The 70,984-nt window shown below is 39.4% G+C and overlaps 5 protein-coding genes across 6 annotated transcripts; 2 read left to right on the forward strand and 3 right to left on the reverse strand.

The window, feature by feature from the left end:
- Positions 1-343: 343 nt before the first annotated feature.
- Positions 344-4,761, reverse strand: LOC140373892 (myelin-associated glycoprotein-like). Its single transcript, XM_072460596.1, has 7 exons — positions 4,663-4,761; positions 4,153-4,324; positions 2,474-2,679; positions 1,531-1,788; positions 919-1,203; positions 545-638; positions 344-404 (listed from the first exon to the last, which is right to left on the reverse strand). The coding sequence occupies exons 1-7, from the start codon at positions 4,718-4,720 to the stop codon at positions 344-346; spliced, it is 1,134 nt and encodes a 377-aa protein (XP_072316697.1). The 5' UTR covers positions 4,721-4,761.
- Positions 4,762-5,390: 629 nt separating this feature from the next.
- Positions 5,391-15,995, forward strand: hpn (hepsin). 2 transcript variants are annotated; one of them, XM_072461033.1, is made up of 13 exons: positions 5,391-5,673; positions 6,411-6,509; positions 12,616-12,723; positions 12,817-12,858; positions 13,092-13,221; positions 13,298-13,417; positions 13,480-13,520; positions 13,645-13,810; positions 14,340-14,530; positions 15,202-15,297; positions 15,385-15,527; positions 15,594-15,758; positions 15,839-15,995. In XM_072461033.1, the coding sequence occupies exons 2-13, from the start codon at positions 6,473-6,475 to the stop codon at positions 15,905-15,907; spliced, it is 1,308 nt and encodes a 435-aa protein (XP_072317134.1). In that variant the 5' UTR covers positions 5,391-5,673; positions 6,411-6,472; the 3' UTR covers positions 15,908-15,995. The 2 variants fall into 2 exon arrangements, with proteins under 2 accessions (XP_072317134.1, XP_072317133.1); XM_072461032.1 differs by having other exon boundaries at positions 12,616-12,858.
- Positions 15,996-16,598: 603 nt separating this feature from the next.
- LOC140373899 (B-cell receptor CD22-like) lies at positions 16,599-20,339 on the reverse strand. The gene is made up of 10 exons (XM_072460628.1): positions 20,238-20,339; positions 19,857-20,174; positions 19,554-19,781; positions 19,197-19,475; positions 17,747-18,019; positions 17,340-17,418; positions 17,244-17,268; positions 16,983-17,093; positions 16,845-16,921; positions 16,599-16,775 (listed from the first exon to the last, which is right to left on the reverse strand). Exons 1-10 carry the CDS (start codon positions 20,302-20,304, stop codon positions 16,718-16,720), a joined length of 1,515 nt encoding a protein of 504 aa, XP_072316729.1. The 5' UTR covers positions 20,305-20,339; the 3' UTR covers positions 16,599-16,717.
- A 788-nt stretch (positions 20,340-21,127) lies between these two features.
- On the reverse strand, positions 21,128-30,010 carry LOC140373942 (B-cell receptor CD22). The gene is made up of 18 exons (XM_072460692.1): positions 29,944-30,010; positions 29,780-29,845; positions 29,044-29,142; positions 28,799-28,910; positions 28,432-28,577; positions 28,215-28,335; positions 27,785-27,921; positions 27,578-27,700; positions 27,068-27,214; positions 26,186-26,291; positions 25,934-26,097; positions 25,528-25,677; positions 24,962-25,093; positions 22,182-22,263; positions 22,046-22,094; positions 21,764-21,844; positions 21,546-21,673; positions 21,128-21,230 (listed from the first exon to the last, which is right to left on the reverse strand). Exons 2-18 carry the CDS (start codon positions 29,826-29,828, stop codon positions 21,128-21,130), a joined length of 1,929 nt encoding a protein of 642 aa, XP_072316793.1. The 5' UTR covers positions 29,829-29,845; positions 29,944-30,010.
- A 17,045-nt stretch (positions 30,011-47,055) lies between these two features.
- LOC140374418 (basic helix-loop-helix transcription factor scleraxis-like) lies at positions 47,056-62,583 on the forward strand. Its single transcript, XM_072461306.1, has 3 exons — positions 47,056-48,109; positions 48,692-48,908; positions 62,009-62,583. The coding sequence occupies exons 1-3, from the start codon at positions 47,739-47,741 to the stop codon at positions 62,045-62,047; spliced, it is 627 nt and encodes a 208-aa protein (XP_072317407.1). The 5' UTR covers positions 47,056-47,738; the 3' UTR covers positions 62,048-62,583.
- Positions 62,584-70,984: the final 8,401 nt, after the last annotated feature.

Here is a 70,984-nt window from a genome sequence, read left to right on the forward strand (position 1 = left end):
AACGCTTACAATATGATGGTTGTTTTTTTAATCTAAAAATAATCCTTGGAGCAGCAGTGGGATGGGACAGTCTTGTATCAGTGCGTTGTCCTTTTGTCCGAGTCACTGTCCTCGTTGTCTCCCTCCTCCTTCAGTTTTCTTCAGTCTTTATCACGTTTGAGCTCATTTAAAATGACCCAGGCCTGGAAGTGGTTTCCGGTCTCAACAACACACTTTCAGCCCCAGTTCTGTGTCTTTGGCTGTGGACTGTTGTTAAAAAAAAAGCTTTGGTCTTTCTGGATGAAGTTGTTAAAAAACGTGCTGCTAACTACAATACATAATAAGAAAATAAGTTTTTCAGAAATTAGGTTTCTGCAGAAGTTGCAGCAAGAGCATATGACTGGTTCCTTGAAGATTTTTTTCTTCTGAAAAGACCAAAAATGAATAAACAATTATTTAAGACAAAATGTAAAAACACGTGGGCCTTTGGAAGCTCACCACTATGACCCATGCACTCCATTAAATTATTTAAAATAAATAAATCAAAACTATTGAGATTGCTTACCTTGTCATAACAAAGGCAATGATAGCAATAATTGCCAGCAACACAGCAATGGTCACTATGATAAGCACCTTTCTGTCTCCTGAGTTTGAGGTTTCTGTAAAAAGAAAACACACATATTAACAGGCGTAAAACTGGAAGAGTAAAAATAAGTAAGTATGAAGACCAAATCATTGCCTAAAACACATCATGTTAACTTTAAAAAATAGGCAAGCTAAAACTAATTTGTATTCGACTCAGAGTAAATGTGTTTTAGAAATGGCACTCATAATAATTGTTATCAGTGAATGTTAAACATATTTTCTTCATCGTTATGATAAAGTCTAATCTACCATGAACTGACCAAGCCCTGCTCACTGACTGTGTAAACCTTGTACCTGACGACGTGCTGACTACGGAGCTCTTCTGTGACCCGTGTCGGTTTCGGGCCACACAGCAGTGCTCTTCACTCGGGTCAGAGCTGATGTTTATTCTGCTCAGAGTGAGACCTCCTACTGTTGCTGGGACGTAAGACTGGATAGACTTATAAAAACTAGTGTCTGCTCTGGAGTCACAGGCTGCACCCGTATACCAGGTGTACGTCAGGACGGGGGGGTTTGCGTCACTGCTGCAGGTCAGAGTGACAGATGAGGAGGCAGAAATGACGGTGTTTCTCGGGGCGTCTGTGAAAATAACAATACAATCTAAGTCAAGGTTGTGAACAGTTACCTGCATTGACAAATACTTCCAAAATCTATTTTACATCCCCCTCGTGGCTTGAGTTGCTACTTTTACTGCCATCTTCAAAGGTAACTCAGTTAAAAATATGTATTTCTTTACTTTAGCAACTTATTTTCTAAACAGTTTTTCTTTACATTATATTTCTTGTTGTATATAATTTCAATGTTTCTTAATTTTTGGAGTCAAACAAAAACATGAATAAAATAAAACAATGAGGATTGTCAAGACAAACCACTAGTAGTGATAAACTTAAGCCATATCTCGCTCACATTGTACATTAAGAACCAGCCCTTTTGACTTCCGAACTTGCTCCTTTGTCTGGACTCGACAGTAATAGATTCCTGAGTCTTCATGTGTAGTTTTACTGATGGTCCACTCTGATCCATTGTGCTTTGGGGCCGAGCTGGGGGTCTTGAACCAGAGAACCTCAGATGATGGTCCAGGGCTGCAGCAGGACAGACTCACCGACTCTCCCTCGGCTATAACTGAGGAGGGACCGGCTAACACTGACACGGCTGCTGGAGAACCTGTGGAAAACAAGTTATTAGTCACGGTTTTAATGTTGTGAGTGACAGCAGAGTTTAAGACGGCAAACCACATTTCTTCATTCTTACCACAAAGTACACCAGGACTTGCGGGTTTTGAGTCACATTGATTTGCCTCAAACAAAAACAAAGTCAAAATGGTCTTGACATGTTTAACTTAAGTCCCTGATGCAGGCTTGTCTTAGTAAAAGTGTATGTTTGGACACAAAAAACACACAACACTGTTTGTTTCTCCGTCTGCCTCATCTTTAATAAGACTCGTAAAGGTCAAAGTTTTTGGACCAGACCCGGACGGCCCATTTGCATATCAAATTCTCTTTTAATATATTATAAGTTAAAATCATTGTACGTACGCAGTTTATAAATGAGGCCCCTGGTATAGTAATAATATGGGTTATTCCAAATTTAGTCCCAGACAGATTTTAAAATACTACAGTATGAATAAATAATATTGCCCAGGAACACAACTAAACTACGCCCTTTTGATGGGATGTGAACCAGCTCTGTTTGGGTTGATTACACCTAATTTTTCAAAAACATTATGAAAATTTTAAACACATTGATTGTCCGTGTTTGTCTATTAAGGAGTTTTAATATATCCACATGATGCAAAGTGCCTTGTTCAGGTATTTAGTCTCATTCCGAATATGAAAAGTTGAATACCCACCTGACACCAGTAGTTGGGTTCCCCTCTGCGCTGGCATCTTCTCTGTGGTGTGGTTGGTGATGAGGTAGAAAACATAGGTCCCACTATCTGATTCTTGCAGAGCTGAAATCTTTACTGAACAGTTCTTTGATCCCAGGTTTCCAAGATACTCGACTCTGCTTTGGAACGACGGCTCAAGGAGGATACCTGCACTGTGGTAAACATATCTGAAACAAAATGAGACCATAAATTAAAGGCACCCGCGCGACCGCCTTCCCGCGCGACCGCCTTCCCGCGTGACCGTGTTTTGATCGCGATTGCCCCGACACTGCATTCTCTTAGACTTTATTCTTTAGACTTTACTCTTTAGACCTCCTCCTCCCTGTACCTCCATCACCTAGCAACACAGACCTGCCACCAATGCTGATGCTAATGCTAATGCTAAGACCACGGCACGAGAGGATATGTTCATTGCGCCCCTGCTGGCCAATTGTGAAAATACACAATATCTGTAATGCACTTTTTTTGTTTCAAACAAATCAGACAATGTTGAGTTTTTCACACAATGGGTAGGGGGCGCTATAGAGTAAATTTGTTATATGGTTATTAATTATTTCCAATCAGACCATAAAACTGCATTAGTGAGTGAAATTCTTTAGACTTTATTCTTGAGACTTTACACCGTACCCCCCTCCTCCCTGTACCTCCATGTTGCATTGGCAACAGAGACCTGCTGCCAATGCTGATGCTAATGCTAATGCTAAGACCACGGCACGAGAGGAAATGTCCCATCAAAATAAAAGAGGAAGAGGAAGTGAAGGCATTAATTGCGCCCCTGCTGGCCAATAGTTAAAAATACACAATATCTGCAATGCACTTTTTTCATGGAGTCTTGAGGAGTATATAATCCATGAGTTTCAAACAAATCAGACAATGTTGAGTTTTTCACACAATGGGTAGGGGGCGCTATAGAGTAAATTTGTTACATGGATATTAATTATTTCCAATCAGATCATAAAAACGCATTAGTGAGTGAAATATGAGCTCCGTAGATCATTTCCAATAGGCGGGACTTGTCCTTGAAAAAACAGGGAATTAAGCCTTTTTGAGGGCGTCTTAATATCAACATTTATTTTGAATATTTATTAAATTTCAATGTCTTTAGATGCAAAAGGTGTTGTTTTGAGCTCGATCGGACAAAAAACCTAGGACAAGTACGATTTTGAAAAAAAAAAGTCAAACGTGGCGGTGCCACTTTGATTCGACAAGGCTGACTTCCTGTTTACCATAGAGCGATGCTGCCAGGTGCGTTTTACTCGTCAAAGGTCAGAGGTCAAAGGTAGCTCTATCACTGTCCCAAGTCTCATGTGCCTAGGCCAAAGATTAAGAGTTTCATGTTATTTCTTTTTTGAACTAGTTGGCACTGTTGAGATGGGCGTTCTTGCAACCTCCATTTTATTGGAGGTTGGGCCGAGCCGATTGCGTCTATGTCCCCTTGTGACCTATGCCCCCATGTGTGACATTCATCAATGTTCAGGGGGTCAAAAATGCCCGAGTTGGGGAAAAATGACCATGAATAATAATAATAATAATAAGAAACCAGCCAAGAACAAAGTCGTCGCATTCCATTCCATTCCATGGCTCGAGCCAATGATATTACTGACTTTTATAAGGTGTGGGTGCACATGTATTAAACTAACCTTGGTGTGATGCAGCGTTCATTTCCTAAACACCACATTGCAGACTTGACTTCAACCTGGTGTCCATCTTTGCTTTCAGGAAAGTTGTAGGTACAAGGGAGAACCACCGAGGAGCCAGTCACAGTGCAGATCTGACTGGGAACGTTCACCGACCAATCAGCAGCAAGAACCCCTAACAGCAGAGAGCATTGGAGCGAAAACAAACAAACAAACAAACAAACAAACAAATCAAAGTCATTTTCGGAAAGAACAATACTTTATGAAAACAAAGTGAATATTTGAGTGTCTGATTGGAAATACTGTTCTGGATGTAACTAAAGGTGTGTTCGTTGAACATCTTTACTTTTAGTATTTTAAGTGCTCGTAGACCAATTTGCATTTAATAAAACCATTAGTACGTCTACTAGTACTACTATGGTACAGCTTGGTATTGAGTAAATTTACTTAAAATGTCTAACTTATCTTCCCTCTGGATTGGGTTAATTCCTTCAGTATAGAACATGGACTTACCGCTGAGAAAGATGATAAGAGCGATCCAACTCATGTGTAGAGTGACGTGCGTCTCCATCCTGGTCCTTCTTCTGGAGTGGCACTTTTGGGAATCTCCTTCACCTGGCTCTCAATGCAAATGACTGAAGCTCCTTTTTTTAGACTCTTCTGTCATCACGTCTTCCGTTTTACACTTAAAGGGAACTTGAAAACAGAAGTTGGTTTAGTTGACAGACAATGACCAAGAAATTAAAGAAGTGGCCAAAAGCTATTTATTTGAGTTGTTGATGTCTACAATTTACACTTTTTCAGTTCATCAGCTTTTGTGACGCACCTTTTGTCAAAGAGTGGCAGGGTTCAATAAGTGTGATTGTCCTCAACAGAAGTAACATTTAGGTCACGTGTTGTAGTCACGTGTTGTGGATGCAGGCCTATGGGAAAAGCCTGGCCTACCGCACACTGGGGTGTACAGTTATTTGAGCAGGTTGAGAAACGTGTCTAAGAGATACACTATTATAAATCCCACACGTGCATCAGCATCAGTGGAGGTCTGTGGGCTATGGACCTCGTGCTGTACCTGGGCAGGTGTGCACTGTCCCGGGTCAGAGCCATTTGAGTGGCGCTCTCATGTCCCCCTTGTGTCCATTTTCAGACGGGACTTGACGTCAGCGGTGCCCCTCCAGTGCGCACTGCTCGATGCTGCTAAAGGCACAGCTCAAACCGGAGTAAAGAACGAGCAACTCTTGACCAAATCAACACACATCTCTCCAAATGTCCCTCTCTTTTCTGTCAGAGAAGAACGGCTATGGCTTTGGTTAGACTAAAGGCGTTTGTTTGTGGCTGAAGCGCAGTTTGTTCATCTGTTCTCGCTTTGGGGTCACTAACCTGCGGATGGAACAAAAGGATTTACGCAAACTGGGATTTATCTGCTTTGGATTATGAACATTATCCTTTATTGAAACAGATTTACACCTAAACTGGAGCGAAGAGGCTCTTTTTTCAGAGCAACTTCACCTGTTAAAGGAGACTCAGGTGAGTCTCTTTGCATTGACCTACACCTATACACTGGTTAGGCTTATGCTTATGTAATACGAATGTCAATTTTGTCTTCTAAACATGAAACTATTGTGTTATATGAGCAATTTTGTTGTATCAGACACTTAATAAGATTTACCTTTGGGATTGAAAAAATACAGTCTGGCCTGTAATAGGCTATTCAACTAACCACATTTAGACATGTATATTAGTGCATTATGAATCTACAGCCAATTCATATTATTATGACACATCTTGTGTGCTGTAAATAAGGTCATGGCCCGGCCCCATGGTTAAGAATCACTGACCTAGACCAGTGGCTCTCAAACTTTCAACACCAAGTACCACCAAAGAAAATATTTGGTTCCCGAATACCACCAGATCTTTACTGGGTCAATAACAGGAGTATTCTAGGTCTTATCTAGGGCTAAACGGGGTCTTAAGTTGGAATATACCAGTGCCACATAGTTTTAACAAAGACATTATTCAAGGAAGGGTAAAAATGATAAGAAAATCTACTCTAAAAGAAGTAAACATTAGAACTGAAAAGTTGGGTACAACCAGTAGTACACTTACTACAGTTTGAGAAACACTAACCTAGACTGTATGGCATTATGTGCATTAAGAACTAATATATACATTTAAATAAACCGTAACCTCAACTGCATTTAGTACTGAATGTGCTGTTATGAAATATTTGCTTTTCAAACTAGAATGATTTTATTTTGGCACAGGATTTATCTCTCAAATAGAACATTTGTGAGGAGGAAAGACGTTTTACCCCAGGCTCCTAAAGATGTATGCAGAGAAAGTGGTGACGGAGGGAAAGATGGGTGAGTATGACTCTCCCCCACGCTTACAGTATGTATGCTCCAGTAAAAAGACACATACACAAAGTTATGCTGTGGTCATGCTGCTGCTCATGCTGCTGCTCATGCTGCTGCTCATGCTGCTGCTCATGTGCACTGTCTGTTTGTCAGACATCAGTCCATGACACTGTTAACCATTAACTGTTATACACTCATATTTTAGGTCTGACTTTTGTTGTTGATACAGTAATGTTCAGCCTTGTTGTGGTAATCTATGTACCTTTATTTAACCAGGAAAGTCTGTGATAGTGTTGCAAATTGTGTCAATTTGTCATTGTTGTATAATAGAAGTTTTCCTTATACGTACACGTAGTTACTAAATTGAGATGAGGTTAGACCCTTTCTAGTCATTGCAGATCTAGGGCAGCTGTTGCCCATGTGTTGCAAAGACACATTCTATCTCTAAACTTATAACAAAACATGTTTAATCACTGCATAGATTAACCTAAAATGAAAACAAAATAAATAGTAAATATAACAGCAAAATATCTTACAGATAAAATAATTTACGTTAATATGAATATCTTTGAAGTCAAACTTCATCCCTCTCATGAGGTAATGTCATTTCAAAACTGTTTACTCTTTCTATGTGTTGATAAAAGGGTCTCTAGATTCAGACCTTGTAAATTGCGAAATTATACTGATATCAAAGGTGATATAAACCTGAACACGTTTTTAGTGCTGACTGTTGTCTGTTGTTGTCACAGAACAACATGTTAACATATAAAACACGGACAAAGCACTTACATTTGACAGTTAAATATCTCCCCCAAGCTGTGGCTCTAACCCAGGACTAAGGGACTAACCCTGGAACACAGGCAGTCACATCTCGTCCGGATCCTGTTGTTGTCTTCATGAAGTCTCTGCAGTTTGCTCATGTTCTCAGTTACTCGTTGAATTTGATTTTGCCTGTGAGTCCAAATGAGCCCTGTAATTCAGAGTCTCATCTTGAGCTGGTCTTAAGGTTTTATGATGTGGTTGGTTTAGAGCACGCCTGTACTTAACTCTAGGTGGGACACCCTCCAATTGTGGAAAAGGTCTGTGTTTACATTGTATTTAACTTGTTTACCCTAAACTTGATGCACAATAAGCATACAGTATGTGAAGGCTTTGGTTGTAAGATGACTAATATTTATGACATTGGCTGTTTATTTCTTCTTGTTTCTACGGCAACATGCTGTGAGTCAGGCTCGCGCTGTCTCTGCTGTTTCTCACATTGGTCTTGACCACGCCTCACTTTGCACAACGTGGCACAGCTGAAATTTTTAACTGTTCACTATACATTTATAAAGCATTGTAGTTAGATTGTAATTAATTATATTACTAATTTAATCCCAAACTCGGATTGTGCAGAAGTCAGGAAACTTGATAAACGTGAAGCAAATAACTTAACTTACCAATGCATTTATCAGTTTGTTTCTTTCACATAAGTGTACTGTTACTGTGTAATGGTAATAACGTAATGTTTATGGTTCAAGACAAAAGGCACATGAAATCTAGAACAGTCTTCCTGCAGATGTGAGACAGGCTTCTACTCTGACAATGTTCAAATCCAGGCTAAAAACTGTTTCATTTAGTTTCATTTAGCCGCGCATGGGCCTGAAAAGATTGTATCTCTTTCATGTTGTTATCTGTTTTGTGATTTGAATGTATTTGTTCCTGTTGTCTGAAGCACTTTGAACTGGCTCATGTATGAATTGTGCTCTAAACATAGACTTGCCTTGCCTAAAGTCTATGTAACTACATGATGCATAGTACATGTGGTATGTCGTGGCTGCAGTGCTCGGACAAAGACTCTCACATGAAGCTGCTCTCAGGTAGAAAAAGAAACAAAAGCCCATTTGTTCTGTTGTAACTGATAGAAAAATGGGCATGGGGGACCAAGGAACGGTAAGGCTGAGGTAAAAAAAGTGAATGTCCTGAACAAAGTTTATTGACAGCTTTCAAACATAATAGTACATTGGCAGATAAAGCGACTTCCCCCTCATTGCTCTGTGACAGTTCAGGCATTCATCCCAACATAAGCCTTGAACAATAACATGATAACGGTGTTGAATAGATGTTTGAAATGGAAGAAGCAGCAGTCATTCCGAGATATGAGGTTTTTGGAGAGATGTGTGTGACAAAAGGCAAAAGGAAGGATATTATTGGTTCCTATTTGATTGAGTCATATTTCCAAAATACTGTACATTGTAAAATAAATTGGAGCGTACCAGTAACGTAGGCTTGTCCAATAAGATAGGATTCACGTTTTTATAATGGCTTTCAATTTTAAAGGGGACATCGACTTGTGTTATAATGGTGTTACCTGTCATAAGCTTACTAAAATGTTTATTTCTCAATTCATTTATGTATGTTATGTTAATGTATGAGTAATCCTGTATTGTCCTGTATTTGAGGCTTGAGGGCTCTGTTTTCACCTTTTCCCTTATCTCCACCCACTTCTCTAACTTACATGCAATTAAAAAAAAAAAGTCAAACAAAGGGTCAAAAAATGCCATATATTAATTAAAAACAAATTCGATCGAGTTCAGTTCTAATGTTTTTGAAAAGGGCCCATTTCTATTATTTAGTCATTTGACGAGATATTATAATTGTTTCGAAACAAATGCCTAAAGTAACCTGAAATAAAAGTCTCTCCTCTCAGCTCCCTGTCTCCTCCTCTCAGCTCTCTCTGTCCATCCTCTCCTCCTCTCAGCCCCCTGTCTATCCTCTTCTCCTCTCAGCTCCCTGTCTATCCTCTCCTCTCAGCTCCCTCTGTCGATACTTTCCTCCTCAGCTCCCTCTGTCTCTCCTCCTCAGCTCCCTTTGTCTATCCTCTCCTCCTCAGCTCCCTCTGTCTCTCCTCTCCTCCTCAGCTCCCTCTGTCTCTCCTCTCAGCTCCCTCTGTCTCTCCTCTCCTCAGCTCCCTCTGTCTCTCCTCTCAGCTTCCTCTGTCTCTCCTCCTCAGCTCCCTTTGTCTATCCTCTCCTCCTCAGCTCCCTCTGTCTCTCCTCTCCTCCTCAGCTCCCTCTGTCTCTCCTCTCAGCTCCCTCTGTCTCTCCTCTCCTCGGCTCCCTCTGTCTCTCCTCTCAGCTTCCTCTGTCTCTCCTCTCAGCTCCCTCTGTCTCTCCTCTCCTCAGTTCCCTCTGCCTTTCCTCCTCTCAGCTCCTTCTGTCTCTCCTCTCCTCAGCTCCTTCTGTCTCTCCTCAGTTCCCTCTGTCTCTCCTCCTCTCAGCTCCTTCTGTCTCTCCTCTCCTCAGCTCCTTCTGTCTCTCCTCTCCTCAGCTCCCTCTGTCTCTCCTCTCCTCAGTTTCCTCTGTTGCTCCTCTCCTCAGCTACCTCTGTCTCTCCTCCTCTCAGCTCCCTCTGTCTCTCCTCTCAGCTCCCTCTGTCTCTCCTCTCCTCATTTCCCTCTGTCTCTCCTCTCAGCTTCCTCTGTCTCTCCTCTCAGCTCCCTCTGTCTCTCCTCTCCTCAGTTCCCTCTGTCTCTCCTCCTCTCAGCTCCTTCTGTCTCTCCTCTCCTCAGCTCCTTCTGTCTCTCCTCTCCTCAGTTCCCTCTGTCTCTCCTCCTCTCAGCTCCTTCTGTCTCTCCTCTCCTCAGCTCCTTCTGTCTCTCCTCTCCTCAGCTCCCTCTGTCTCTCCTCTCCTCAGTTTCCTCTGTTGCTCCTCTCCTCAGCTCCCTCTGTCTCTCCTCTCCTCAGTTTCCTCTGTTGCTCCTCTCCTCAGCTACCTCTGTCTCTCCTCCTCTCAGCTCCTTCTGTCTCTCCTCTCCTCAGCTCCTTCTGTCTCTCCTCTCCTCAGTTCCCTCTGTCTCTCCTCCTCTCAGCTCCTTCTGTCTCTCCTCTCCTCAGCTCCTTCTGTCTCTCCTCTCCTCAGCTCCCTCTGTCTCTCCTCTCCTCAGTTTCCTCTGTTGCTCCTCTCCTCAGCTCCCTCTGTCTCTCCTCTCCTCAGTTTCCTCTGTTGCTCCTCTCCTCAGCTCCCTCTGTCTCTCCTCTCCTCAGTTTCCTCTGTTGCTCCTCTCCTCAGCTACCTCTGTCTCTCCTCCTCTCAGCTCCTTCTGTCTCTCCTCTCCTCAGCTCCTTCTGTCTCTCCTCTCCTCAGTTCCCTCTGTCTCTCCTCCTCTCAGCTCCTTCTGTCTCTCCTCTCCTCAGCTCCTTCTGTCTCTCCTCTCCTCAGCTCCCTCTGTCTCTCCTCTCCTCAGTTTCCTCTGTTGCTCCTCTCCTCAGCTCCCTCTGTCGCTCCTCTCCTCAGCTCCCTCTGTCTCTCCTCCTCTCAGCTCCTTCTGTCTCTCCTCCTCTCAGCTCCCTCTGTCTCCTCTCCTCAGTTTCCTCTGTTTCTCCTCTCCTCAGCTCCCTCTGTCTCTCCTCCTCTCAGCTCCTTCTGTCTCTCCTCCTCTCAGCTCCCTCTGTCTCCTCTCCTCAGTTTCCTCTGTTTCTCCTCTCCTCAGCTCCCTCTGTCTCTCCTCCTCTCAGCTCCTTCTGTCTCTCCTCCTCTCAGCTCCCTCTGTCTCCTCTCCTCAGTTTCCTCTGTTTCTCCTCTCCTCAGCTCCCTCTGTCTCTCCTCCTCTCAGCTCCTTCTGTCTCTCCTCCTCTCAGCTCCCTCTGTCTCTTCTCAGCTTCCACGTGCCCTGTGTGGGAGGAGACAGGCTGGGCCCAGGGCTTCACCCAGAGAAGTTCTGACGTAGGTTATAGTTTAATTCTAAATAGCCGTTTATGAACATACACAGACTTGTGGAGATGTTTTGATTATAAATACCCTAGCTGATCATTGAGGACATTAAATCATCTCGATAATGGATGTAACAATAAGCAACATTGCCACAGTATTCATCTGGTTTACAGAACTGAACTGTATAAATTATGCTTCTCTTTTTAAAATGCCTGACAAGCCTTTGGTGTGAATTGCGACCGTCATATCCAAAGAATTAAGATAAAAGTGTTTAATAAGTTATTTGTTGTATGTTGTCTGCACGGAAATGTAGCAAAAGATCATGGTCTGTGAAGTCTGTTACAGAGATTTTAGACGATACAATGTCATGATGTTTTGATTATTGTTACACACCTAAACTGCCAAAAAAGTTGCAATTGGAGGTCATTGTGTCTCGTTAAGATTAAAGAAAGTGTGTGTTGCACTGACATGGCACCACACCTCAACTGAAGAGTTTGTACTGGCTTTAAAATAGTCAGACTTTAGACTATTGATCCAGTCGATGTCACTTGTACTTTTTGGCCAGTGTCAGAAAATGCGCTTTTATGCCAATGGACAGAGATGAGCATTTAAAGCTTTCCATTCAGTTAAGCTGTTTAAAAAGAAATAAATCTAAATACATGAAATAAATTAGTACCGGTAAATGGACACGACAAATTATGAGTACAGATTAGGTTTGGGCAATATTGACAAAAAATAATATCTCAATAACTTTTGGGAGTTTCCCAATAAGTATTTTCAGACAATATTATTAGGTTTATATTTACATGTATCAGAATCAGAATAGGTTTATTGTCAATGAACAAAATTCACAAACATAGGAACTTGTCTTGGTCATCGATGCAACACAAAACAATAAAATAATGAACAATGAACAATGAAAAGTCATAACAATAAGACATCAGATAAAAATAAATAAATAATAATAATAATCAAATAGAAATGTCACTTTGCACAGTGATATTTTATATAGTTAGAAATATGTATATATTTTAAATCAGCTGCTAAATTATAAACAAAATACTCAATTACATTTTCGATTCAATTTATTTTGTAGCGCTCAGAATCTCAATAACAGTTGCCTCGCACGGATGTGCCTCTTCAAAACAACAAACACAAGAATATTGTCATTTTGATGACCACGCAGATAGCTGACTAATATTTACATTTTTGTTTATTGGTTATGTAAATTAAAGTATTAGTGAATGTTTTAGGCTGCACAAGACAATCATGGCAGAATTTGCAAATGCAATGTGTAATATTACATTTTTAATATCGTCATGTATCAGTGTTATTTATGTGACAGAAATGTACAATTTCAAAGAACCTTTTAAGCAAATTATTTCATCATAGATAAATTGCGAGGAAATGTGTATTTCAGGAAGCCGAGCAATCTCTCTGACCTGTGTGCTGACTCCATGTCGCGTTGTTGGAGTTTGTGTGATCCTCATGACCCTGGGAGCCATTGGGGCAGCTGTCTGGGCCGTAGGTCAGAGAGCATCTCTTTTCAATGCACAAAAACATGCAACATTTAACCCAAAAGCTTTGAACCAAATCAATAATGCAATTTTTCCTTTTTCAGTTTCATATTGTACACTGGAGGAAGATACAGGGTTTTATGACGGTGAGTACGCAGGGAAACACTGTGTGTATTTGCAAGAGCTGTAGGCCTAAACAGAGTGTTGTGTGATGTAACAAAAGAATATTAGTGTATAGATTCCGACACTCACAATGCACTGATGAGAGTATGATAGATTTGATAAGGCTTAGAAACAAAGTTACACATTATACAACATTTTAGTCAAGTAAAGTAGTGTCCAAATTAGAATCTAACTTACACTAACAAATTTGTCACAGTCCAGGTAAACTCACCTGACCAGCGCTTGAGAGTTTTTGATTCTGCCCAAAAAAGATGGCGTCAGGTCTGCTCCTCATCGACCAATGAGCTGCTGGCGAGCATCATCTGTGAGGAAGTAGGCTTTGTGAGGTGAGAGCAGTGAATTAAACATGTTTTGTGCAACATGAATTGCGTAGGTACGTTAAAAACTGTATGAACTTTCCAGTGTGGTGAATTACTCAATCACATCTGTCCCGGAGGCCAGTGGAGATGGAGGAGAGTTTTTCTGTGTCCGAACAGATGAGCTCAGCCACGGCAAGAAGATCAAAGACTCACTTTTCCCATGGTAAAAAAAATTGGATTATGTTGAACACAACATTCTAAATGACAGGTTTGTTTATCTTATAGTGACTGCGAGAACAGAGAAGTTTTGACAGTATTGTGCCAAGGTAAATTGCAATTTCATGTATTAAGCAGTATACAAGTCATCCTTCCTCAGTTTAGTAATACAGAACGAGTAGAATGTATTTACGACGATAAATACTGTGTGTAATATTATAATATGTGCTGTAGACTGCGGGAGGCGTAGTTTTGCTGCGGATCGTATCGTGGGTGGATTGGACAGCAGGCAGGGCAGCTGGCCGTGGCAGGTCAGTCTGCAGTACGACGGGGTTCACCAGTGCGGAGGCTCCATAATCTCCAACCGCTGGATTGTCTCTGCCGCTCACTGTTTCCCCGAGTGAGTCCACAACAAACACTAACAAGACTGTAGAATCTGAAGACAATGAATGAAGTCAGTTGGGTTCTGTCATTTTATTTCTATAATTTGAAATGTAAAAGCCAACTCCACACGTTATTTGTTATCATTTTTATTATTTATTTATTTTTGTGAACTGAATTTTCCTGCACCGCAGAATTAGTAGAAGTAGTTTAGAGATAAATGTTTAAAAAATATACATTTTCGATTGCATAAATATTTTTTAATATACATAAATATGACACTATATGACAACATATATGACAATACTTAAAACTCAAGACTCAAAGAGTCTATTTCTCTAAATTGCAATTTTATTGTCACTGTCAACACAATTTTGTTTAGAGCATCAGACACATAATTTTACCAGACCCCATCCAATAAACCACTGTGTAAACATGAGCACAATAAAGACTGCAAATTACTGCATATATGAATAATTATCAATTTGAGAGTTCAAATTAGTCTGCTTTATCATCAGACTCCTTAAACATTATTGTACTTTTTTCAGGCGATACCGCTTTGTGAACCGCTGGCGAGTTCTTCTGGGCTCCATCTACAATAAACCAGTGAACGCGAATGTGGCTGAAGTAAAGACAATTGTGTATCACAGCAGTTACCTGCCATTTGTCGACTCAAACATCGATGACAACAGTCGAGATATCGCTGTCCTGGCTCTAACTCAGCCTCTGACTTTCAATGGTAGGAAATGAATTTACAGAAAAACATAAACAAACTCCACTGGTTCCTCTGACATAAGATAAGGGAAATGTGACATACTGTGGGGACAATTCTTGTTGATTAAAAGCTTCAGGTTTCTAGATTCCTATTCAAAAGTCTGCAGGACAGTGGCTCTTTATGCCACACAATAGTATCAAGATTGGACAGGATGTTTCACTACATTAATTCTGTCTTGAATTACAAAACAGACTTTATTATGACCACTTTATTGTAATCTAACATCTTTTGAAAAAGCAGATGATGCCCTGGACAATTTGCCCGAGGAGCCCCCTTTACAGTATAATTAAACAATAGGGTCTAATTTTGCACCCTGTCCCTCAGGTCCAGGACAATTTCCTGGATGTTGCAATGATTGTAATCATTGGTTCTCGGGTGTCCATGACATTTCCCTCTATTGTTTAAAAGAGGTCCGCTTAAAATACCACTAGATGTCAGACTGGATCTACTTTTACATACCACTGCATGTAAAAGTAGATCCAGTCTGACATCTAGTGGTAACTTATCATATTACCAATTTATTAGTGTGTGCGTGTGTGTGTGCGCGTGCGTGCATGTGTGTACGCGTGTGCGTGTGTGAGTGTGTGCAAAATGGCAGTGAATTTTATTGAATCTTGACATATGCTTGTGTACAGAAAACATCCAGCCTGTGTGCCTGCCGACATATGGTCAAAGACTGATAGATAGTCAAATGGGGACAGTCACGGGCTGGGGAAATGTAGAGTACTATGGTAAGTCATCGCCTATGCAACTACATCAGTGTGCTAGGTAATACATTTTAATACAATGCTGTGATTCATTATTCGGGTCACGCCTAGGCCATCTGGCGGATGTCCTACAAGAGGCCCACGTGCCCATCATCAGTGACACCGTGTGTAACGGTCCAGATTATTATGATAACCAGATCACCACCACCATGTTCTGCGCTGGCTTTGAAAAAGGGGGCACAGACGCTTGTCAGGTCAGAGGTGCTCTTTAGGTTAAAATATAAACTTCGGTTTGATCTTAACTTGACCTGTGTTTTCAGGGAGACAGTGGTGGCCCTTTTGTGGCTGAAGACTGTCTTTCTAAGACAAGTCGGTATCGTCTGCTCGGAGTGGTGAGTTGGGGAACAGGTTGTGCAATGCCCAAAAAACCTGGAGTGTACACTAGAGTGTCCCGCTTCCTGCCCTGGATATCCACTGCTATGAGGGTTAGTATAAGGCTAGTTTTATTTTATGAATAAATCCTCTGTCTTTTATGTTAACAATTGCAAACTCTGATCATTTGCAGAATTATTACAACTCACCAGGAGTTCACAAAATGGCCAGGACTGAAAATCCAAAACCAAACTTAGTTTGAAAAGAACTGTCTTAAACTCCTGATGGACTCTTGATCCTTGCTGCTGCAAAGCAGAAGGCATAGCCAAAAAAAGCAACTAAACGTTTTGCATCAAGTGTGTCTTGAATTGTAAACTGTGAAGTGAAGATTTTTTCAGGACTGAAATGTACATTTTTGTGTACTACCCCTTTAAGACAGCCAGGACTATCCTAAACACACAGCCACTTTGAAAGCCACTATTACTTATTTATCCTTGGTTAGGAGGTTCATGCTATGTTATGTGCCTACAAATTAAAATGCTTGATTCATAAGTATGTGAGGTTGTCAAAACAGTATTTTTTGTAATTTTGTAAATATTAGTTTGTGCCTTTTCAATGTAAGAACATTTTTAAATAATGCAGTTTTCACACAAATATTTACAGTGCAACTATTCAGAGAATACAATGACATCAATCATCTATCCTGCACTTCCTGGTTTGAAATTAAATGAATGTAAAACTGTACATCACAAATGTAAAATATAAATTTATGCATTGTATTAATTAAAACATTTGTTCTTTGTTGTATTTTTTATTGTTTATTTATTTTTGTCAACTGAATTTTCCTCCACCACAGAATTAATAGAAGTAGTTCAGATGTACATTTTCTAGTAGTTTAGATATACATTTTCTATAAATACTCTTTCAATATACAAAAATACTTAAAATACTACTTAAAAATGCATACCAATCATGGATTTCAACCTTGCAGCATTAAAAGGTTTTGGACTTGGCAGGAATGCTCTACAAATGCACCAATATTGTGGTGTTACTGTGGAAAAGTCTTTGTTTCTTAGCAGGATTTAGTAACTCTAGCATAGATCACAGAGTCCTCCCTCTCTGGTGCTATTCTGTGAAGTAAGGATGAATTGCATCAGCATTTTAAAGTCTTGAAATGAGTAAAAAAACAACAACCTTACTGTATGCGACTTTTGCGACTTGGCTTTTTGGGTTTGACGATCACTGTTGTGTAAAATACCTCTTCTGAAGATGAGTACTGAGAGGAGAGAAAAAAGAATAGTGGACAGTTGAAAAAAGTGAATAATGTGGCTCCTTACATCTGCTTTATCGTTCGATGAAGGCGTCTGAAACATGAGGATATTGCTGTAAATGGGCTCCTGTGTTTCCTCATCAGCAGAAGGACTCTCTCTTTCACTGAAACCTGTTGTCTGCCAAGAAGAACATTTATTAATTTTAGACATCAGTTAATAAGCCACAATAACTGAAGAAAAATTGTTAAAAGATTGATAGTTTTCATGATATTTTGTGCAACAATCTAGTATTTAAACCCAGTGTTTGATTTGAGAAATGCTACTTACTTTGTCTTGGTTCCTACTTTTCTTCCTGTAAATGCAAAAATACATTTTTAAATTTCAGGAACATTTGTATCGTAATATTATTTTAGTTTGACCCACCAATACAAGAGGAGTGCCAGGGTAAACATCATCAAAAGGGTCATACCAATTCCGGCCAAAATGGGGAAGAATGTACCAGCTATAAACCGATAGCAGTGTCAAGAGAACATTTAGTTCCTCAACAGCAAAATGATACAAAGGGCTGGGCAACATGACAAATAAATGAATCACTCACGGAACCATTTTATTGATAGAAGGCTTTCTTGACTATAAATAATGCAGACATTTAACCAATGCCATTTAATACATAAAATAGTTACATTTATTCCTCCTAATTTCCACTCCAAACCACATTCTTAAGGATAAGCCGTGGACTTCAAAAGCTGAGTTTAAACAGTATGAAATGATTGGTTCTCATTTAGAAATTTGATCAATCTCACAAACCTAGTTCTAAACAAAGGGCATACCGTATTTGGATTTCACAGACAGCTGCACTTCAGTGGAGTTGTTTTCTCCCAGTGCGTTGGAGGCTTGGCACATGTACAGTCCCGAGCTGGACGCCTCCACAGAGGACAGAGACAGGAGCGGTCCAGAGCCCACCTGGACTATAGAGGAGCTCCTTCTATACCACGTGTAACCAACGTCTGGGGGGTTTGCGTTACTGTGGCACGTCAGGTTGACATCACTGCCTTCCAAGACTTCTGTTAACTCGGCTGAGACAGAAATGTTCATGGGAGGATCTGAAAATGTACATGATCATTGACCCATGAGATGAGTTCATAACTAATATATAGCTGTCAAGAAGGACAGAGCAATATTGGACTTTCTCAAGATTTGTATGGCAAGGCAAGAAACCTCGAATCCGATCTAAAACTCTACAATTTTCAAAAGAAAAAGGAGGCTGGGGTTTGGCTTGTCTGAAAGCTACTTCATTTAAGCTCTAATCAGAGTGTTGCTGTACTGTGTGACCCAGAATATGAAGCCCAATGGAAAAAAATTGAGATCAATGTTGCCGTACCGGGTGGCAGATGACAAACAGTTGAGTAATTTGGAGGAAGTTAAGAATCTATGGCTGAGAACTGTCCTTGCAACATGTAAGGAGATAATCAAGACATACAAACTGAATAAAGATGTTAAAATCTTAAACTGGTTGGCTCATGACCAAGGTTTTCTACCAAATATAACTGACCTGAGATTCAAGGTCAAAAAGTCTCCAACCAGATTGTAAAAGATAATCATATGAAAAACTTTGATATGTTAAAATAACCCTTTGACTTGGAGAAACAGTAATTTTATTGGTATTTACAAATAAGGAGTAAATAACCAAAAAAATTTGTAAACGACCATTATAACCCTCTGATTGAAATTTGCATTAAGGCCTATGAATCAGAACTTGCAAGGGGAATAATATCTAAACTATATCAATGCATGAATAACCTACTGAATATATCAAAAACAAATGGGAATGAGAAGATAATTTTGTTCTGACGGACGAGGAGTGGGAAGTTGTTTGTATATCCCAGTGAAGAACCACAAAATCACATATCTGGAGGGAATTTTGATGAACATATTTGTCTTATTTCATAACACCATGTCAAAGTGCCCATTACTCACAGGGAAATGCTAACTGTTAGAGAAGTTGTGGCAGCCCGGAGGCACACCACCATCACGTAATTTGGGACTGTCCTGTTGCTCAAAAATAGTGGACTGAAATCATTTTTTTGTGTAGTAGAGTGAAGCAATACCAGAATGTAATGATATTCTGAACATCACCAAATGAAAGCGTAACTGTACCACAATGCAGTTACAGATGTATTTTGGGTATTCAGTACTATAAAAAGGGCTATTATCATTAGTAGCAGAAATACATTTCTACAATTGTAATAATGGCAAATGTATTATCTAATTCATACTTACAGAGAACATTTATAGTAGTTTCAGTGGACTGGAAAAGGTTGCTGCCCTTCCATGTGATGTTATTTGAGGCCTGGCAGTAGTATTGTCCACTGTCGCTGGGCTGGACCTCAGAGATGCTGTGGTTTGGTCCACTTCTGATCAAATGTCCATCCTTAAAAAGTCTGTAGCCATTAGGTGTCACTGGGGGGTTTGCCTCACCACTGCAGGTAAAGCTCACTGCACTGCCCTGTATTATGTCTTCTGATGGACTTATCGACAGCATCACATTGTTAGGTGCATCTGAGAAATAGACACAGAATAGGATTGGATCATTTACAGTAAAATACAGTATGTTTGTCTCATTATGCCTTTACTTACATTGAACATTTAGAGTCACTGATGCAGACCGGACATGCTCTTGTCCCTGCAGAGCACAAGCGTACCTCCCAGCATTTGCTCTCGTCGCTGTGAATGGAGTTTGGCTCACTCGCTGTCCTTCTCTGAACCAGACAGACTCAATACTGTGCATAATGCAGCCTGAACGGCAAGTCAGTGTCACAATCCTTCCCTCTTCCACCACAGTTGGATCTATATTAGCAATTAAATCTATAAAAAAGATACATCATGAGAGTAAGCTATGCAGCTATAACTAAAATAGCGATATGGATCACTTCAAATCACCTCTAACAGATAAAAAGGAGCGTCTGCTGCTCCATCTGTCTCTATTTGTTGTAAATAGAAAGAAGTAAAATCCTTCATCTGCTTGTTTTATATTGTTAATCTTCAGAGCACAGTTATGTTTCTTGTCACCAACATATTTAAAATGAAGTGGTACTGTATCTCTAACCCAATAATCTCCAACCAAACACTCTTTAAACCACTGAACTGTTCTGACAGTCTGCCAGTATGGATAGTCATAGTAGCACTGTATCGTAAATGATGTCCCTCTCAAAGCACATTGGCTCTGCGTGATCACCATCCAGTTTCCACTCCAGACACCTGAAGAAAAAAAAGTTTTTTGAATTTTATAGTTTGACAGCAACAAATGTAACATTTTCTCACCTGGAATAGCTATAAGAACAACGAGGGAAAGGTTTTCCATAAAGAAATTCCTCAATTTTAAGGACATTGTTGTCAGCTGAAGCAAGACAAATTTTTCGCATCACGGACCAAAAATAACAGTCAAATAAAAAGGAGAAGTAGCCTCGTTTTACTTCTCCTTTAACACGACTTGTTTTGCATTTCATTACTTGCCTCATAGTGAAATTTCCGTTTTACTTTTAATGCGCCTTCCTGTAGGTTACTCAACATAAAAATCTTTCAACACACTGCATGTCCATTAAGTGTATTCTTCATTACTATCCAACTATTGCACTATAGAGTAAAATTGTTTTCTCAATCACCAACAAAAAAGATCGGGGACAGTTTCATTTATTTATTTTTTTAATGACACTGTGTCTTGGCCAATGTCGGCATGTTGTGTTCTTGTCACGCAAAATATTTTAAAGGACCTGTATAGTTTGTGAATAAAAAAAACAAAACATAAAACAATGCTTGAATTGGCTGAAAGTCTGTTTTGGGCAAAAGTGTCCTTTTTTCAAAGTTTTGGTTTAGTTAATATCTCTTACTGGACAAGCACAAAGTTCAACTTATTCACTCATGTAACTAAAGCATTTGTGTGTCAAGTTGTATTGATGACAGTGCTAGTGTAACAGTTTTATATTTGTCTCCAACATTTACAAAGCAATCTCAAGTCAGATTAATAAGAAGTCATTAAGAATTGTCTTTGCTCAAAAGACCACAGTATCAACTTGTCCTTCACAAAGGTCACCATCTAGTTTCCACTCAAGACATCTGGAGAAGTTAAAAAAGTTAGTTAGTTTCATTAACGTAATAAAGGGTGTAAAATCTGTGCAATCCTTTCAAGTTTTCTTACCTGTGGTAAGTGGCCGTCAGTTGCAAAACTGAGGTAGTGAAGAGTAAGTGACTTTAGTGCAGGCCTGTGCTTTCCTGCCTTCCCCAAGTGGCATACTGGTGAAATGCACCTGTTCCGCACTAAACAGATTTACAGTGACAAACAGAAACCATAAGAGCGTCAGGACATCTTACTCAAATCAAGAGGGATTCTATTTATCCCTTTTGAACCCAAAATCATCGAGAGTCTACTCATAAACGGGATAAGGGGTGTTAAAGATCATGAAATGAAGATAATGAAAGTAAAATAGAGAAAGGAATATGAAATGAGTGGAAACAAGAAAAAAAAAAAAGAGGAAGTGATGGAAACAGAATAATGTTAGTGGTGAGAGGGTGGTATGTGCTGTAAAATACAATTCTTTCATACAAAACAGCACAGAAGTATCAGACACAGACCTTGATGCTTTTGAAAAATGGACTGTGACGTTTTCCGAAGAACAGCAGGGAACGTTTGTGACCAGTGGAGCATCTTTCAGAGGGACAATGTCCGGGTGTGAACTGTCACTAAAGTCCTCTGGTTCTTCCTTTCACACAAACACACATACTTTATTAGACAAAAACTTTAGATAAACTAAGGTTCTGGGGACATATGTATATGTAATATGATATCATACTGGAATATTGTCCATTCTGCCTCTTCTCTTTTGCTGTTTGGGCGACTCATAAAACATAGTGTCGGCTGTGACTGATGAGCGCTGGACCCACAAACCAATGCACAATGACAAGAGAAAATAAATCATCATAAACCATTGAACATAAAAAATAAAAACTGTTCAATTATATCATAGCACATTGTCATATTGATCTATTTTCAAAGTCATTCCATGTCAGAACAAGCCAAAACAAGTAACTAACTTACACTTTGGCTAATAATTCACGGTGAAAAATGCTTGTACCTTTGTCAGAACTTCTGACGACTCCATGTCCACTTTGTGCATGTTTTTACTGCACACAAACAATATTTTTTTTTAATTTAACTTACTTTACAACACATATATGTAGACGTTAGGCATAGTAAGTACAAATAAATACCTTATCATAATAGCTACAGTTAGAGTGATGAGTCCTGCCGACACACCCACAGCAGAAGCGAGGGCAATGACCTTGAGCCGACCTGACAGTGCAAAATAAAAGGTTAGGAGGATGACTGTAGAGGAAATTGGGTAATAATAGATTGAATAGAATGACTGCAGATGTATTAATGGTAACAGAGAAAGTGAAAAATGGATATCCTCTCGCTGGTGTCTAGACTTGATACTCGTGTTTCCACTTGTGATTTCCAAACTTAAGTCCACTTCTTTAGCTGTCTAGACTCAAATAGCAGTTTTCCACAACACCTCATCACCCCGCGCTCACCGCTCATATTCAGAGGGCTTAATGGGACGCAGCATGACTCATAGAAACAACACAGTCATCATCAAGACATTTACAAAGATGACCAGAAAATGGACCTCAATGTGACAGAAAGATTTCATCAGCTCTTATTATCACTGGCCAGTGTTAAATATCCAAGCCAGAAGTGGGCAGTAAAGAGTTACTTTTACTAACCATACATTTATTGTCACGTCTTTACTTTAATTTGAGATTTTTTTTTTTTTTTCGAATGATTTTTGGCTACACACTTTTTCAAGCACTTTATAACTGGTTTTGTTTTATATAATTTAAAGACAAATTTTTGTTTCTTGGTTTTAAATACAAATTCTCCACACTAGTTTAAATACTGTATTTTGTGTGGCTTTTGTGTTTGAATTGATCCAAATGAACCTCTGATCTACACACATCAACAATTTTTTTTGACAAATTCATGTAACATTTGTGAGCTAGGTTTGAAAAATAATAATAAATATAGCCGCAAGCGGCAATGATCGGCCCTCGCTACGCCGCCGCCACGCCGCAAGAGGAGGGGGCGCTAACGCGCCCCAATTGTCCTTTTATTACGCCTACTGCTGAATCTGTGACGCTGTCACATCTTCTCCCCTTTGTTTTACCATCAAAAAGCAATTTTATTTTGAATTCTTGGCAAAATGTGCGGCTTTGCCGCACAGACACCGTGACTCTTTGAATAAAAATGTGGATAACTTTTGATGGTCCACCCCTGAAGATGAGTCTCAACAAATTTCAGGTTAATAGGGCTAACGCCCTAAGAGGAGTTTGTGAAAGTCTAAAGTGTAAACATGTTCTGGCGATTTCCCCATTGGAATAACATGGAAGGTTTCGGTCATCGTTACGGCAACGCCATAACAATTATGACATGGGTCTCATTGACTTTTTTGATGAGGATTCTAAAATTGAGTTGTGTGTCAAATTTCATATAATTTCGCAAAACTAAAAATTTAACCTCCATATAAAATCTGTAGGGGGCGCTGTGGCGCCAAATTAATTTATTTCACTTCAAGTAGGTTTAGGCCAAAGAGTTTAACAACTGATTCTAATTTGACGCAATTCGGACTTTATCTGCGCAAACGGCAGAAATGTTAAATTTGGGAGATTTCTGAAATTCTTGCTACAGTTTGCGGCTTTGCCGCACAGAGACCGTGACAGGTATCAATGTAATTTGGATAACTTTTGATGTCCCACTCCTCAGTAGCATATTCACCAAATTTCAGCTTTTTAGGGCCAACGCCCTGGGAGGAGTTCGTAAAAGTTTGGAAAAACTCCAAAGTCATGTTTATCCATTTTTGAAGCAATATGGCCGACATTTGGTTGGGCGGACGGCGTTGCCGTAATAATATTTTTTACTTCTCTTGTCACCATCTACCTCTGCGCCAAATTTCATGATTCTACGATCAGATTTTTTTTGGGTCATTTCCCATCTCTCAATGCATTTTTGGTACATTTGGGGGCGCTGACGCACCAATTTTTTTAATTTTAGAAAAAGGAAATAGCCAGAATGTAGAGAGGCACGATTTTTAGAGGTGTGCAATTTTTTTTGACTTTTCGTCAATGTTCACTGGGTGAAAAATAGGGGGGTTGGTCCCGAGAAGAAAGAAGAAAGAAGAAAGAATAATATTCCTATGCGAAAAAATGTTTCCCATTTTTCAAATATCATAAACTATACATTTTCGGAAAGCGCTCGCGCTTTCCTACCTCATGGTGTGGGTCCCTGGTCACTGACGGGTACTTTCGTTAATTTTGAGTGGGCTCCGCCCACTTTGTGTTTTTGGCCCTCTATACAGTAATAATGTTCAATTTTTGCATTACATGCTTATATGCACGGAACATGCAAGAGATGGGGAACGTATTCGTGAGCTACTTAGCGCAAATGAGTGCTTTATATGGGGATGACGACCGCGGTCGTCATCTCAATGTAAAGTGCTCGTTTAGTGCGCACTTTTGCACGGGCTTCGCCCGTTTACAACGGTAATGTTCCATTTTCCTACTACTAATTAGTATGCACGGGGCGTGCATGAGTGGAGGAGTGCGTTAGTGAGTGTTTGGAAGTGGGCGAGCGCTTTGCGCTCGATTTCGTGCGCACTACGTGCGCACTTTCGCAGCCGTGCTTCGCACGGCCTTACGAGATTAATAGGCCTCTCGCCAGCTTGTGGCGCTCGGGCCTAATAATAAATATAAAAAAAAGGATATAAAACATTTAATCCTATGGAAAAATGATAAACAGGATATCGTCATGAAACTGTTAAACATAATAAATAAAGTTTTTAAAAAAATAATCAAAACCAGGTAAAATATGATGCCATTTTACCAAACCTCTTGCAGCAGCCCCTCATCTCCTCTATTACGGTCAACACCAAAATGCTTTATGACTTTGAAGGGGAACCTCGACACCTTATTAACTGAACAGTGTCAGAGCCCACCTCGGACTCTCACGGTCAGAACAGGAGAGCTGTGGGCTCCGATTCGGTTCCTGGCTTCGCAGTAGTAGCGCCCGCTCGCTTCAGGACCAACCTCAGAGAAGGTGAAGACCGGACCAGACCTTATGCCCCATGCTGCACATACAGAATTAATGAGCTGTTTACTGTTTCAAGGTTTATGACAATATCCTGAAGGTCAAATTTTACTTTTAGCTTTGGAGTTAACGGTGAAAAATATTTCTGTGATAACAATGTAAACAATAATTTATACTTCACTGAACAAATCTGGGGGGGTGTTAAAAATAGTCTTGACTACTAAACCAGCACTGGTCTGAATGTCTGAAAACAGGATTACACCAGGTCTAAACTAGAAAAGAATAACTTTATTATTAAAAAAAAACAAAAAAACATTACAGGCCGTTACAAAGATTTGCTGAAAGACAAGACTTTTTATGACAATTATTTTGCTGTGGATTAAATGTGAATCTCCTTGTTATATATTGCCTAATGTGTTAACATTGACATAATAATAAAGTTGATGTGTATGCAGCCCTTTGTCTCATGCTCACACTGTCCAGAGCTTCCCTCCAGAGGTAAGCGGTGCCACGTGAAATTGTCCACTGCTGGATTGGCCTGGCTGCTGCAGGTTAAGGTCAAGGGTCGACCAGCATCCACCACACTGGAGGGACGGGCAAAAACTGAGGTGTTTTTCGGAGGATCTGAAAAAAAAAGAAAGAGCAAAAGATTAGGATTCTTAGTTGCTCAAACGTTTATGACACTTTGCTGCGCCCCTTTTACCAGGGGCGCAGCACAGAATAATTGGCCCTGAATAAAAAACGTCTTGGTGGGCCTGCACTACATGTTTTCCATTTGAAAAAAGCACATTACAGACTTTGCGAGGCCCCTTTCCTGTACTGGGCCCTGGGGACCGAACACCCTTTACCCCCCAGTCTGACGCCCTTGTCTTTTACTCACAGAGGATGGTGAGAGTGGTGAACGGGGAGGTCTGGTATCCAAAAGAGTTCCATGCTGTGCAGTAGTACTGTCCACTATTATAAGCACGAACTGAAGGGAAAGTCAGGTTTTGGACACTTCCCTGAACCAAGGCGTGGTCTCCAAGGATCCAGTACCATGTAAACCTAGTGGAGTTAATGGAAGAGGTGCAGATACATTGCATTAAAGTTTAGTATTAGATTTATGTGAATGGGCCAATTATAGGGGCTGTACCTGCTGGCAGGAGGGTTCGCGCTGGTGCTGCAGCTCAGGTTCACATAAGACCCTTCTCTGATGTCCCGAGGAGGAGACACCACCACACGAGTGTTCTTGGGAGGAACTAAACATGGAACAAGGATCAGGTGAAAGATCCGATAAGAGATAATGAAATAGTATTTAATTAGTTAGTAGTTAATTGAAAAGTTCAAAACAATAAAGTTATTAGAGGTGATTATTAGGCATTTTTAAAGATGAAGGTATTTAAGGTAATATCTCCAAGAAGTAGGGACACTTTATCTATTTATTTAACTAGAGGGCCCCATGTTAGGGGCAATGCATGGTAAAGTTATGCCAGCATTAGTTCTGTTAATCTGAAGTTAAATAAACAAAACCTTGCCTTAAAGCCAAGTGATGCTGTGGCTAATGTTGACACTTTGCACATAGTGTTGTTCCTGATTGCAGTCAATGTTCATGCGCGGTGATAATAATATGTTTATTTCAACTTCTTGGTCTGTTGCATGGTGTTGCTCACATGGATATCAGCTAACACCAGCAGCAGGGTAAGTAGTGCAATGACAATTCAACACTAGATTTAGACTGTATTAAGCCTGTATTAAGCCTGTTGATTCCCTTTGCATAATATGATAAGTAAAATTAGCAGGGAAGTACAAGTAAATTAATGTATCAAGATGTGTTTTGCACATGAAATTTGCTTTGCTTATCACAGAAAGCTGTCAGGACTTGATGGTGGAAATGACTTGCCCAAGGACACAACAGCAGTGTAGTCCTCTGTGCTCAAGTCACAGATGTGATTTACATCTTCCCATTGAAGCAAGACAAATAGCTTTAGGTAACTATTTATAACAAAACAGGCAAATTCTCACATGACCAACTTACATGTGACATTGAGCAGAAGGGCCCTTGACCGATCAGTTCCCAGTGAGTTACGCGCCACACAGAAGTACTCTCCTCTGTCTGTGTATTTCAGGCTGGGCAGGTGAAGCTGAGGTCGGAAACTGTCTGGCATACTGCCACTGTCCATGTCTAATCAAAAAGAAAGAGAAATGAATGATAAGATGCCCTTTATTGTCCCCGTAGGGAAATTTGTCCTCTGCATTTGACCCATTCTTCAATGCCACTGGGGCTTCTCCTCAGCGCAGCGCCCGGGGACCATCTCCAGATCGTTGTTTGGAGGATTTTACCTTTACCGTGCATGTTTTTGGTTGATGGGAGAAACCGGAGTGCCCTGAGGAAACCCATCAAGACACAAGGGGAAACATATACAGAAAGGACCCGTCTGAACCGGGAGTTGAACCTGTGACCTTCTTGCTGTGAGGTGAAAGTGCCAGCCAATAATCCATTAATCATGCATATCTTTGTGGCACATAATTGTGGCTTGATCTGTACCTTTGAACCAGGCAAAGCTCTCCACAGGAGGAGAGGCATCACTGCTGCAGCTCAGGGTGACAGACGTCCCTTCTGTCACTTCCCCGGTGGGGTAAATTGATATAGTTGTGAAGCGTGGACCATCTGGAAATGTAATGTTAACAGGAAACAAATAGGTTAATATTAACCTGAGCATAATGAAATCATATTTAATGTAACTTTACTGACATCCCAGAGTTAACGAGAGTGGCGGGGACTGGACATTCTGCGGAGGGATCGGTCGACAGGTGTATGCGCCGCTTTGGGGCTTGTCGAATCTGTTGATAATCATCCATTTTTCATAGGAGCCAAGGTTAAGCCCATTCCTGGTGAAAATAGAAGTCTATTACATTTGGCATTTGCTCCACGCTGAGATAGCAGTTAATAGAGATGTTCATCCAAAAACTCAATCCACCAGTTGCGACTCATACGCCAGTTTTGTCCTTGGGCACTTCACATGTCTCCTGTGTTTGCATCAGAGTTTGAATACAAACGTATGATTGTTAATATATGTGTTTAAATAGACTAAGTTCCTTGATGGAACACAATATAATGACAATGACCATATTTTTATTCAATACACTCATGTAATTTATTTTTGCTATCTTTGTGCTCTCACCTGTAAAGAGCGAGGCTTCGTCCCGGAGCAGCGCACCCTGTGGCCTGACAGCCGATAAAAATGGTCTCTCCAAAAGAGAACATGTTCCTGGGCCGGGCTGGATGCACCTGGACTTGCAGGTCTGTCACACACAAACACAGCAGCAGAACATGAGAACAGAGTGCAGCTGTAGAAACACGCAGTGGCATTTTGAGCGATTGGTAAAACGTGAGCCTGCCTGTAACGTCCAGAGTGATGGAGTCAGGGGAGGTCCATCTCCCCAGTGGCTGGTTTGTATCAAACCTGAAGTGATACTGTCCCGCGTCACTCAACTTCACACCTCTGATCTGAACTGAGCAGCTCGAGTAACTACCACCAATGTAGCTGAAAGACAACCACAGATGACATCACAACAGGTCCAGTGGTGATTTATGGGAGGCAGGCAAAAGAACTGTTGACAATATGCAGATTTGATTATGTAGTTTGTCATAGTTTGTGTGATATTGGACCCTGTTACTAAAATAAAGAATCAGGTTCAGCAGGTTTATTCTGGGACATTTATTTTTAAAACTGGCAACAACAGTAGCAGAAGACAGGTCCAGTACCGTGTCCGTCCCCGATACGACAGGCTGATTTCGTTTGGGTCACTGTGATGAGCGAACTCCCTCCGAGCATCAGCTGACACTCGAAACCACATCACTCTCCTCACTGTGTGGCCTGAGGCAGAGCCAGAAGGAAGAATAGCATTTACATCAAAAGACAATACAAGAATAAAGGCTCACTGTAAGAGGAAAGTAACTACAAGGACGTAATGACTACCTTATTATGTATGAAGGAAAATGTAAATTACCTGATGGGTAGTCAAAGCGGCAGGGCAATGTGACTGTGGTCCCCGCCCAGACACAGATTTCTTTTCTAGAGAAAGACACACTCCACCTGCCTTGGACCCCTGTCATTCACACAATAGTGATTGTTACTGCCTTTTAGTTATCTGGAATGAAAGGGTTTGGGCCAAACTAAAGTGAATCATGACATTTTTATAAGCCCAAACGTATCATGGTAGTGACAGGAAAATAATCATTATGATCAAAGCCACTCTATCTATTATTTCCACACTTGAAATAGGATTTGGAAAAATCTGTCATTAGTGTTAGACAGAAACATAGAACAAATTGTCTCCCTCTCTGAATATCCAATACTGTAAAAGGAAAACCACAATTCAGACCATAGAAACCATCAAATAAAATATTGTTTTTGAGTTTCTGCTGCTACAGTGTCTCTTGTGCAGCTGGCTGTCAGTCCGGAAGACTACCTTGCACAAAAGACAATCAATACTTATAAATAACCTGAGTAAAGCAAGGGCACCTGGTTACAGAGGCTAATGTGATATGTCTTTTGTATCAAAATTATACAGCATATAGTTATTAAACTGATAATAAATTAATTAATAGCATTTTTAATCATTACATTATCTATAGTTTCTTTTGTTTTTGAAAGTATCTTAAAAAATAAAATAAAAAATAGTTTCAAATTAGCAAAACAAAATATGGCATGCATTGTATATTTGTTAAGGCATGTTTTCCTACCCGGTAAAGATGTAAGAATGGTGCCCAGGACTAAGGCACCTGCCAACATCTCCGCTGACAAAGCCACTGTAATGTGATGCAAGAGGAGTAAACCCAGAGGATCAATGAATAAAAGGTGAAAACAGATGTATTGGTCTGAATTCAAATGCATTCAAATCACTTACCTCTATTGGTAATTTTATGCAGCAGCCTTGTAAAGAGAAAGCGGGTTGATGGGGCAGTGATGGAGGTGATATTAACTTGATGACAGCAGCACCTAGGTCAGGACAGTGTAGTAACTGAGGGGGAGGAGTCAGGTGCCAGCCGAAGAGGAAAGTGCTTGGTTGGGGTTTAAATGGGGTTGATATAGTTCATTTTCACTTTTCAACTTCCTTAAGTAGTCACTGTCTAATCTTATGACTTTCAGACTTCCTATGTCTTAAAATAGTGTGCCACTTTTAGAACTATTCTTAACTTTAAACTTCAAAACACCTTTACAGACTCAACCAGTCATCATCCTTGTCTCACTCTAGACAGTGACAGTGGGGTTGTCTAACACTTCAGTCCCCAGATGCTAGGATTAAAACCAGGGCTGCAACTATTACTTTAGTAGTCGACTTGTGATGTTATTTTTCACTTGACTAGTCAAATGATTATTTCTATTATGCCGCTGTCTGTGTTATAAAATGTCTTTTTAGTCTGTACAGTCCAGATATGACAATATCAAACTTGACACTCATATGAGTAAGTAAGAAAAACAATACATAAATTGGACAAACATGGTCTATTGTATTCAAAAGAGTGTTCTTTTTTAAAATATGATATCTAAATCGGAACTGAGTATTGAACCTTTTCCTTAGCTATGAAATCGAGTTTGAAATGTGAGTATTGTAATGCTACTTGACAGTCACAATGTTTTTTAGATATTAGTGTGTATGGGTAGTGTAATAAAATATCATACATATGAATTTACATGTGTAAGTAATATTTGGAAAGATTGAATTTACAGTACTAAAGTCATGCCCCTCACACATGTCCTTGGATCCACTGCTTTAACTGAGAGTCGTTGGCACAGACGCAGCCACAAGCAGACATGAGGAGGGTCGAGACCTCTCACTCAACTGTGTGCACTTAGTCTGATGAGCCTAAATGACTTTAACATGCTACACTGCCACAGCTTGGCCAATACATGTCAGTTTACCGTCATGATGTGGCCAATTGGCTACTTAGCCTCGCTTTGACCCAGGAGTAATGAGGTTGCACTGTTTAACATTGAAGTCAATCTCTGCAGACAAAAAGAGGAGAGGTTATATCAAGAGTGGTTTTAATAAATCTAATGTACACTCTTAAGATAAATGGGCATTGTTAGGTGCAGTCTTATACTATGTGGGAAACCTAAAACAAAAAGCAGTTGCGCTAATATGTAACAGAAACGATATCGCTGGGAAAGTTACTTCAAAAATATGATCAGGATTTTTCAGGATGTGAGGTTAAATGAACAATATATTCCAGTTCACAGATTGCTCAGGCGGATTACGGGTTTGGGCTCGAAATGGTTTGCAGACCCTCATAGCAGGTCTCCACATGACAGGAACACTCTTGTGATTTAATGATCCTGGGTACGAGAAAGAAAAAAGCCCTATTGGTCACAGACTGAAAGGGTCTAATACACTGCAAGTATATACGCATTTTCTTTTTCTCCATAACGCATATATTATGTCGACTTAGGAGAGTGGTGGGCTTTGAGTTTAACCTGTAACCACAAAATGACTTCAAAAGGATCACAGCACACTAATAGGTCAAAGCCTGATGTAATCTTAATCGAAAACAGCCCCAACTAAACGAATGAAGAGAAACAGATGGATGGAGCTAGATTAAGTGTGACTGACCACAAACAGAGAAGGAGTTAGGGAGCAGAACCTTTCAAATAGGTAAAGGGGAGGGATACAATTGGGTTCCTACTAAAGAGAGACACACAAGGCCAACTTTTGTGTGAGAAGAATAGAGATTTTGAGCTCTGCATAAGTGTCGGAGATGTCAGAGGGGGGCTGGAGAAAATCCTAATGGAAAGAAAGGGGGCAATTGACTGGTGTGTGACAGCACATCCCGGCGTACAGTGGGGAAGGCATCCTCTGACCGCAGCCTGAGGCCAGATGAAGTGTGACCGTCTGGTGGTCAGAGTGGACCTGAAGATTTTCCGCTGTTGCAAAACACTTCCTGCCTGCTGTTTTCATGTTCTATGACCACGGACGGCTCCCTCCCCTGCTGTACTTGCAGTTGTCCAAAATGTGATTTCTGTGTTACTCCCGTGCCCACAGATTAGGCTGCTGGCCCGTGTGTTCTGCAGCTTTGGACGGACTCCACAAAAGCAAAAACATTGACGGGACGGTGCAACATGTGTTAGTCTTCACGTTGAGTGGTGCTCTCCGCAGGGGGAAAGTCTGGGCAGGACCGACGACCATCAGAGACGCAATCACATTTGACAAGGTGATGTGTAGTTTCTCTTCGCTCGCTGGACAATCTACATGACGGTATTATGGCTGGGAGCTCGGCCAAAAGAATTATTGCTACAAGTGGGAATTATATTGAAAAGATCTTGAGTGAGTTGTACGTCTTGATAAACCTGCGTTTACCCATTTGGCTCTCACAAACTAACTGAGCTATAGCTGATTTTTAGGACTAAATAATATACTTTTTCATCTTGCTGTCCCATTCACAACTCTGGTGGGTCAGATTTCTGCTGCTGTCTGCCAGAGACCTGTCTGTGGCGGCTGTGGTATTCCACGCTGAATGAGTCATGTCTGGTGGTTATTATGGGCAGGCGTTTGGACCCTCTCTTGCTCCCTCCAGTGGCAGTGGACAGCATTACATCTGTTTCTGGGCTTCATCCAAATGAGCTCAGGTCAGGATCTCATTTAAGCAGCTGACTCTGAGTTAATGCACATTCCTCCTCAGTGTCGTAATCATGAGTTGTTGTGTTGCTCTCGTGCCCATAAAGCTACGACCATTGATAATAATCACTTGCACATGAACGCACGTGTCTCATTTCAGGGGGAAAATGAAACATGAACAGATTTATTTATAATTTGTTTTTAATACTAACACAATGAGGGAGCGAAAACTGATCTGAACCAGGAAGCAACCTCCAAAATGTGTTTTTCACTTGGTGAGCCACTGCGACTATTTAAATACATGAATTACTGGAGTATTAACATTGTACTCTTCTTCTTAATTAGTTTGTGGCTGATTTATATTGAAATAATAAACAGTTTTAAAGACACGTGTAGAATCCTGGGTTTATAGAAAGAAGAAATTATCAAGAAATTCTGGACCATCGGAAAAAGATTGGGTCCCGTCATCTGTTGGAAAAAGACATGAATATTAAAAATGACAAATTGAATAGGAACACAAGGTAAACCACCCTCTCCCCTGGTCTTTAAGTTGTTCAAACTATCCATCTTTTTTATATTGGCTTCTTTTTGCGCTCATTATCTTGTGTTTTTGAAAACCAGTTAAAGCCATTTCCTGGTTGCGGGAACATGCATGTGTCCAGAGCTGGAGACAGTGTGTGGGAGGCTGTTCATGTGAAGTGATGGTTTTACCATGTGCTCGGTCCCTGAGCGGGACGACTGAATGAAGTCGGATATGAAGGAACCTGTCAGGTCTGGGCTACTGTCGGAAAACCTCGCTCTAGCACCGCCACCTCAATCTGCACTTTTTATTTCAAACTAAACTTAACCAGCATCTTGAATCCAAACAAAAAGTGTTATAAATCCGATATTTGTTTAATCATAATAAAACTCAGACGTTGAAAATGCTATAAAGAAATTATAGACATGTCTCAATGTCTTGAAATCATCACAGAAATCCTTTCTGCACACGAATTTACACTTTACATAAGGTTAAAATGTATAAACCTCATTTTACTACCGGTACATCAGTTTGAAAGAAATACAAAGATTATTTTGATTTAGTTATTTATTATTATTTGCTGTTGATCTAAGATACACTTAAACTCAACTGTGAGAGAACATAACCATTAGATAAAATGTTATGCTAAATGTGGTTGTAAACACAACTTTCAAAGAATTAACACCAAGACTTTTCAGCCATTAAAATTCCTTCTTTGCCCATAATGACTGCAAACACCCAATAAAGTGGTTGTGGCTGTTTGTCTGAAGTTGAATGAATTTGTTGAGTTAATTTTCTGGGGTTGCCATTTTTTTATGTTTTAGTGGCCATAAAAATGTTATCGGGATTAACAGTCCTACAGTTATTATACTTAAAGGTGCACATTAGTGCTGATGTTACAAAACTAGAATTTAAATGTTGATAGTAAGAAATACGCTTGATTCTCACTACCAACTTTGATACCATAATGGTAATTGAAATGCTCCTATTTTAGACAATAGAATTCACACACACAAAATAGCAGGCTACCATGTGGTTTTATGTCAGTTCTGATAAGGATTAAGATGACCATTTTAAACCAGGGGCACCAACCTGACCAAGCAGTTTGGATTGAATGAGACAAGAGGCTATTTGTAGGTTTTAGTTCTTTATCATTTCAAAACAAACTATAGGACCCCCAGAAACAAGACGTGCGATGCGTCCTGCTGGCGTGGCAAAGCGCAGAGCTGACACCGCCGCATGCGCAAAGACAAAGTGGTTCAACTTCTAACAAATGTCTGAATCTTGTTTTGTAAATGCAACAGAAAGCGCTGGAGCAGGGGCGGACCAGGGACATTTAGGGACTGTGGGGGGCCCTCATCATAAACAAAAAGAGTAATGAGTTGCTAATAATACATAATATAATAATAACAATAGGAAATTGTATGATCCCAGACCCCTTTAGGTTGTAATTAAAGCAATAGGTAAAAAAGCCTATGAAAAAAAAAAAAACACTTAAGAAAAAACATTCTTTTCACAAGTTCGAAGAGGTTGGGGGCATGGGGGCACCATTGAGCATTTCTGCTTAGGGTGCCTTAATAGCTAGCAGCGGCCCTGCGTATCTGTTTTGAAGGGGGGAAAAGGTATATTTAAGCTGGCCAAGTTTGTGTTAAAGGCCTGTGAACGTCGTAGAGGACACTATATGTTGATACAGAATTGTGAAATCTTTGTGCTTATTCTTTCAAATGATTCATGACACTAAACAAGAAAATACAAATCATTTATTAAATCTCAGGTGTTTTTATTGCGGAAAAAACAGTATTAATCATTTGAGGGGGGGCTCACCTTTCTTGGCCCCCATGGAGATACATTTAATGCCATACTGTACAGCAGGTTCTAGACGTGATTGTTCATGATACTTGTGCTGAAGTATCAATGTAGACTGACATCTGAGATAATTTAGTTGTTCATACATAAACCGGTTAATCTTATTATGGGCGTTTATCGATTTTAATAGGTTCTGTAGCTAAAAATACAAAGTCAAGATAAACTAAAAGGTGGTACTTATTGAGGAGCTAGCTATCAGATCTGGAGGCTATCCAGCCCCGCCTGGCAACTTTTGCCTCTGGCTTTTTAACTTGATGCACATGGAACAAGCTGTGTCCAGGACTTTCCTTCGATCCCAACCCCAATGCTAACCTTAACCCATAACATATAATTAGTTTTTCTGGAGGGAAAAATGGTCCACACAAGTCATTTTCTGGTAATTGTCTGCACGTACTGTTGAGTTTAAATGGTCACAGACACACACAGACTACAGTCTGCTTGCATAGGCACACACATTTCTCTTAAACAGTGGTCGTGCAGCTGCGGCGTGTGATAATGAGACAATCTCTGGAGAGACTCATCTGGACTGCGTTATATCATCTCCCTGGAAACAGGCCACAGCTAAAATTGTAACTGTTTTGGGCTCAGTCAGCTGCAGCATGAGGTCATCCAATATAATTCCTACAAATAAGACCCAAGAAACTGCCTCTGATGACATGCGAATGTGCAAAGAGCAGTGGTTTTTACTATAAATGTGGAGATTCTTGCGGCACAGACTAATTTGGGTCTCTGTCTGTTTGTCTACACAGAGCCACACCATAAACACAGTCATGCACCTGCTTCTTGTTTTCTAAACCAGTCAGAGAGACCTATAAAAACTCCCTTCTTTAAAAAAAAACTTCCTGAACTTGCGTCCATTCAACAGTTTTTAGTCAGTTTTTTATTTTGTCTTTTGTTGTACAATGCCTGTCCCCCCCCCAGAAAAATCACCACAGAAAAAAAGTCACACGCTGTAATATTTTGTTGGATCACCTTTAGCTTTGATTAGAGCACACATTCTCTGTGGCATTGTTTCAATAAACTTCTGCAATATCTAAATATTTTTCATTCCAGTGATACATTCTTTTTCCATACCGATCTTATATTGTTATTGGGAGTGTTTTACCAAAGCCTTCTCCAGCTCGTCACTGGGGTTCAGATCTGTAGTACATTAGTTTCCGCTTCTCCTTAGAGGTTTTCTCTGCTTGATGCCAATGATTTGACCCGTCTCAAACACACTGACATCTTTTCCATGACCGTGGGATTTGTCTTTCCACATGGTTGTTTCAGAAATGATAAGCATCAGTTGGGTTTAAATACCGTGTTGCAGTTGAAAGATCATCACCTATTTGCTTAGTGGAATCCAGGTGGCGACTTGTTTTTGGACAGACAGTGTAGGTTAAAATTTGTTTTTTTTCCTGTAGTGAGGTTGTTTGCTCTAGTATTGGTTTGTGGAAGTTTTTTTTATGTTTCTGAAGTTTATAAAGATTCTATATAACTGCGAGATTGAGCCTTTTTTGTTTGTTAGCAACATAACTTGGGCTCATTTATAATTGTAATTAAGTTAGAAATGCTGTCTGATAATAGGTATTTTCTCACAGTGGAAATATGTATGGTGTATAGTAAGCAAGAGTGGGAAGTTACTGATATTAAGTATATTTTACGGTAATTTAACATTTTTGGGTAGCTTTTTAAACATGTACAGTAAATCTACTTGTAATTGACTGTAACTCTGGCCCTTTCATTTTAATTTGTTACGTTTGAAGTCATCGGAGTTAATGAGTACAATCGCTTTATTCATGCTCGTCTTATTGTAGTCTCTTCCCCTTTCACAAACATACAGCACACCACTGCATCGCCTGTTCTGATTGGCCAGAGCAACAACTTCATTTTGATTGAAACAAGTAACACAGTTTTGCATAAATTACTAATCTTAAACGCTTCTAAAATTGCTGGTGCTTTTACTTGAGTACCGATACACATTTTTCAGTACTCTTTCCCCTACTGAAACTAGGAATAAGTTGATGACTCACTGTGCTGTTATTGTCACGACCAAAGCAGATTTTGAGGCTGAAGATGAATTGATAGATTAAATCTGAATTGTCAGCTTGCATGTAAAGCAAATGAGGTGTTTGATGCCATGTTCAAAAAAGGATTTGATCACATAGTTTCATCAAAACAAACTTGTTGTTCATTACCATGACGTATATTAGCGCTGCTGTAATAACATGAGTAAAATTGTCTGGTGTCTTCACAGCTGCTCTGTTGCCTTTGGTGAGCTACTGACTGCAGTGCTCATAGGTGTGCCCCCTGGTGTGGCTTGTATTACGAGCTCACATCTGGCCTGACCACTTTTACAGTACATTTACAGTTTTACAGTAGAACCACATGCAGACAAAATACTTAACGATTGCAGTACACGCACCAGTTAAAAACTTTTTGTGACAGACTTTTATTTCTATATTTCCACCATTGTCGTCTGATGAGTTCACTGGTGGGTTTGCTGTCGTAAAAAAAGCCCAGAATAATGAGGTTTTCATCATTTTGTTTCAGGCTGAGAGGATGTGAAGTGCATGAATGTGAGCGTGACCGTTTCACCCTCGCCCTAAAAGAGACTGTGATTGGCTGAGTCTGGCGTGTTTCCCCAGCAATAGCTTTATTAAAGACCTCATCTGCGTGTGTGCATTAGTGTGTATTAGTGTGTGTGGTTTACAGGCCGGCTGCGGTGCTTCTCTTGGGACGTCCCCTTTCCAGCTGTTACTTTACAAGACTGTAACATCAAACACTCCCAGGTTTAACTTCACACAGCTTTCACTTCAACCTACAGCCGCCCTTAACAAGTTCATCAAATGAACTCCTCCTCTGCCTCTCAGAGCAGTTCTCACACACCTACTGCTCCTGACAGGAAGCACTATAGAGGCATGTGGGTTAGGCTGAAGTCATACCTGCGTTACACAAGTAAGATTATATTTTAGTTTGCCTGATGAGAACAGTTTGAAAATCACATGAGACATTCGCTATCGCCAGTGACCAGTAAATAGTCATCATCATTCATTTATTGGCCTAACTCCTGATTAATAGCGAAACCAATCTCTTAACTTAAACACAAGATTAAGACGTATAGTCATTGAACTATTTGCCATCACACTTTGGATTGTATGAATTGTCCAAGACAAATTTAGAAGTAGGGATGAAAATATATTTTTCCAAAACCATCTCATGTCTGAACAACTTGTACTTCTCTTGTCTCATTTTTAAGTGATAGTTTTAAAGACAGTTTATTATTCATTCCACTGGTCTGTAAAAGTTGCCATCCTGCAGCACCACAGTAGACGGTTGTGCATGAAGCATAAAATGGTTGTACTTGACCTGACAATAAAACTGCTTCTGTTCTTTAATATTTATTTGTGTTGCACCTCTGTTCCAACCCAAAGTACAATTTAAGAGCATGGTGTTAACAACATTGAAAGAGTCAACACTGAAAGATAGATACAGCTTGTCATTTAGCGGTTAGTAGCTTTACCCAAAAGAAAATACTGTAATTTAAAACATGGAGGTCATAAAAGTCAGAGAATTGGCTGGAAATGTTACTCCTGGTTTCTGGTGTTACTCTGTTTTTATTAAACTTGAATAAACCAGTTAGTGTTTCTGATTTTGGGGCTTTTTGGTGCCAGCGGGCTCTGCCATCCTCGGGCTGCTGTGATGTGAGCGGCCTGGCATTTCAGGCAGCCATTACCGTATGGAACAGAGCAGACCACAGTCTAACGTAGAGAGAAGCTGTTTTACTGACGCTGTTTCTCAATGGATTCATACCAAAACCCTTGCTGTGATAAATAGTAATTTGATTTGTTTTAACTATTCCTGTATGGTGAATGTGTTTGACATTCAGTCTGAACTGTAAAAGTAAAGTATACAGTGTAAATATCGATGGTTATTGTCCTGATTAAAGGAGAACAATTTTTCAGGTACTTGGTATTGAACTTGATGTCATCATTTTACATGTTGTTCTTTGTAAACCTAAATCTAAAATGGCTTAATAAAAAACTTCCTGTTCAAAACTGCAAAAGTGATAAGATAAGATAACCTTTATTTGTCCCACAATGGGGAAATTCCAGTGTTGCAACACAGAGTAATTACAGAAGTATGATAATAAAAAACAGATAACTTTATAGTGACATCTCATGGTAACAAGCAGCAGATTGCACATGGTAACAAGCAGCAGATTGCACATGGAAACAAGCAGCAGATTGCACATGGTAACAAGCAGCAGATTGCACATGGTAACAAGCAGCAGATTGCACATGGAAACAAGCAGCAGATTGCACATGGTAACAAGCAGCAGATTGCACATGGAAACAAGCAGCAGATTGCACATGGTAACAAGCAGCAGATTGCACATGGTAACAAGCAGCAGATTGCACATGGAAACAAGCAGCAGATTGCACATGGAAACAAGCAGCAGATTGCACATGGAAACAAGCAGCAGATTGCACATGGTAACAAGCAGCAGATTGCACATGGAAACAAGCAGCAGATTGCACATGGAAACAAGCAGCAGATTGCACATGGAAACAAGCAGCAGATTGCACATGGAAACAAGCAGCAGATTGCACATGGAGACAAGCAGCAGATTGCACATGGTAACAAGCAGCAGATTGCACATGGTAACAAGCAGCAGATTGCACATGGAAACAAGCAGCAGATTGCACATGGAAACAAGCAGCAGATTGCACATGGAAACAAGCAGCAGATTGCACATGGAGACAAGCAGCAGATTGCACATGGTAACAAGCAGCAGATTGCACATGGTAACAAGCAGCAGATTGCACATGGAAACAAGCAGCAGATTGCACATGGAAACAAGCAGCAGATTGCACATGGAAACAAGCAGCAGATTGCACATGGAAACAAGCAGCAGATTGCACATGGAAACAAGCAGCAGATTGCACATGGAGACAAGCAGCAGATTGCACATGGTAACAAGCAGCAGATTGCACATGGTAACAAGCAGCAGATTGCACATGGAAACAAGCAGCAGATTGCACATGGAAACAAGCAGCAGATTGCACATGGAAACAAGCAGCAGATTGCACATGGAGACAAGCAGCAGATTGCACATGGAGACAAGCAGCAGATTGCACATGGAGACAAGCAGCGGATTGCACATGGAAACAAGCAGCAGATTGTCATTTATGGGCTTTATCTTTTAAAAGTGGTTATATTACATTTTAGAACTGCACAAGTATCACCAGTCTTATTTTTTGCAAATAATCACAAATAATCACAGAGAAGTGGGCGGGGATAGGGGGTGGGCGGGATAGGGGGTGGGTGAAAACAGGAGTTTTCTAAGCACTCAAGCCTCAATTGAAGGATATTGCAGGATTACTCAAATGTGCAGGAATCAATCAAAATGCAATTTTAAGTACACTAATGTAACAAGGTTAAAAGCTCATTAAAATAGATTTTGCATAACATGTCACATTCAAGTGCATCTTAGTTCTGAATGTCAGTTTCAACACAGAAGAAGTAAATAGATTTCGGGGGGTATATACTTTGGGAATATATTATAGCCCTTATGTCAGCTGTTATAGTTTAAAAATGTCTTATGGTTTTTCACATGATCAAAACTAGCTCTTGGTAACCTTTTCTGCCGGCTTTGTATTTTTAGCCAACCAGATTGTCTCCGCAAACTGTCAAACCACTGGGAGAAAAAAGTGGCTGCCCTTGATGTTGGCAGATGGAGAAAAGTGAGTTAAAATTACAGAGGCGCAGAGGTGAGAGGCTCAGGTGGTCCGCTGCTGCCACCTCATTAGCAGCAATGACATCACCGCTCGCTACAACCGCTCCACTTCTCCGTCTTATAGCTACAACTACACTAAAAGCTGCTCTGCTACTGACTTTAAACTGCCCAGGGAGTTGGCTTTTATGTGTGCAAATCAAGAGAAAGCTTAAAAAGTATGTTTGATTTTGTTTAAATGTTCGCTTTTCCTCCCTTTTGTGAATTTACTACGAGTCACAGATGTCTGAATTGAACTGATTTGGTTCAACATAGCTATTATCGGCTTCCCCAGAGAGAATGGCTCATGTTAATACATCTACACACGTTTTAAAGTTACTGAACAAGGGAAACGAATGTCCCATAGGTGAGACAGTGCTTCCAAAATGGCAGCTAGTCAACAGTAACATTTCCCTTTATGTATTTCTGTCCAACATTAATTCAAACCAAAACAGAGGTCCAAGCTGCACGAGAACAGCATGTAATAATAAAGAAGTGCTTTGACGGTGATTGACTGTGAGGAAAAGCAGATTGTTTTGACGTTTGTCCACTCATATGGGACCTTTCGCTTGCGCCGGTTTCTTTTATAGATCCAAAGTGATGCTAGATGTCTTTTGTATGTGTTACAGGCAACAAAACAGAATTATAGTAGAAATACATGATCGCATAAAGATGTATGTGGTGCGGTACGTAAACTGTATCAAGTACGCCTAAGTGATGTCTTGCTTCTGTGTGTCAAAAACTCTGTAATGCCTCTGCAATTGTTAGTTGTTCTGCATGGCAACTGTAGGTTCTGATGAAAAATGTACAAAGAAATACCATTGCTCCAGCCACTAGGGGTCAGTAATATAATAACCTTATAATATATAATAACCTTAACCTTAACCCTAACCCACTTTTGCCAAAGCCCTGACCTTCACCAACATATCTGTTCCTAAACTTAAACTTAATCCTCCTAACCCTAACTTTAACCTGATTGGGAGAAAATGTTCCATCAAAAATAAACATTTGCTTGAAGTCACCAATGCAAAGGGGAGTGTGGCATACCGGTTATTGGTTTGGGAGGGAAAATGGAGCACCAGGATTTACCCTTGAACTAGACTTTTTCCCGGTTGCATTGTGCTTTTTGTGCTACTTTTTCCTGTCTTTCTTTTTCTCTGAGATTGCTGTATGAAGCATTAGATTAAAATTGAACTCCAGCTCATTGATTAAAACCAGTCCCAGAATAACCAAAGGGGTTTTATTTGCTGGTGGTGTGTGCAAATACAGCTCTGGTCCAAACCAACTGGGGGAGCCACCCTCCCTCAGAGGCGATGGGCTGAACGATGACAGCTTTCAACAAGATAAAAGTCACACAGACATTTAATTTCCCTGCATTTGTTTCATTGTTTTACAGCATTTTCTGAGGGATGTTGAATCAAACAATAGCTCTTTTACTATGTGTCTGAACCCAGTGCACCGCGAGCGTGTTTGTGAGAAAGTCTATCATAAAATGCTATATGAACGGAAAAACGAAGGGAGCGAGCACGCTTCAGCTGATGTCTTCCAGTTGTTTGACCTCTCCTTCCTTCTGCCTCTTTTTTCGGTCCGTGCGCCTCTCACAGTTTAATAAGGCCAGCTGTAGAGTCTGGATCTCTGGGGAAACGCGCTCGAGTGTGGCTGGATCAGGGGCTGGATGTGGTGGTGGTGGGGGGCCAGCACTTCCGACCATTTTCCCCTTGCAGTACACTATGCAGTCTAGAGCCGCAGCCAAGTGCTCCCCTCTCTCCCTCTCTCACTCTCTCACTCTCTTTCTCTCTCCTAACCACAAAAGTTTTATTCTGCATCTCACTTTACCTCCTGCTTTCCACCAGCGCTCTTTCTCACTATGCAAATCATTAATGATCATAGCCCCTCACAACGGCTCCTCAATGGACACTGGAGATGTCCCAATATACTTTATACATGGAGGGATTTTTGTGTTGATTAAATGGCTCTTAAAGTCATGTTATTTTTCACCTTACTGAGTGGAACTTGGAAATTGTTGAAAAGTAATTTTCTTTTATATTTTTTTGTATTGTATTGAGTATAGCATTTGTTATGGAGTTGGATAGAGGAACTGCTACTCATGCCTTCTTGTAAGAAAAGGAATGGCAGAATGTTATCCACTGTGTACCAGGGCTGGAGACGACTATAGAAATTCTTGGTTGACTAAAATTCTCGGCCCGCTAAAAGGCGGTTTTGTGCATTACAGCACAAAACTGGCAAAACTTTTCAGTATCTCTTTGACCTGACTCGACAAATACACAGGAGTTCAAGACAAAAATATATTTACACAGGAAAGTACTAAAGAAACTATATTTATCTGTAAAAAGGTAGATAGGTAATTCAGTCTCATATCTTCAAATACAGGAGTACATACAGGAGTACTACAATATAAAATAGATACATACGTAAGCATAAATGACCCAACAATTACTTGGGTTATTTTTGTCATAGTGTGAAGATATCAAATACAAAGAATTGTACATTTGAATACTTTTTTTACGTATTCAGTAGGCTGACGGGGCAACAGTGAAGAAGAGCGTTTTTGTACATCTGACGGTCGACTGTGTCTACGAGCAGCGTCCCTGGGTAAGGCCTTTGACCCACTCCAGTCACAGTATGGACAGCAATCATTGTCAAATCATTATGCTACCCAAATAATGAGATAAGCCAAAAGATAAAAAACGAAAACGCATACATACAACTTCACTGCAGTGGGTACACCAAACATATGATAGAAGGTCAAAGCATTGGCCTTTCACTGGCACATCTTTATTCCTGTTCCCTTCCATCTTCTCCCGTCTCTGTTACTATCGCATTGTGCCCTGAGTGAACGCAGTGGTCCAGGCTGGGACTATGATAAATGGCTCAGATCTCATGCCGTATCAGGTCCAGACCAGCTTCCGAGTTTTGACAGCCCCGTGACCCACACCAGAGCGGTTCAGCCGGGACAGGCTCTGCGGGATATGGGTACGGGGGCGGACTGAGCCTGGCTTGGTGCTGGAGCTGGTGGGTGTTTTTCCTCAGACTAATGAATAATACGTCTGAGTGCAGAGTATCGGGCTGCAGCCGAGAAAGGAGGAGCGAGCAGAGGCTAATGACTATCAGATGGTCTGTACTACTGTGCTGCTGCTGCTGCTGCTGCTTTGTCTCTGAAGGAAAACACCACTCCGTTTGATGAAGCACATACTGTATCTAATTATTATTATCTGGACCAATTAAAGACACATCTATTAAACAGGACTTTTGTCTTGAAGATGTTCGTATTAAGGATTAAAATCAAGCCTTACTAAAAGAATCATCAGTCTTTTAGCAATTGGAAGAACAGATAAGCTCTCCTTCTCAACAGTGGTGGAACGTAAATGTAGCTGAAGTAACTTTTTTGTTTGTAGTTAATCACAATTATGAGGTACTGTGTGTTTAGAGCTTCAGCCTGCATCTCATCTTTACGTATCTTATGACTATTTTGCATGTTTTGCCCATAAGAAAATGTTGTATTCAAATGTAAAAATTAAATTCAGAGTAATCCGTCTTTGTCAAGAGCTAGATTTAATTAATTAACCTTATGTTATTTTATTACAGTTGTTTTAGTATCACTTTGATGGTGAATAAATACAAGTTCAAATTTTATTTTTCTGGGCTAAGTTCATATTGTGTTATTATTCAACCATTAGTAAAAATCCGTAAAACCGTTGTTTCTGTCTGTTCTCTGCAGACGTTTCACTTCACTTGTGTCATAATGCTAGAGCACAGGTGTTACTAATAACTTTCATTCTAAGTCGCTTCAGCTAAAGGCTCATGGAGAGCCCACCCAAAGATGGCTTTAATATGCACCAACTGTGATAAAATGTGAATATATGAGTATATTTCTGTGATGTATTAGGTTGAATTGTGTTCTCTATGTGTTACGGAATAGCATCGGTGTATGTCTAATTCCATGACACCAACTCAGGGTCAAAGTGGCACCCAATAAAATAATGCTATACACTAAACTAATGCGCTTAATGATCAAATAAACCTGCTGTAAGGGGATTACCTGAAGGGGAAGAGATTCTCAAACTGGTCTTAAAATGCCCATCATGATAATTTAGTTTTATATTGACTATATTTTGAAGCAAAATTTGGATAATGTTTTACATATGGGTTGGGTTAGGGTTAGGGTATATATATATACATATACATATACATATACATATATATATATATATATATATATATATATATATATATATATATATATACATACACACACACACACACACACATATATATATATATATATATATATACACACATATATATATATATATATATATATATATACACACACATTATATATATATATATATATATATATATATATATATATATACGCCACATTTTACACACCACACGCCACACTTCTACCTTTTCCTTTTGCGATTTCTTTGGCACTAAACTTAAAGTCATGTGTGATTGTGAAAAAACATTTTTCTAACGTCTGCTGTGTATGAAATGTTTTTCAGCCTAAGGGCAGCAATTCACAGAGTAATGGATACAGAGGAGAACAGGCTCCAAGGAGATGCAAATCAGAGGAAGATCATGCAAACGCATTTAACGATGGACCACAGTCAAAGAAGCTGCTTTCAAATATGTAACTGGAGTGTATGAGGCAAGGCACACAGAATCTTTGTGTTTTATAGTGTATTATTTTTCATACTGGATACTTTACATGAGATTTGAGCACTTATAAGTGTTGTAAAAGATCAGAGCATTTTGTTTAAAACACTTGACTCAAAGAGGATCAAATGCGTGTTTACTGCAGAAGGTCACCAGACAGGACTTGGGGACTAAAATGTGAATTATAACAACTCACACTTATACACCCTTATAGCATTTTATAAAAGCACATATTTCAAGTTTAAACAGCCAATGGCATAAACAGCCCCTGATTGAAGGGTAGCGATACATAGGAAAAAGGACCCTGAGTTTTAGACTTGTGTGAGTGGGCGAAAGATGGAGAGGCGCTGATTGCTACATTGTGTAGGTCTGACATATTATTCACTGTGCGATTGGTTTTCAGCAGCAGCAACTCACGGTTGCCAATCTACACAATGGAGGCATACCGGTATTGCCGCTGGGCTTTGGGTTTGCAGTGATGTACTACCGAGGATTACAGACTTCATAGCTAGGGATTACAGAGGTTGTCAACCTTTAACCACTGCACACTTGAAACAGGAAACAGGAAACTACAAGGTCAAGCAGATCTTTGGAAAGTAAATTGCACATAATCAAATCCCTCAAGTGACAAAACACATTTGAATCGGAGGTCTGTATTATACTTCTGGATAAGTTGACATTTTCAAGATGTAAGGACATTTTTACAGTGTAAGGTATTGCAGAAAGTGTGTATGGACGTCTTGTGTAATAGATAGACGAGTCAGCTCAGTCGTTAAAGCCCTCACTCCATTTCCTATCCTGTCCTCTCCTGACTTGTCTTGTCTTGTTCCATTTCTCCTGCGTTAGAGATGAAGACAGATTGTTAATGGGAGTTTTACTGAGTAAATTAGCAGCTCTCCTCCCTAAAAGTTACGTTCACCTCCCTCAAGTGCTTCTACGTTTGTGGCTACTTCCCAGCTTGAAGTGTCAGTCATATACACCTTGTGTAGATTAAAACCAAAGAAGATAAAGGGGAAAGTTTTCCAGTTCTGGCTGCAAGAAAAATAACTGGACAAACACATCAGAAACAGAGCACAGGTCGTACCTCCCGCTGGCAGCTTCTGTCTGATATGTTTTTTTTAAAGACATGTAGCTCAGCATGGAAAAACCGAAAAGGAGGACTATTAGGTCATGGCAAATCCAGTTTATCTTTAACATCTTTCAAAAGCATGATTTAAAATTATTCTAGGCACCGGATCGAAATATGTTCCTCCCAAACAGTGTAATCGCTCCCAATAGACGGTTGATGGGGAGCATATTTGGATATTGGCTGTATTAATATTTGCCAATGTGCAAAATAAAAAAACAAGCATCTGCATTTGCTTTTACTGACCCGTTTATCTCCTTTTGGATGGAGCTAAAGTCTGGTCTACCTTTGATTAAAAAAAAAAAAAACAGCTTGGATTTGTAAAATTACGACACTATACTGTCCAGTGCTGTCAAGTATCAGCAGATGTTTCTCTGAGAGTATTCCACTGTGATTAATGAGTAATGTCTGCTCCGAGGCCCTGACATATCGCAGGATTTACAACATTTGTGTTTATCTGTTTCAGACGGCTCCTTGTCCTCAAAAGTAATCAATCCCACACACTAAATGAGAAGAGCGATGCCAGTAAAGCTGTGTGTTTGGGTGGATTTCCCCTTGAAAACACTGCAGCATGTGGCCAAAACAAACTGCGGCTGATGGTGCGCCTCTTGCCTCCAGTGTCTCTGGCCTGCCTCTCGACAGCAGCCCGGGGACCAGCGCTGCCCAGGGGGAGGAGCGGAGCGGGCTGCCCTGGTCCTCCCACCGGCTATAAGACCACAGGCAGACGGAAACACTCAGACAGCAGGCACACGTGGAGCTGAGGCAGGGAGACGAAAGAGACTGCAGCTGTGAAGGAGCAGGAGAGCCAACTCAAGTAATAACAGTGCAAGTGAAGAGAGGTAGGAGAGATCTTAGAGTACACGGACTGAGCTGAGTGAATACTTGCATCTTTCAAAGGATTATATGAAGGACAAAAGTATATATGGGATGTCAAGTGTCAAATATTTAAGAAAAACTTGGATTTTGTAAACAGACCCATTTGGTGAGCTCTTTTAGGACTGGCTTAGCATCTCAGCGTTTGCGTCACTGCTGCAGGTTAGAAGTCGATTGTCTTTGACTTTTAAAACTGTCATCTTCAGTAGACGGTCACAAGAGGACATCTCGCAAGGATTTGACAGTCTTCTCATTCGCTGGTGAAGATGACATTTGCCATGCTCCGTACAGCGCCTCCCACAGGCCGCTTCATGTATGGCGACATTGCTCTATTGTCTGAAGACGACGAGGAGAACGGCAGCGAGGGCTCTGGTTCAGATGAGCGTAACTCTGCCTTTCGCCTGTCATCCTCGTCCCCCTCTGCATTTCATATCAAGGTGAACAGGAAGAGGAAGCTGTGCGCAGGTATAGGGGGGGCCATGCTGGGGAGACTGGGCCCCCCAATGTCTCCTCCAAACGGGGTCGGAGAGGTGCGCCAGAGGACAGCCGCCAATGCACGAGAGAGAGACCGCACCAACTCTGTGAATACTGCTTTCACAGCTCTGCGCACTCTCATCCCCACTGAGCCCGCAGACAGGTACACACAAAAACAAACTATTTGTTTTACGATGAAATCTTCAAAATGTCTTCAATTCACAGCAATCCCAGTATTTTTCCAGTTTGATTTACTTTCTTTTTTCTCTTTTCTTTTTTTTTTTATATGCATATTATTATAATTTTATCTTCCGTTTTTAAATATATATGAAACAGAACAGAAAACCTGAAAAACAAAACACGGCCAGAGCGAGAACAAGAAAAACAAATATAAAATCTATAAAAATATATTTAATTGTTGTCAGTTTGCATCATACATTCTTTGTAATGACCATTTTCCCTGCAGCCAGAATGGTCCAAAGGTATATATTTATTGTGTCCATTGTTGGAGATTTGAGGCCCAAGTAAGATGGCGAGATCAAAAACAATCTGCTGTGTTTTGTTTATTTCAGTCCAATTTTTTATGAACAATAGTCCCAAAACACAACATTTACTTTTTCAAATCAATTTTAAGATTCACTTTTTTGTGCTTCATATTAAGCTTTGGCAACAACTTATTTTTGGCATCTTTTGTGTATCAGATTCAAATAAACAAAAGTATGTGTCGTTTGCATTCATTTTCCAGGAAGCTGTCAAAGATCGAGACGCTGCGCCTGGCGAGCAGTTACATCAGTCACCTGGGCAACGTGCTGCTGCTGGGGGAGGGGCTTCACGATGGACAGCCATGCCACGCCCCCTCACCTCCGTTCTTCCACGTCAACTCCTCCCCAAACCGCGGCTCAGACCCGTCCGCACAGCCAAAACACATCTGCACCTTCTGCCTCAGTAACCAGCGCAAAATGGTAAGAATCAAACATCCACAAGTTAGAAAGTAAAGAAACTGGCCTCAAAAACGATCTAATCTCAGCACAGTAATTTAAAGTCCAACATTTGCCAACAATAGCCACCAAAAAAAATATCTTAGTGTACGGTTAGGAAACTATTTTGGTGTGTGCGCTTAGTAACTGTCTAATGTTTTGTGACCATTTAATATGTGCAATCAATTAGTTGCCATTTGTCTAAACCACGTCGGACATTTTCTTTTGTTTAATCAGATCAGCAACGGAAAATCTCATTAGGATTAATCTGTTTAATTTATCTTAACAGGATAATGATTAAATTGTCTCCGAAGTCAAAGTCAGGGCTCTTAAGTGTAAGTGTACCATAGCGTGAAGCTCCTTTTGGGAGAGCGGTGGAGTTTGGGGTCAATTTTATGGTTAAAGCTGACCTAAGATCAGTGACTGAGGCCATAAACCTGATTGGCCCTCAGGGATTTTAAAAGCAAAACCTTTTTAAAGTCCAGCTTTTTTGGTGAAGGCCTGTGTATATGGCACTTTGGGGAGGTAGATTTACTCAAGCAGGTGGCTCCAAAATTCAAGGTAGTTCCTGGAGCTCGCTGGACTCTTGGCCAAATGCTCTGGATGTTTTTCTGTTGTTGTAGCTCAAAGAGGTCAAACAGCACGCAGCCCTTCATAACAAAACAGACCAAACGTGCAAGGGCCCTGTCTTCAAACGGCCTGACCTTAACTGAGATGTTTTTCTCTATTTTAAAATCAGAGTTTTACAAGAGTATTTATACGGCGAGAAAGAGAGAGGGAGATTTACGACTGGGAGCACTTGACAGCGGTCCAAAACCATGTGTATAATTTCAAGAATGTATTGACGTCAGACTGAATATGAGAAGGTTTTAATCATAACTCTTCAGGAACCTCAGATAAAACCTGAGCTTGACTGGCAGCAAATCAGAATAGAAAGTTGACACAACAACAATCACACAACAATCTCCACAACTCATATATATTTATGTGCTGCATGTATCACAATGGATTAGTAGTTTGCAATTTCATAATGGTAGTCTCTGTGGTTAAGGATGCTCACTTGATGATCGCACTGTATCACGTAGTAAATTTAATTGGTTTTGCACCGTTCATAAGTCCTTATTGTGATGGAATAGTGGGCTAAAGACGTTTTTTTGCAATCGATAAACCAAACCTTGTGTAAGATGTTGCTAATGATTTGGGACTCAACCATAATGACAGGACTGACCATTTTAATTTATTACTACAATTTCCTTGGTTTGTACCTTATCAGTCTACACCTTTAAAAAAGATATAGACTGAGACTTGATCTGGTGTGATTTCAGCTTTAAGTGATTCAGTTCAGGAAACGGCCATAATCAGGAACACACTGAGCAGGAGAAAAAGTCGTCAGCCCGATGAAAAATCACAGGAAATCAAGAATGTATTTTTCTACCTACGAGTCTGAATAAAATTTATAGGACTCCTGCTTCCACTTCAGCAAACACCCCAGAAGATGATAGAGAGGTGACGTTCCTCCGCTCTCTCTGCCTCCAAAGCAGCCGCTGCCCATTTAGCAGGATTTATGGGTGAAGGGCTGACATCTGGCATACTCCCCCGTTTGCCCCAGCAGTGTGTGAAAGCCAATACCCAACTCACTGTCTAAACTCTGGGACCCTGGCGCTCTGGGATAACACTGCAGTCTCAGCAGTGAACACCCCCAAAAACTAAAACAGAAAGTCCACAGTCAAACCCCTTCAGCTTTGCCTAACTACATCACACCTGTCTCCGGCTCTGTGGTGGAAGATGGACAGATGCAGAAAGCAAAAATGCGCTCAAGTAAAAGTATTGCATAAATAAAGGTTCATAAGTAAACTTTACTATTAAAGTAAAACAGTAAAAGTATTTAACATAGATTTTGGAGTCAAATGTTGTGATCTTGATAATGCATTTTGCTGAATCTATTTATTTTAAGTCAAACGTATGTATATATTTTTGTTTAAAGCTGGCACTTGATCTCAAAATCTTCTGGCAAGATGTCTCCGTAAATACACAAAAAAAAAACCTCAGTTATTTCAGACCATACCAAACCATTTTGAAAATAAACCTATTTATTCTTTTAAACCCACTTTAAAAAGTGAAAGACAAATGTATCCACTGTAAAATGTACTTTGTACTTTGTCACTTTCCACCACTGCTCCATCCTCCTCAGTATTTTGAATGTGACCTTTTATTTTCTAGTGTTTATAGAATTAGAGTGCACTTATTTGGAGCTGCAGTAGCATTGTCGGTCGAGCGTTCACCTACTAAACCAAAGTCCTTGAGTAAGACATTGAACCCACCTTGACCCCAGTGAACACAGATGAATGTGGAGGGCCCAACCGCAGTAGAACGCACATGTCGGACATCTTAGTGTAATCTTATATTTTTTTTTATTAATAATTATGTCTTTGTTACCGTCAAAATAGTAGAAGTGGGCAATACAGCCAAATCTAGATTGTATCATGAATGTTGTTTTAAAGCTAAATTTAAATATTGAGCTCATAGTTTATAGTTAAAAAAAACTACAAAAAGAGCTGATTAAAAAATAAAAATGTTGTAAACTTTCAAATAAGGGTTTAAGATGATATCTCTGCACTTTTGTGATTCATTTAACAGACATTTCACTTTAATATTGTTGAATATATGTACATTATGTTGTGGAATTTTTCAGATGCATTCCTAGCTTTATCTACAGTAGCATGTGACAGACCAGCGATGGTCTTTTTGCCGTTAACACAGAGACTACACACTATATCCCTGAGCTCGTCCCTGTTGCCATCATCTCGCTGCTTCGTCCGTATCGATCAGCCCAGTGGAGGTCACAGCATCTGTCAGTGAGCAGAGAGTAACCCAATCCAGAGCTGTCAAAACGCTACTGCGCACCTACATTTGACCTGTAAACGCATGCTGGGCAGAAAACAATCCAGAGACTTTTCTCATGTCAAAACCCTCATACACAGACGCCTTTGACCGAATATCTTATTTATCACCGGGCGGGTTACGCTGGTTTTCATTAGAGCAGCTACTATACACCATATTTCTCTGCTTTGAATTACTGTGCTTTCAGATGACATATGGAGACTTTATGTTTTAAGAGAAGCAGATTTAAATGTAGGTGTGGGTCGGTTCAATGTTATTTGTCAGTTATGAAAAAATATATGCATATTGACGTTCTGTCAAAACTCATCACAAATTCCCATATTAGAGACATTTTTATCAAAATCAGACCAGAAATGTTTCATTTCCATTATACACACACACACATATATACATATACATATACATATACATATACATATACATATACATATACATATACATACAATACAAAGAGCAAGATAAGAACAACAGTGCAAAATGTACTTGTTTAATTCACTTTGGAGAATTATGTATTCATACCAAGGCAAACAGAACTACCATATTTACCACGGTGATAGCAGAAGTAGAGGCATTATAGTTTTCTTTCTCAGGTGCAGGGGGTTTAAAGTTTTGCCATATGTAATTTTGATAAGGCCTGTCCTGGTGACGAGAGGGTTAAGTGTGATTGGCAGAACCGTCCTTCCCTGGAAAAGTGGCTCTCAGTCTGAGTGGGCTAAAGGGCAGAGTGGGCGCGGGTGATTACAGAGAGGAAACCATTGTGAAGTCAAAATGAGTCTTTGTGTCCAGAGTGCTGCCTCTGTATGTTTTTCTGGTCCTTGAGGTTCATCACAGCTGTCAGCTCTGCTTAGACCGACCGACTAAATTATGGTTATTTCCAATGAGGAGCAGAAAGTGAGAAAAGTAGGCGCTCATTTCCTACTATTATGCTGCATAGATTGTAACTATTTCAAAACAAACATTCATGTCAGTGGTCTTCTGAGCTGAGAAGCCGACTTGTTACATATTCCAACAATTATGAACTTCTGAACAGTAAGTGTGATTAGGTCAGGTTTCAACACAGCTGGGCCATTCATCATGATTTAAATAGACATTTCTCCCTGTAAAAAAACAAAGCTGAACTTACCTTGGAAGACCATAATTTTGCCCCTTATTTCAGAATCAGAATCAGACAAAACAAAGAGCACCAAAAACGCTGAAAATCTTAAAAACTGTATCCGTATTTTACTGTATTTAAACAACCATGAAATTAAACCAATCGTGTTTTTTTCCTTTCATCCTGCTATTGTATTGTTTAGACTTTATTGTTTTGACTGTCTAAAATATTAGTGTAGGAACAGGTAAAGTGTGCGAGGGAACAACAGATTAGGATATATATCATATGTTAGGTCATTTGTGTGTGAATAAACAGCTGAACCAGGGAGAAACACAGAAACTCAGACATAAAGAACAAACAGATAAATATATATAAACAAGAAATAATTAAAGTAGCAATTAAGATAAAAGAGGAAAACCTTTATTTGTCCCACAGTGGAGAAACTCCAGTGTCGCAACAACAGGTGTATAAAAACATACAATAAAAAGTCAAGATAAATAAGAATGAAAATGTCAAGGCTACAACACCAATATGTACAATAAGTGGTTATTTACAGTGCAGCATATGGACAAAATTAAATTAGAATATGCCTTACTACATGTGAATTGTTATGAAAAATAGTCATCTTTGGCACATCTGTAAATTTGTAGATATAAATGCTGCAAAATTCTTTCCTTTCTCGTTGATTGATGCAGACTTCCTGTATTTAACCTGATTTCTTCCTCTGTCAGGTGTCTTTCCATACGTTACAATAAGAACACACTACTTACAATACATTTGGGATAAATTTGGCACATCCGCTCTTTCCTCTATTAAAACTCTATCCTTACTCTGACATTTAGTTAAAAAATGTTTGTACTGAGCTTTTAAAGGCCACGAGGCTGCTCCAACGTCACAAAATCATGACGAAGTGTGTTTGCTTAGTAAGATTTTAGAACCAAACAAAAACACTAGACATTTTCAAACGTGTAAATCTGCCCACTTAGCCGCCCCAACAGCACATTAGCGATTTTACAGCTTCCTTTGCAAATGCTGCTTGTTTCTCTTGGTCTGCAACATGACAGGCAAATACAGTTCACTAACGCTTGGGGAATTTGACACTACCAGGAGCAACTGAAGACTTATTTATCTGGGTTTGGGACTTGCACCTTATAGAGGACATATCATGCAAAATTGACTTTTATAGATTTTAACCACATTATAATGGGTTTCCCTCATCATAAATTTACTCTGCTATTTTGAATGATTGATGTATGTTTAAATAATCCTGTATGGTCTTCCATTTGAGGCATTTGAGCTGAGAAAATCTCCATTTTCAACTAGCCCACGATTTCAATCCCACTTCTATAAGAGGAAGGGGCTGCTGTATTCACAAACCCCCAGACAAAGTTCCTAGTTTGTGAATTTTGTTCATTGACAGTGGCAATAAACTGTTTTCTGATTGTCAAGGGAAGTATAATGAACACAGTATAAACTCTTTAGGCTTGCCATTTGTTACGCAAAAATAGGCAAGGCAAATTTATTTGTAGAGCACATTTCATACACAAGGCAATTCAAAGTGCTTCACACAGCAGCAAAAATGCATTAAAATCACAAAGAAATTACAGAAACAGAAATACAATACAATTAACTAAATAAAAAATGAAATAAAATACTGAATTATATTTTATTTTTCTTTGAACCATTCAATAAATAACCTTCTTTTCACCACAGCTCAATTAAGAGCTCTCATTATATCATTGTGTATACCTCTATATATATGTTTCTCCCTTTTTTGTTTTAGCTAGAAAACAGGTAGATATTGCTAACCTCACTTATTACTGACTGAGGCCAACTTCATTTGTTTGAAAATGGCACTGAAATGTAGTTCTAAATAGAGTGCTGCTACTTGATTATGATGAATGAATGTTGTTTTGATGTGGTTAAGTCATTTTTAGGCATGAGGTAATATGAGCTTCCAAGAATAATGAAGCTTTAAACAGTTTATAATTTAGTAGCACTGAAGTAAATCTCCTAATTGATGAGACAACATGGCAGATGGGAAGAGCATATCACTGCTCTCTGTTGTGTGCATAAATCTAAGGTTTGGCCTTCGCTGCGAGCTTGAATAAATGAGACAGTGACACGTACAAACAGTTGCTGGCTGGTGCGGGGCGTCTGGAAGTCGTTGGCAGCACAGAACGGAGCAACAAATGAGCTAATTATTCTGTAAATGATTTATCCTCTGCTAAGGCCAGTGTTTAATTCTGCTGCTGCTATTAGAAACACATTGGCTTTGATGGGGAAGTTAAAGAAGTCTGGAAACCTCTCCCTCTCCACACTCTCCACAGTATGACATCTACTCACACACGCCCAGGACCCTGTACTAAAAGTATATTAGTACTAGCAGACGTGGGCAGTACTCAGGTACACATACCCAAATACATTTACCAATGTAACTTTTTTAATAAAATTGTACTTCTGAAAGTACTTTTCTGACAGTATACTTTTACTCCCACTTGAGTAATGTTTTTAATTGAAGTAACACATTTGAATAATCCGTCATTCATCCAGGAGTGATCAATTGTAGAAAGAGTTTCACTTAATGTGCACAAATGTACAATAGGACTGTAATGTCAACACAGGTTTACCAGGTAAACAATGGCAGGTTCATGTCAGGGGAAACTCCTCCCTGAGGGCAGGGCTCAGCTCAGAGCAGGATCAAGTCTCCCAGACCAACGCCTCAAATTTGTACTATTTTTTAAAACATTTAAAACATTTTCCAGATGACTACCTTTAAACCCTTTCTACCATGGTTATTGAAGTAACACTACCCATGGATGGATTTCTCTTCTCTTAAGTATTCTAGTTATTATCAATAACAGTACCAACTGCATCTGAATGATGAAACTTTAGGACTGTTGCCATAGCAACAATTTAAAATGAAATATCTTATTTTTTGAATGGTGAAAAGTTGCCTGTGACGGAAAGCATTATACCATAGAAACGCAGAAGTAGGAACAGTTTTTCACTCACTGCACATCTTTCTACCACTTGCATTCGTTTGGCCAGCTCCTTTTGAGACAGCTAAAAAACTCATATGATTTCTGAGTTAAGGAGCTCTGGATCGCGACAGTGCTTTCAACACGTCGAGACTAATGGTGTTCAGGAAGTTGTGGAAAGCGAGACGGAGGAAGGAGAGACGGAGAGGAGGAGAAATAGCAAAAGACTCACAGGGATAATCAACGTGGCGATTTATCCTCTGCTTTAGACAGTTTTGGCTTTGAAACTGTCGGAGCCACACTTTCTTTTGCTTCTTTTTACATCGCGGTGTGAAAAATAGCATTACAATTTGTTGTGGAAGAAAAAAGCATTGGTAGTAGTTTTAGGCATACGATTTTAGAGTAAGATTAGAGTTGGAAAAGGAGATGTTTTTGAAGTAATTTGATTTCATTATTATTAGCATTAGCAGTAGCAGTTGTAATAGAGACTGCATCAAATGTTTATCTCTGTAGTATTAGTTGTGAATATGGTAGTTAGTTGCAGTAAATGTTTTAAGGTCAGTTTTGTGATATATAAAATGTTTTCACACAAACTTTAAATCCAAACCCTAATCTAAATCTTGCCCTGCTATAACTATGTTTTTGTTGTTAATTTGATCCAATTTTAGCAGTTCAAATGTATTATTCTTACACAAGGCATATTTATATTCATTAAATTAAAACATTTTGCTGACATGAATCATATTTTTAATATATGTTCTGTATATTCATATTATTGATGTTCTGATGCAGCGTGTATCAGTATTTGTTCGAGCAGTTTTAGAGCTACAGTACTTTTTCTCACTTCGAGGCCGTGACTGGCGAGGCTACACTTTTCCCTTGCTCCTTTATAGAAGTTAAATGAAGCGTGCACTTCTCGGAGAGCTCGCGGTGCGTGTGCAAGAGTGTACTAATGACTGTGGTTTATACAGGCATTCGGTTATTATTAGTCTGTTGGAAAAAAGCATTACATCACCTTTGTGTATGAAGTTTGAGGTCAAATGAAAACTAAATGACTCCCATTGACTGATAATGCAGCCGCAGACAGGCCCTATGCTTCAAGAGTGTTACCTCTTTGTGTCTCTGCTTTCAACTTCGCCAATGACTCAAAACGCAGTGAGCTAATCTCGAAATATATTCTCCAACACGTATTCGGTGTGTGTCTATGTGCGTTTTGGACCTGTGTGCATATTTGCCGCACAGATGGAAGCAGTTAGGCCTCATTTAACACCAACACAAGAAGCCGGGTCAGATAACTAACACAATCTATTAGCAAAAGTATCATTCTGTTGTCATTTTGTCTTTAGGGAAACGATTGAACATTGAGTGAATGAAAACACAAACACAGAGCCAGAAAAGGAACATCTAAAAGAGATCAACAGATGGTAAAAGCCCGAATGATGATTTAAATTGTGTTGAAAAAATACTACGAGATCAATTAGTCCAAACACATGCGCTAATGAGTTCTTATAACATTGATGGAGAAGAGTATGACAGTAGGCTAGGTACAGTCTAATTATGACATATCAATAGTTTAATCTTTAAGCTGCCTGTTTAGATAGATGAATAATAATGGCCTGTTTGTCAGTATTTAACAAAAAACAGGAGTAAAGCAATTTAGTTAAGGATTATTATCATCTGAAGCCAGTGTAAACTATTGAGTGAGGAATGACGCTTAATAAAAAACCACGTCCATGTGAAATATACCCAACCACAAACGCATAGACAGGCCTGTTTTTGTCTGAATAGGTCTAATGTGTTATGTATTGCCCCGTTTTATAACCCGTCTATGATCTCCTACAGTCAGATTGACGACTTTATGAGCGTAATTACAGCTCCTGTTCGACACCCAAGTCTACAGACGCGCTTTTCACTTGATAAATTAAAGGGATATTAGTCGTTTTCGCTTCACGCTCGAATACCAATCTCCTTATAAGATTGTCAGGCCTGTACCCAGATGTAATTATTTTTTCCAACCGGTCATTCCCTTCACACAGCCAGTGACTAAATTAGATGTTTGTATTTGACAGAAAGGCTTAACGCAGCAATACTGAGTGGAAAATCCAGTTATATGCATTTGAAAAAAACACACACATGGACATAGCCGGGCCTCAGTCTGGAAGAATACAGCTGACATTGATAAGACTTATAAGTGCTAAGCTAGTTATTGTCAACATGCATTTTGGTTTAGTTATTTTACAGAACAAACTCTAGACCTTTATTCTGTATTCCTAAAAACAGTGATGGACAGAAACATACAACAACTTAAATATCTTTGGTTGATTACATTTGCTAATGCTTCTAAATAAGCTTTGTCTGTGACTATTTATAATGTGTTAATAAGCACTAGTTGTTGGTTTACAAGCACTTATAAGGTTTTTACTGGGATTTATCATTGGTTATTGAAAACAGATTAATAAGCAGCTCATGAGGCTCATATAAACATTTTGTACATGGTTTTCTTGACACATATGTTTTTGGTTAATTTATTTATTATAAACCATCTACAAATGCTAGTAATTGTTTAAGTGCTTATAAACCAAAACTAGTGTTTATTAATGCCTTATAAATAGTTTATAAGGAACCTGATTTGAAAGAATTGCAGTGTATCACTTGTTTGGATTTTGATGTGTTGAATGTGAGAGCAAAGTGACAGATCGTTACCTTTTTACCTATTACTTTTTATAGCTTTTCTTCGATGTATTTTCTCCTCGTCTGCTGAGGGAAGCTGAGGCATTTTCTACTGGCATGGGGTCAGCTAAATGAGGTGTTTGCATTGGTCTAAGTAGCTTAACACGAGGATAGCGCTTAAAGGCAGCTCTGTCCGATAAATATACTTCTTAAAAAGAGTTCAAATGTTTGAAGGTGGTTTTTATCATCGCAGTATCTTAAGTAAACATCATCAGGTTATCATATTAGTGGGGACGAATGGCTCCTTGGGGCCCGCGGCGGTACGTTTCTGTTGTGGTTGTGTTTGGACAGAGAAAGAGGAGAGCGAGGATGTCATCTGAGCGTGCCCTATTCGTCTTCAGGAGTTGTTTTGACTACCAGCCCTCTGTTTTTACTGAACCAGTCACACAGCGTCCGTCTGCAGCCGTGCTTCCTGAAGCCATCACGGTGAAAGGAGCCTGTCACAGATTTCATGCTCATTTAACACCGACTCTTTAAACGCTTTGGAGATTTTTGTTGTAAGTCTTACGATGCTGTGACAGGTTTAAACGTCACGTATTTCTTTTGCTGTTCAGCTCTTATAACAGGCACAACAAAAGTAAGATTAAGTGTGCAACTAGAAGACAGAAATGAGGTTTTTCGGGACGATAGCTATGTAAAAGCACCAATAACATAGTAGACATGTCAAAAGTTACTAATTGATCCCAAAAACAAGTATTGAAACTCGATGCTCGTCATGGTGATAATATTACAGAACAATATTTTGCGTTGTAAATTACATTCTATTGTCTATTGTCTATTGTCTGCTTTTTTTTTACTGCATCAATGTGGTATCGATTCTTGAGCCTTTTCCTTAGTATCGAAATCGAGTTTGTAATTTTTGTATTGTGATTCTTCCAGTATATTTGGTGATATCATACTTTATGTTATGGTAAATTTGCGGCCGATCATAAAGCTTAGGTCAACAGACTTTGGTCGAAAGCCGATATTTCCGTAAGTATAAATTGGGTCTTTATATTTAGTTGGGATGAATATAAATGAATTATAAAGACACAATTTTATCCGAGGATTTGAATGTATTTCTTAAAAATGTCCAAATTGAACCAGACTGGACCAGTACTGTCTCAAGATTAATTGTACAAGAATGAAATCACTGTGCGCAGCGAGGCAGATGATTTGCTCTAAACCCCAAAAGGAGAAACGCCAAGAACATTTTTTCCCTTTGCAATTTCCCAACCAAAACTGTTTAGAGAAATTCAGAAGCTTAAACAAATGTTGTAGTGTTTGTTTGCACTCATCAGCCATGCAGCGCTAACCACTGTAGCACAGATAACATAATCATTGGTAACGACGCCGTGCAGTGGGTCCAGCTGGAGTGTGCATTGACAGTAACAGCCCCTCTCTCTCTGTCTCCTCTCTCACCTCTCATCAGTGGGAAGACCGGACCCAATCCTGTCCAAGTCCAAGTCCTAAATCCTATGATCTCACTGCGTCATTAAGTCCTGATACCCCTCCAACCAGCTACCCACCTTTTGTTGATGTCAGTCAGGCCGTTCTTTCCAGCGAACACCTACACCTTATCCACGCTGGAGGAAATGTGTAACAGGTGTGCGGCTCATGAGCGGAAAACCGATGGGGGCGTCGGGGTAAAGGCTTAGAGACCGCTATTAGTACGACCCAAAACTGAAAATGTGTAGGAGTACAAAGTGATCAGAATTAACCCCTGCTTGACAATGATGCTCAAGCTGTGGAGGTTTGTTCTAAGTTACGTTTGACCAAAAAATGATCACATACTAGAGCTGCAAGACGTATTGCAATTGAATCAAAATCCTAATTTGAATGGTGGTAATTAGCAAATTGCAAAGACTTCACTTATTTAGACATAATAACATTTTTGTTTGCAAACAACCAGTTACCCAGCAATTAAAACCTCTGCCAAGTATGAGATTCTTGTATTTAGGAAAACGATTAGGATATGACTGTTATTTACAGCAATATCAATAATGCTGTGATATTTTGATATATCTTTTTACACAATCATTTCTGTTGTACTGATGGAGGAACTTGGTGTTACAATGTATTTAGTTTGTTGCAATTCGATTACTTCTTCAGCCAATACGGCAATGTTGATAATTTAGTCATATTTTGTGTTCATATTTCAACCTACTGTAAACTCAGGAAAGAGTCCGAATATAAAAACCTAAATTGCAAATCAATTTGCAAATCACAATGCTTGTCAGGAAAAATACGAAATTGTTCAGGCCCATAACATGTTATATTGTGTCTTAAATTAAGATAAGTTTAGTTTATTCTTCATATGTACTGGTTTTATCCTGAACCATATTTAGTCCTAGTGTAAACCTGGTTTAGTTGTGCTGTTTAGTCCTGGATTAGTTGTAGTTTAGCTTTAGACCTTTTGTTAGTTTCTTTGTAGAGCACATTTATACACAAAGAAAAATACACCAAAAACGATTTTACAGAACACAAAAATAAACATTAAAATCACAATACAAACAATTAAAAACTTAAATAATCATTATGAATGTACTTTAAAAGAGAATAGTGCAGATAAATCCCTTTCAGTCACAAGCACAACTCTTTACACAACTTCTAATCACGGCCTTAAACTTTCTTAAATGCCGTTGTTTCATGTCATGTAAAGCGTCTTAACATGATGATTTATTACCAGTATAGAGCATTCCTGTTGATTTAGTTCCTTTTTTTCACTGCTCAGCCCATTGAAGATTGCAGATTGAAAGCCAAATATTTGCAGATGTGGTAATTGATGTAACAATCTACTATACAATGATTCAAATACCGTAGATTGGATGTGTGCGTCTGGGGCCTTGCAGTTGTCCCAAGAAGCTCTGGATGTCCTGAGCGGAGTGGAGCAGAGGTGAGCAGAGGAAAATCTGATGTGATTTTCCTGGCCCGATAGAAAGGCCAGCTCACCAGCCAGAAAATCAGGAAATCAAGGCCTCTGCGCTCCGATACCAAAGATAATGCAGCTCACGCGCCGCTCGTGACTCAACTCTGCTGTGGCTAATGCGGTTAAAGAAGTGGTCGACAAACTCTGCTCCATTTAGACAGTTTAAACCAGTGTTGATGCCAATGTTTTGTGTCGGATTTATATACTATATTTTTTTTAAGTACAAATTAACAAAACTAAACTAAATATTGAGTAAATGTATAGTCTTTGCTGTGGCCAATAATATGTTATAATATTAATATTTTAAAATCTATAACAAGGCCGACAAAATTATGTTTTAGTACCAAGTGGCAGATAGTAGATATTGCTGTGAGATCATAAAATAAAAGTGTTATCGGGCATCTTATCATTTTTAGTCAATATTAGTAATGTTGGTGTTTTCTAACATGATGTTTCCATTTTTTTTTTGCAGAATAAAGACAGAGACAGAAAGACAGCCATCAGAAGTTAACGACTCGGACGCAAACCTTCAAGAAGTGCGTTGAAGTTATGACTCATTCCCAGGACTGTTCTAGGACTTCCTCTGCACTTCCAAAGCCTTTTCCTTATAAAGTATACTTTTAAGGATTATTTTTGCATTGGAACTTTTACCAGGCGTTATATGCTCATCCCAACAACAGGGAGCCTCGTGACGTTCATTCAAGACTGTTTTGTTGCTCAAAGACTTGTTCATGGCATTGATCATATGGCACATTGTGGGACAACACCAAACATTTGAAAGACAAATTTGTATTCATCAAAAGCTGTGTGTTATGAAATTGTAAACTGAAATATAAGTGTATATTTATGTGTAATATTATGCAATGGAAATATGTTATTTAACGTACATATCATCTTTTTACTTTGTCAGCTAATACTACAGTCTTTAAGATGCTGGGACACAGAAACACGTGCTGGGACATTTGTGGTTGCAGTATTAGAAGTAATCATCTCTGAAAGCTGGAAAATATCTTGTGATGACCAATAAATAGCTTGTATATCTGGAAATAGTGTTGATCTGTCAGTGTTTTGAGCAGAGCGTACACTGAACCGCGGTCTGAGGTCTGAGCCAGTTTTAACCAATAAACACAGAAGTTTCCATTGAATCTTGGATTTCCTAAGCACTGGTTTAACCGTCCTGCTGCTGTTGCCAGGACAGGCTCGATCCGGACACTGATAAACCTCTACGCTTTATATCACTGCAGGGGACACAGGTGCAGCATCTGTCTGTTTGCTTTATCTTCTTTTAGTCCGTGGATGTAAACTTTATCAACAAGCCTATTACGATACTCGCCATGCATTTAAAGGAAAGTTTTTTTCAGGTTTTCAGGTATTAAACTATAACTTTAGGTAGATCATCATTTTAAATGTGGTTCATTATTGAAATATTGATTAAAAAAGAGGCTTAAACCCATGACAAAAACTGCAGAAGTGATAAGCCCCGCCTACTCATTGTGGTATTTCACCATAACAAGCAGAAATGTTTTTATTTTTGAAAAGTGACCACATGACATTTCAGAACCCGACATGTATCACTCGGAGTGTTCATTTTTCTTATAACTGCAAGTAATAAGGTGAAAATACGAATTTTCTTCAAGCTTCAGGATTAACAATGCAGGATTAACTAAAAACATCAAGTTTAGAAGAACACCGAAGTTAAGTTTATTTAATGTGTCCCAATATTTAGTAATAGATTGCTGTTGTATTTTCTTAATTTATACAATATTTTAGCTTATCTCATTGATTATTCTGATCCCTTCTTGTATCTGTTTATCAGCTCAAACATTTACAAATACATAAAACCAGAAACATTTGTGTAGTTTATTTGTGTAAGTATTATAATGCTGTAATTGGCCATTGTCAGACTCAAATAACGGGCAGATAATTTGACATGGGGAAATTGACTCAAGTGGAATGCATTTCTATTCTATTACTTAGTTTAAGTGTGTCATCCAGTCCAAGGCAGATGAGCGCTCCGACCATCAGAAAAGCCCAGAGGCAGAGCAGTGTCTGTGAATTGAATCAGCAGGTTTGGGTCTTTGGTCTTTGGCCGCTGTCCCCTCTGTCCTCCTCGTTACCTTTCCACATGCTCCTCTTCCTCTGCGCTCTTCCTCCTTTTCCCCCGGAGGACTACTGGCCAGCGTCTGCCCCGTGATGGGTTTCCCGGGTGTCTGTGAACGCACCATGCCAAATCTCCCATACATGTTTACCCAAGATTTATTATTTTATTTACACTATTTATTTCCTCTGTGCAGATTTTCGTACGCTTTACTGTGTCCTTGATCCATCAGCATCTATTTTCCTTTGTGGAAAGTGGTGCAGGTCCAGTGGAGGTCCAAATCTGAAAGGTCCTTCAGAATATTTCCAAAAGTATTCCTTGGAAAACCTTACTTAATACAGAAAAAAAAAAGAGATTCCTTGTACAGTTATCACTGATTGTACTGCTTTCATTGAACAACAATTGATAGTAATTAATATGAATATGAATATTACTACTATACCATACTGCCCAATATATTAAAAATTGAAATAATAATAAATTAATAATGATGATACAATACAAATCTGATTAAAAATGACTCTTCCTGATGCCAGTCAAAAGTTCATAAATATATTATTCTATATAAATATGTTTAGCTCTGAGCCATAGTTTCTCTTCTCTGCAGTCACTGTGTGTTTGCATGTTTAAATACAGCTTTTATGAGACCCAGCCACTACCCAGTCTGTGGTGCCATTTTAAAACCACATAACAAAAGTACTTCAAATGTATTTTTCCACCATTTAGTGACTTTCTTTTAATGAACACTAACCAGAAGAGTGTTGGTTTGGTGTTTCCAATTTATTTTTAAGTGCTACCTCTCTAACAAACTGTTTCTTTAGTCAAGGTGCCATGTGGGGCATTTTCTTACCATGTGATAAGTGCTTTGTGGACAACAACAACCAACAAAACTGCCAGACCCCATGAAACCAGACCAATAAAGAGCGTGAAAATGAGTTTTTGTGAAGAATTGAAAATAGATAATAACTAATAATCCATTATGTGTTTAAGGTACTGTATCTGAGGCATCTGAGATTTGGACAAAATGTGAATTGAATGATCAATGCTTCTGGTTGACATTTTCTCCTGTAACTGTGTATATTTGAAAATATTTGATACATTTGAGGGTTTTTGTATGTCGTAAAAACTGTCAATACAGTTCATCGCTCAAAGAGTAAGTATGGTTTATTGAGTACTCTGCCTTGTCCTGAGAGGAGTGTCAACTTGAGGACACGTACAGAAATAAAATCGCCCAGAGTGATGAAATCAGGGAGGTGCAGATTTAACTGTGGCTTTTGAGAAACACTTTCTAAAATGAACGTTAATAAATCTCACTTGAAACCAAATACGGCTATATAATGAAGTGGAGATTGTTGCGTAATATTTCCAGCAGAATCGCTTATGTGGCGTTATCCCAGAGTATTGTATTGAAATATTCCACAGCACGGCATTAATATTTTACGTTTAAAAGCTAAAAACTCCCTTGAAAAGCATCTCCTCAGACATGACCTTTTACCACCTGTTTTTCTTTATGGAGATCGATTAGTTTAATGCCATACTGTGGATCATTCCAGGCAAAGAAATAACAGATCACACAGAAATGTTACACAGTGAGCCTTTAAAATGCCCCTCAAACAGGTGTGTATTGTAGGCAAAATAGTTACACATTTTCAGTAACTTGAGTTAAACATTGAAATATGGTTCTGTGTCTAATAATCTATAAATAAAACTATAATACACATTTTGCAAAGTAATTTCAACTTATACTATAATACTATTTTTGTCTCTATATTTTACCCAATGAGTCTTTTTATTCTTAATTCAAACAAAAGTAAAACTGCCAGACAGCATTTTAATAAAAGTACTGTAGTCCCTTTGGTTGCCTGTTTCCTGAGGTGAAATATTTAAAAGGTACTGCGTGTATTGTTTAAAGGATCAGGCTTCTATTATGATCCAATGAGGCGGGGATAATCTTACCGAGTTTGGTTTTATAAAAGGAAGAAGCACATTTGAAAAAGTGTCTTGTGCGTCCTAAATGAGCGGCGGTCTGATGTGTATAGCAGGCTGTCTGTGTGTCTGCCTGCTTCACTCCCACACGCTGCAGCTCAGGTTCCCCTCGTACGCCTACGCTCTGCAGATGACCGTTTACACACTGCGATAAAACCTACATACTCTCCAATAGATGGACAGAGTCATACACATTAAAGAGACTGGCCTGTGTTATAGCTTAGCCCGCTAATTATCCCTGTATTTTGCATTTTGAAAGCGGATCAGATGAGGAGCAGACGACATGAGCGAGGGGGCGAGTTGGACCAAGGTGAACCGGAGCTTGGATCATGGACTTGTTATGATTTGTCTGATTGAAAAGTAGAAGTGAGGGTATATATATGGGCAATGTTGTCCATGCATCAATAAGAGAGTCATGAGGGGGTGAAGTGGTCAGAGCGTTTAACCACATATTCAAAGGTCGACAGTTTAATCCCAGCTCTATTTCGACTGCTGTTTCCTCGAGCAAGACACTCCACAAACCCTGGCTTTTATGAATGAAGTTTGGGTGGGAGTCATTGGTTGTCAGTCAGCCCCAAAGAGTGAATGAAAAATACAATGTAGAAAATAAAGAAAAAGAAAATTGTAATGTAAAGCATTGTGAGTTTCTAGAAAGGTGCAATCCATCTAAATAATATAATGATTAAATAACAAATCAATTCGGGAATATTATGTTATGAGACACAGATCAGTTGCCATTAGCCCTGAGTGGATCAATACAAAATATTGATTTATTGACACAGACAGAGGTATCAAATTGTACCTATACTTGTACAAAAATATCAATACTTGAATCATATTTTGAAGTAAATTAAATGTTTAAATTCAGTGTTTGTATTTTAAGATGTCTGCACATATATTTACTTTTATATTAGTTCATGCTGGGGTGGAACGCAAATAGCGATAGGAAAGGTAAAACATTTTTCTTTGAAACAAACAGACAAAGAGTGCAAAAATGCAAACAACAAATACCTCCCCTTTTTACCTGTTCCATTTATCCCAATGTTCAGCAAATTCAGTGGCAAAAGTTAGTCTTTCTTTTTCTAGAAATGTCCAACCTTATTTCAGTCCAGTCTTTGGCAGTCAGTTCAATCGCTGTCATTCATCTCCTTGTTATTTCCTTCTTTGCTGCAGGCAAATGTACAGTCCACAGGTATTCATCTATCATTTCCATTATTGGAGTTTTACTTCCCAGATACATTGTTTTAGATTCAATTTAATAGGGAATGTTGATGTTGCAGACAGTTTGTACTTCCAGTATTTATGAAGGACATAAAAGGACCGTCTGTAAAGGTGTTTTAATACATTTTAATACCAAACTCATTGGTACCCTTCGCAAAAAACACAGTACAGTTTAGACTAGACAAGTGGTCGATTAAAAAATATTAGCTATTGAAGATTTGACTTGTGTCTAATAGTCGAGGTGTCACAAACCTTGCTGACGCCAAGTCTGAATAAATCCCCAAAGAAGAGCATTCAGCATTTATCCTTTTAATACCAGTTGTTCATGATGTTGCTCAAACATGGTGTTGTGTACGTCTCCATGTCTCACGTAACTTAGGACGATTCTCTTCAAAGCTCTGAATTGCTCTGTTACGGGACCGGGATGAGTTATATGTTGATTTTAGACAGCTGCTGTTTCGACGTTTGACTTCCTGCACTTGAACGCAACACGCAGTCGTTTCTCAAACCGCCGCGACGTGAGAGTCAGTGGAAGAGACAGCCCCACTTCCTGTTTTTTTTCCAACTCATCCATGTTTTTACGTTCAGATGGCACCCAGGTGAATACGGCCTATTAATTAAAGAGGGATCGGTAGCGCTACTGCTTGCTGCTGATGCATGACCTCCTGTTGACTTTGGAGCAGGACCTGTCTCTGGTGTACAACATTGGCCAACTTCCTGCTTCCACTCCAACTGTCTCAATAAAACAAAAAGTACAAAGATATAAAATGTGAAGGAAAAAAGTGCTCCTTTAGGAACATTAGTCTAACAAACCCTACAGGGACGCACTCGCGCACAGGCGGGGGGCTCCGAGTGGGATCTGTGCTGCAGTGGGCCGGATGAAAGGAAACACTAAAACTACAACGAGAGAAAGACAGGTGGGCCGTTTGGCAGCTACGCACACACACATACATACATGGACACGCACAACCACTTCCTGTTCAGGTCCCTGCTGTGCACACCTGTGAAAGTGCCAAAGACCTCCAGATCTCCACGTTTGCCGGTCCAAAATCGCTCTACTCCATTCTTTGCCCTATCTCTGTCGAGTGTCTTGTGAAACGATAAGCTATAGCTTTGTGTTGGAAAATAACATATTTGCCATAGCAATTAACAAATCCAAAATGTTCAAGGTCAAAAGGTCCTAAAGATGTCTCCCAAAATGTCACCTATAAACAGGATATTAAACAAGTGGAGGTTCGCAACATTGTAGAATTGTATGTCATCATTTCAGATGGAGGCCCTTTTAACTCTTGAGTCACTGTTTTTGAAAGAAATAATGCAGTAGGCCATAACAAAGAAATGGATGATACAAATTGGACCAACAAAATATCAAGAAAAATTTGAAAAATTACCTTTTTGACAAATTTTGGACCACTTTGGGATTTGGCAAAAGGTCGGTTGATTGAATCTTGTGTTACTTGTATTTAATTTTTTTATATCATGTTCTATGTTCTTTTCTGAATGTTAAGTGTTAAAAATAGAAAGAAAAAAAATATGAAGAAATAACCAAACTGAAACTCCACAAATGTTTAACCTTATTTGTGACTTATTTGTGCCTTTTGTGCAACCAAAAAAACTTTATTTGCACTGAGAGTGGAAAGATTGAACTGTGAACCATCTGTGTGTTTTGTTTAATTTATTATAGGCCATTTATAATTACACATGTCGAATATCTACAGTTTGACAGTTAAATACAAATAGCAAATTCAACCTTCTGCCCAGCCCACCTCAATATTGTAATGTCACATGAACCCAATCTATTGATAAAGCGGTTGCTGAAGCTTGACTACTGCTCTACCTTTGGCCTAAACAATCATCTTGTAAACACTACTTCCTCTTTATGTCCTGTTCATCCGTGAATGTGGCAAACTATTTAGTTGTCCACATTATCCGATCATCTGTCTCACATGGACAGTCCCTCCCTGTCCTGTGCTAACATTCTTTGCCCTCTCCCCAGCTCTCCATCTGCTTTAATTGGTTGTTAAAAAGACATTTCCTGAAGATGAACGCATCACTTAGGCCTCATGAAAGTCTGTGTGTGGTTTGAAAGACAAGTCTGGAACACTAAAAAACCTATGACCTGATGACAAAGCAGTAGTAAACTTGATCTTATTCACATTATTATTGATATTATTGATAATGTCACTGTGATTTAGTTAACACAACTATAATATTTAACTAAAATATTTTTTGTAGTTGCATTTCTGTGGCACCCGTACTGAGGCACTTTAAGATTGTGAAGCACGATCCTACAATAACCTCAGCTCTCATTTAAGTACCCAATCATACTCTGAATGAATAGTAATCTTCAGATGAGAAGGCCACCTGTTTCCCTTCTGTCACCGTCTGCACTCTGTGGTCAGGACACTCAGGCCAGGTATCGGATATGAGCAGGACAACTGTCTCCAAACGGGCCCCTAATGTTATTCTTTCAATTTCTGAAACCATGGAAATGTCTGGTCGCAAAACCTCTGTCATTTTATGAAGACAACTTTCCTGGTCCCTTTCCGGAGCCAAGTCGCCAACCCAAGAAAGTAAAGAAGTTAGAAAGAGTAATAATTTAGAAGCCCAACATTGATGAATTTGGTTCTTGAAAGCATTTTCTATTAATGTTCAAATTCTTTAAGGGAAAATACGGTATTTGCTTTAATATGATGTTAGTTTTATTCAAACTAAATAAAATCATCTGCGCAACCAAACTGGATTGATTTATTTGGTTTGGTTGCGCAGGAAGTTTAAAATAAGCACATGCATTTACAAATGCACAAAGGCTAGTACTTCCCTCTGCTGCATCAAAAACAAAGACCAATTTAAATTGTCTGAATTTACTTCAAAAGTATACTCTCATGGTCAGGTAGGGTTGTAATTTAAACAATGTATGTTATGCACAAGTGTGGATGAAGAACTAGATGTTGTGCTGTAGTCCCTGCTGTTTCTAAATGAAACAGCAGATTTGTGAGAAGAGATTGTGTGACTGAAAAGCTTGAAAGAGTTAATAATAACTGAACATGTGGGCAAGTTTTAATTTTGATGTCATGTTGGGTCTTTCTGGCTCAATGTCAAAGAATAATACAATAGTTGGAAATCAGAGTGCTGATTTTGGTAGCAATTCATAAATAACATTATACATTTTGATCTTTTCAGAGCCAGTCTGAGCTGTACAATCCTGGTACTAAGTGCTTCAGACAGTTGCCAGATGCACTTCGAGAGCAAACATTATGATGAAGAAGACATAAAATACAAAAACTTCAGCAACCATAGGAATTAATAGTATTTGGCTGTCATGCATTAAAAACTGATCAGCCAAGAACAAGAAACCACAATTAATATATTCCATTTTGTACTCGTTAGAACTCGAAGAATTCATGTTGAAAGAATCAATCTGATCCAGCATCATAAGAGATTTTGTGCAACAGCTCAGTAGTGTCAGCGATGAGGACCAGAGCCAGGACTTCACCAGGATCTACAGTGGGACGTCCCGCTGACAATCACTGGAGACCCACGAAAACTTAGCAACCAAAAGAAAACAGCACATGGTCAGAGGTGGGACTCCTCCTGTGTGCGTGCATCAAACTGTCAGAGGCACACTGCGGAGATATAAACTGATAATGTTACAGCGCCATTGTGAATGGAGGTCTATGGCTGCAGTAATTAGTAAGTAATTAGTCTTTTATTGACAGTTTTATTGTACAGATATGATCAGATATTGAACAAAGCTTCTGTCACCAAAATGAACTACGGTAGTAATACCTACTGTACATAAAACTGCATGGTTAAAAATAAACAAATAAAAAACATATCTCCATATACATCTAACATAAATCAAACCATATTTTTCCCTGATCCCTGTTACCTAGAAACCATTTTGTAAACAAGTGCCAAAATCCATGTATCGATGACATAGACAGAGGAACTGTGTTTTGAACTTCCTGTAATATTTTGTAACTTTTAGTTTTTTCCTCAAATTGCAGTTTCACTGATGTACAGCTATGATAAGTATTTACCACCAGGACTATACTACAACAAACAGTAAGATTTTAACTTTTTTGCACAAAAACATGTACGGTATTCTTACTGTGAGCAGGCCTGCCTCCACAGATATGA

Source organism: Eucyclogobius newberryi, unplaced genomic scaffold (genome assembly GCF_026437365.1).
Source record: "Eucyclogobius newberryi isolate DKJ021-1_F unplaced genomic scaffold, fEucNew1.0.hap1 SCAF_3, whole genome shotgun sequence".
NCBI lineage: Eukaryota > Metazoa > Chordata > Actinopteri > Gobiiformes > Gobiidae > Eucyclogobius > Eucyclogobius newberryi.

Coding starts and splice junctions, on each gene's coding strand:
- LOC140373892 (XM_072460596.1), bottom strand. CDS start 4,720: ATGGAGACGCACGTCACTCTACACATGAGTTGGATCGCTCTTATCATC. Junction 639..918: donor CGTAGTCAGCACGTCGTCAG/GTACAAGGTTTA, acceptor TTCTTTTTACAG/AAACCTCAAACTCAGGAGAC. Junction 405..544: donor ATTGCCTTTGTTATGACAAG/GTAAGCAATCTC, acceptor TGGTCTTTTCAG/AAGAAAAAAATCTTCAAGGA.
- hpn (XM_072461032.1), top strand. CDS start 6,473: ATGTATGCAGAGAAAGTGGTGACGGAGGGAAAGATGG. Junction 12,859..13,091: donor AGATACAGGGTTTTATGACG/GTGAGTACGCAG, acceptor AATTTGTCACAG/TCCAGGTAAACTCACCTGAC. Junction 15,759..15,838: donor GGATATCCACTGCTATGAGG/GTTAGTATAAGG, acceptor GATCATTTGCAG/AATTATTACAACTCACCAGG.
- LOC140373899 (XM_072460628.1), bottom strand. CDS start 20,304: ATGTCCTTAAAATTGAGGAATTTCTTTATGGAAAACCTTTCCCTCGTT. Junction 19,782..19,856: donor CTCCTTTTTATCTGTTAGAG/GTGATTTGAAGT, acceptor TCTTTTTTATAG/ATTTAATTGCTAATATAGAT. Junction 17,269..17,339: donor CTGGCACTCCTCTTGTATTG/GTGGGTCAAACT, acceptor TTGCATTTACAG/GAAGAAAAGTAGGAACCAAG.
- LOC140373942 (XM_072460692.1), bottom strand. CDS start 29,828: ATGTTGGCAGGTGCCTTAGTCCTGGGCACCATTCTTACATCTTTACCG. Junction 27,215..27,577: donor GAGCTTTGCCTGGTTCAAAG/GTACAGATCAAG, acceptor CTTTTTGATTAG/ACATGGACAGTGGCAGTATG. Junction 21,674..21,763: donor GCAGAATGGACAATATTCCA/GTATGATATCAT, acceptor TTTGTGTGAAAG/GAAGAACCAGAGGACTTTAG.
- LOC140374418 (XM_072461306.1), top strand. CDS start 47,739: ATGACATTTGCCATGCTCCGTACAGCGCCTCCCACAGGCCGCTTCATG. Junction 48,110..48,691: donor CCCACTGAGCCCGCAGACAG/GTACACACAAAA, acceptor TTCATTTTCCAG/GAAGCTGTCAAAGATCGAGA. Junction 48,909..62,008: donor TCAGTAACCAGCGCAAAATG/GTAAGAATCAAA, acceptor TTTTTTTTGCAG/AATAAAGACAGAGACAGAAA.